Source organism: Simochromis diagramma, unplaced genomic scaffold (genome assembly GCF_900408965.1).
Source record: "Simochromis diagramma unplaced genomic scaffold, fSimDia1.1 OVJJ01000123.1, whole genome shotgun sequence".
Taxonomy (NCBI): Eukaryota; Metazoa; Chordata; class Actinopteri; order Cichliformes; family Cichlidae; genus Simochromis; species Simochromis diagramma.
Window position 1 is genome coordinate 21,253 of NW_024386778.1, and position 69,150 is coordinate 90,402.

Consider the following 69,150-nt stretch of genomic DNA (forward strand, 5'->3'; position numbering starts at 1 on the left):
TGACGTTTACCGTAAATCTACACATACGGATCAGTATTTAAGGTTTAACTCTCATCATCCACTGGAGCACAAACTGGGAGTCATCAGGAGAGACCATCTCTGAATGGAGGAGGGGGCCTAACGGTACATCTGTCACCATCTTACAATGCTGTGATTGCCGCCATTCCCCAACTCTCTGTGAATGGGACTCATGGCCATTGATCATTGGTTGTTGATTTTGATCAATCCTATAGTAAGGTCTAGAACAGGTGACCCTGAACCTCCCCTTAGTTACACTACTGTAGTCTCAGACTGCCGTGGACTTCCTACCAATCACTGAGCATTTCCTCTTTACGTCCTTCACTCACAGCTGTTTGTACACCACCTGTGAATGTCGTTCATTTTTACCAACTCTCTCCCATTGTTGCTGTGTTCTTTCTCTATATTAATGAGGAAAAATGTGTTTCCCACAAGAAGTAGATGCTTAGTGTCCCAGGATGTTGTGAATATCCTGAAGACTTGTTTCAAGTCGCTTCCAAAAATACAAAACCTTTGGAAGTCCATGAAAACAAAGAAAATCATTTTAATATCTAACCTGTTGTGTGGATGTGTAAATCCAATGTTAGAAGACAGCTAATAATGTTCATGAATGAGACTACAGACAGGTAGGTGTTCATTAAATGTGCAGATAACATCAATATAACAGTTTTGAGACCTCTGACATAGCGTGGTCTATACATCATGTCTGTTACTGAAATATGATTAATTCGGTGCGTTTTTTTGTAATTTTTTTACAATAAATATTAATCACAGTTCAAGTATGTAATCCCAGGGAGAAATGTTTTATAATGAACACGTAGTACAGTACGCTGCAGCCAGAGGTGGGTCGAGTATCCAAAAATTGTACTCAAGTAAGAGTAGCATTACTTTAAAATATTATTACTCAAGTAAAAGTGAAAAGTAGTCGTCAAAAAAGTTACTCAAGTAAGAGTAAAAAAGTACTTGGCAAAAAGACTACTCAAGTAGCGAGTAACTGTTTATTTAACTGTTTATTTTTTTAAATAAATGTTATCAGACAAACAAAAATAAATAAATATACAAATTTTACCATTTTCAAAAGGAATATATGTAAAAACATCAACAAAATAAGGCACAACAATTCTAATTTCCAGATTTCAGTTTTTCACAACAAAGCTTTTTTCACTAATATCTACAGTAAATAATATAAATATATAAACAGCGCAAACAATTTCCAGTGACAAGATATGCTGTAAACTTTATATTAATTTTTGCTCCAAATGGCACAGCAGCCTCAGAGAAAACATTAGAACGAGGCATCTTCAACATATGTTCATACAAGGCAGCTCAGTTTACCATAAGTTGTATGGGTGTGCATTTATTTCTGCATGTTTAGCAAAAATGTGCCATTTCTTGACTCAGTGAGGTGATGGTTAAGCTTCAGCAGCAGTTTGCTCTCAAGGTTCTTTGTGTGAAGCTGTGACTGTTTAGCAGTGAACAGGAGTCCTGCATGACTGAGAAGTCCTTCACAAGCTCCAGATGCAGGAAGAGCTGTATTGACTTTGATCGACAGCTTCTTGATGTGAGGAACGCCATGCAATAGATCCACACCTCCAGTGAATGGACATGAAAGGTACCTCTCCAGCTCCCCTGCTTCTGCCTTTCCTGACCCCATGGATCCATCATCTTAGTCGGTTAGGCTTCTGTTTGTGCTGGCCTCATCCAGCTCTGAGTCTAGGTGATGTCTGATGAAGTGGAGACCTGTGGAAAGATGTAAGGTTTGCAAAAGAATCAGGTCTGGTCATTATAGTGCTGTATACACTGCCAAGCTGCAGATGTTTGTTTGGAGCTAGCCTCCAAAAGCTGGCCATACACTGTGCGATTTTTGGCCCATTTTGAGCCGATTTTTCAGTCGCGCAACCGTTTTGGGGATCTGCCGTGTTTTGCCTTAATCATGTGTGCATCGTGTAGTATGCATGGGGTAATGAAAAGCAGTTAACACCTCACGACCAGCTCCCAATCATCAATCGTATGGTCGCAAGATAATCAAACCTGTTTGAAATCCTGTTGCCCCTCAACGCAGCCTCTCACACTGCGCACGCACAAACACAGAAATGAAAGAGAAAAGGTGGAGCAGCACGCCAGTGCAGCGTGTGATCTGGACACAAGAGATGGAGGCACAACTTGTAGGATGAGGCAAGCTCATCCAAGTACGTAAGCGTAGAGCTGCCACCCAGGCAAAAGAAAAATAGAGCTATATCACGTTATAACGTGAAAAGTATATTTTTCTAACAATATATTTTTCATGTTTGTACAATATAATATTTATATTGTACAAACATGATAATTATGTATATTGTAATAACGTGATATTATATTGTTCAAATGTGAAAGGTATATTGTACAAACATGAAAAGTATATTGTTAGAACAATATACTTTTCACTTTTCTATTTTTCTTTTGCCTGGGTGGCAGCTCTACGCTTCCGTATCCGAGGCTTTTCAATGTGGCCTCACAAAATTATCACGACTACAACAACCATGAAAAGAGATGGATGGACATTCCTGCTCAATCACAGCTGCCTGGTTAATGTTTTTTATTAGTAATTTAGCAAAGTTGATGGTGTGTGTGTGTGTGTGTGAGAGAGTAAAAGACAGAGAGGGAGAGCGAGGGACAGATTTTGTATGATAAGCTTCATGTTATGGACGCACAGTTTGAGCACTCAGGTCGCATCAGAGCATCAGGCCCTGCATCGTGACCTATGAACTTCTAACCCCTGCAATTCAATTGTACAGTTTGAGCAGGAGCGGAATAACGTGACTGAAAAAAATCGCAGTGTTTGCCCAGCTTAATGCAGACTGTTTAAACTAAACAAGCTGCTGTTTCACATAATAAACCCTGTCACCTGCAGTATTGCCTCTGTTTTAACAGTTAAATCAGTAGAGACGAGCTGTTTGCATGTGCGTGGAACTCTAGCTTGTTTAAACAGGCTAGCTGTTAGCTTATAGCTCACGCTAGCTAACCAGTGAGCAGTTAAAAAGACAGCTGAAGCTGCACAAAACACCCACAAACTTATCTCACTACAACGTAGCGCCGAAAATATGACTCGCAGCTCGAGCTCGACACAGCGTCTGTAACATAAGACTGACATCCAGCTAACCACAGCTAAAAAGATATTTAGGGAAAACTTACCGTTTCCTGAGGTTACACGAGCTGAGTTTTTTCACGCTGAAAAGTTGTTGTTTTGGCTCTCGCTGAAGACATAGCTGTTCTTTTGTGCTGCTTTTAAGCGAAACATTCTTTGTATGTGAGGAAAATGCTGTTCATCCTCTTCAGCTCGAGCGTAGACTCTGCCATGCTTTCATGTTTCTTCTCATCTGATGGGTAAAAAAGTTACCGGAAACTCAACTGGCGGCATGCTAATGTGTTAAACTATTTTTTTTTTTAAGTAACGAGTCGAATTTTGCAAATGTAGCGGAGTAAAAGTACCGTTTCTTCTTCATAAATGTACTCAAGTAAAAGTAAAAAGTATCGTGCAAAAAAGGTACTTTAAAAGTAAATTTTTTTCAAAAACTTCTTCTTCTCTCTTCTTGTCCTTAGCGGGCGACCAGCGGCGGTGGTCTGCCGCGCAACCAGTACGCTGCTGTAGGTGCCGCAGGTTCTCTTGCTTGACCAACGATTATCTTCCACGATCTAAGGCGATGGTTCTTGCCTGCTCGAGGTCAAGTCGAAGGGCCTTCAAATCATCCTGGATTTGTTTCATCCATGTCTTCGGATCTTTGTCGCCAATGAGATGTTGTTCTGCTTCCAGACGCACCAGCGCAGGGAAGCGAATGCTGCCGCCGCCTGCCCAATTCTGGAGCTTATCTCTACTGATGATGCCACTTTCTTCTCCTCGACGAGGGACCCCAGATATTTAAATTGTTGGACTTGTTTGATCTGCACACCGTCGAGGTGGACGATCGCTGGTGAGCCGTCAGTGGTCAGGACTTTGGTCTTCTTGGCGTTAACCTTGAGGCCGTACGGTTTGGAGTGCCGGGCGATGTCATAGAGGATGTGAGTTGCCTCGGTGTCGTCTTCGGCAAAAATAGCACTATCGTCAGCGAACATTAAATCGGTGATAAATCGATCGGTTGAGGCTTGGACTCCGCGGCGGCCCTCGAATGCTTTGCGCATTATCGCATCGATGACGATGTTGAACAACAGCGGTGACACCACATCGCCCTGCCGGACCCCTGTCCTGATGGGGAATTCTTCGGACACTTGGTCATGAATATGTACCTGGCTGGTCGAGCCATCGTAGGCGGTTTGTAGTAGCTCGATGATCTTCACGGGTATGTGTTCGGCTGCCAAAGCCCTCCACAAGGCCGGCCGGTCGATGCAATCAAACGCAGACTTGAAATCAATAAAGATGATGGCTGTCCGGCGTCCGCATCTGATCCGTTCCTCCGTGAATCGACGTAGGGTGAAGATCTGGTCGCTGCAGCCTCGTCCGGATCGGAACCCGGTTAATTGCATAAGTACAAGGAGGCGGGACCTCACAGCAGAAATATACTCCAAAATGTGTTGTACATTATTATATGTATATTATATGTAGCATGGTATTTTTTCAATTATTGTATTTACCAACATCAAGAAGTCACAAGCAAAGAAAGACCAAACCATGGTGCATGTTTAAACAAGGAAAGTTTACTGGTCAAAATTATTTATTAAAGAAATAAACAACATTTTTTTCACCCCCAAAAATACACGTTTAAAGCAACACAACGGTGGCCCAATATCAGGCAGAACTCCACTCTGTCGAGTGGGCAATCATAATGAGGCAGTTGGTTTTATTTTGTGGATTCAAGCTGCTCTTCATATATTTGGCCACCAGATGTCACCAGAGAGGACTGTGTTGAAAAGCTTCGAGTAATGAACCGTTTTTCTATCCGATTGTTCAGTGATGACGTGACGAATCCTACTTCCGGGTCTAAAGTAGTCTGCGTTTAATATGGCTTTTGTGTTGTTAACATGTTTAATGTTATGTATTTTCTTCTATTTAATCTCAAAAAGCTCCTAAAACAGTCAGTGATCACTGTTGACCTCCCTCGGCTTTTATTACCGGTAATCATTTATTTAAGATCAGTTTTTAAAACTTTAGGATGTAACTACAGCCCAGCTAATGCAGCAGTATATGAATGACTAACCTCGTATTGTGGATGGATTATCTCAGTTGTTCTCCTGGCTGAAGTTTGGTCCTTTTACAGCATCCTGCCATGCGATTACATTTGTTCCTGACCACCGAGAACACTCACGTTAACTTTTATCGAGTGGAAAAAAAGTTAGCTTGTTTATATTATGCTAACATAGCTGTGTCGCTAGCGGTCACGTAGCACATCATTATATACCAGCTAGCCAAACTTCAGTAACCCTACAAACGTCACTGCTGTTTAGTTTTCTGTCTTCATTTATGCTGGAAGTGATAACAGAGCTGTACGCTTTAATTTGTTTCCAAAACTCCGCAGTCAGGACATGCTATATTGTATTTAGATAGAAGCTAGCGAGCTAACTCCCTGCTAACTTCTAACTCCGTTAAATGTCATGTTACACCTGGTAGAGCAGAACGCTGATCATTTTATTAAAGATGAAAGACTTTAGACAGTTTTTCAACTCTCAGTAATGCCATAGTGATCGTTTGATATATGGACCTGCAGCGGAGTTTAGGTCCAGACACGGCTAGTGACGTCAGACTGAACAACCGGATTGAGATTGACAGACCACGTGACTTTCGCGCATTGCATGCCGGGAACTCGTGGCAAAACAATCCAAGTACCGCATCAAATGCAAGCATTTGCAGCACCACAAAACGTTCATTCTCCGGTTCCAATAAATTCTTGTTTTTTTCTTTGCCCCCCAAAAAAGGAATGTACAAAACGAAGGACAACAATGCCGGTCCCTACAAAGACAGACTTGATGAAAAGTCAAAGAAAAGATACAAGGAAAAAAATCAAAGGAGTGAAAGGGTTAGACCCTTACGAGCACACAGAGTGGACAAAATACGTCAGCGTGCTGCCCAACTTTCACCACGCTCATATTTATAATTATACGGTTCTTGGAGTGAGTGCATACACTCATGAAGTTTTTAGTAACTTCAGGTCACTGCAACAAGACCAGGTACAGTTTACCAACGGATGGGTACAGGACCTTGAAATGCACCGTGTAGAACGAAAGACCATTGTACGTATCATAAGTTTACCAGTCTCACAAATCGTCTTCATAAATACACATTCGTTAACCGTTAATTAGTAGTGGAAATAATTTCTGATTCGCATTACAGAAATGTAGCAGTGACAATAATATTGTATGCTGTAATCGTACTGGGCAATTAGTGATACAAAAAAACTGTTTTATCCTGTGAATAAACGTATATGTTTTTGTCAATGTACCATGGTAATAACAGAAGCGAAACGCAATATCGTGTCAGGACAATTCACTATTTATGCACAATAAACAAAGGAGCATAGCGCGACAATTTCTGTTCAGCGCCAGACTTGCTTGTAACCTATATTACCAATTATGTTATGAAAAATGACGTATTAACTACAACAGAAGACTGACCTTTGTGGGAATGCTTGGAGCAGACTAACATGTGAGCTGGAGTGTTCTGGGACGTTATATTTGGTCTTTGAATGGCTGCAATCCAGGCCATCCATCACCTCTTTGTTACTTCGGAAACATGGCTCGAACAATTTCTCTTCAACGACGTAATCCGATAACAACCGATCTCTTTACCCGTCGGCTTCCCGTGGCTGTCATGCGACCGGCTATTGCAGTTAATAATACAACAGCTTCTTGCCATTTTTTGTGTTTCTTTTTATCGCTGTGTAATGTAATTTCAATTGAAAGCCTGCGTGAGCTAGTACCTCTTGCCACGAGTTCCCATAATCCTTTGCGGTTTTACCCCTGAATGACGTCACATTTTCAATCTCTACTGAAAGCCTGCGTGTGCTAGTACCTCTTGCCACGAGTTCCCAGAATTCTTTGCGGTTTTACCCCTGAATGACGTCACATTTTCAATCGCTATACAAACTTCAGTGCTTCAGAAAGCTTCATTTGGCCATCACTAGTAGACGGTATCAAACATTAGCATGGCTTCAAGTCAATGAAATGAAGTCGATGCAGCAGCTAAAAACCTGCATTCTGTCTGGAGGCCACCAGATGGCGATACCCGTGCCATTTTTCTTGGCCCTAACAACCATATCTGATTCAGCTATGTCCTACACCAACATCTCATTTTTAAATGTGTTTAGTTTTGATTTTCCACATAATATAACATACCCTGTGCAATACAGCGGAACAGTGGTTTGCTCCGTTGCCTGGCGGGAGGAGCGCCCTGAATTTGAATCCTCCATCTGACCCGGCTGTGTTCTCCCGTGTCTGTGTTTGTTCTCTCTGGGTGCTTTGGCTTCCTCTCACAGGCCAAACAAAGCGGTGCGAAAAGGTGTAAATTCAAAATGTTTGCTATCTACATGACTGGAAGGCATAATACCTGAAAATGTGAAGATTATGGAAAGAAGAACATAACGCACCAGGTTATTTATTTAATATAATGCGAGAAAGAGAAATGAGAGATGGGGTCGGTTCGACGTGTCTGTAACTCTCGGGAAGTAGTGATGTGTCGGTCGCGAACGAAATGGCTCTTAGAGCCGGTGTTCTGACAAAACGTCCTACCTTGTCAAAACATCCTACCGTAGCGTAAATTTACTGTTCTTTGACGTGAACAACGCGAGCCGGCTCCTTATCGCGAGCCGTGGGTTTTCTTTTTTCTTTCTCTCACTCTCTCTCTCTTGCACTTTTTTCCGCTTCACTCCGCACTCGAGCCTTGTGCTTGCGCTGGGAAGAGGGGGGAGGGGCAGTAGTTACACTCTCAGTAGCACAGGAACAGAGCGGGAGGGAGAGACAGAGAAAGAGAGCCAGGGACAACAACGTCACATTAGAAAGGTATAGTAATCATCCACAACTATTTTCAGTTGCGGATGATAAAGGATACAGAAAATTTATTCATGCAGGCCCATATGACAGAGAATATGCATCTTCTTTTTGTTTTCATATTTTAATTTATATTTAATTGTGTTGTGGTTTGCAGTGTTTTGTGTTGTTTCACTTTAAATTTGTTTAAAAGGAAAAAACTGAAAATTTAAATAGATAAAAGCTGAAATGTGAATAGTTGGTTTTTATATTATATGATTTATTTATTACATTTTATGTGGAGTGAATAAATAAAAGTATATTTACGGTGGCCACTAGAGACAAAGCACATACAAACTCCAAAACATGTCCGAACTCTGAAGCACGTACAAACCCTGAAGCACGTACAAACTCCAAAACACGTACAAACTCCGAAGCACGTACAAATCCCGAAGCACGGAAGTGACACACCGAGCTGTCAGCAACAGGTTCTCTGAGCAGAAACGTTGGCAAACTTAACATATCTCCTGAAAACGGCAGCTCTCCGTGGATACTAATCTTTGAGAGCATGTGTGGGAAACCGTCCAGAAGTGGTGGCTCGTCATTTGCGACCTCTCGAAAACTCAGAAGTTGATGTTTTTGAACCGTAGCGGTGAGAGAGAGGAAGGACGCTAGCATCAACTAGCTAGCCGGTCGTCACGGCAACGCTACAAGAGTGTCTCTCAGCATGGGCCCGAAAAAAGTTCTGTCAGCCGAGGAAGGTGACGATATTAAGAAGTCGCTGGAGTTTATGACAGAGGAGATTTCTACTGTCAAACTGCAGCAGAAAGCCATCCTGGACCTGGTCGAGGAAGTTAAGGCTCTCCGCATCCAGAACGCCGAGAAGGATCGGCGGCTGGCGTACCTGGAGAACAGAGTGGCGAATTTGGAGCAGTACACCCGGATGAATGATGTTATCATCACGGGGCTTCGCATCAAACCCCGGTCATACGCCCGGGCGGTCGCCGCTGACAATGTAGGAGGGCCAGGAGAGGAAGATGTCAACTCCACGGAGCATCAAGTGGTTACCTTTCTACGGTCCAAAGGTGTGGAAGTGGATTATAACAACATTGAGGCTTGCCACCCTCTACCCCGAAAAAATGACAGTGACAAACCAGCCATCATTGTGAGATTTGCAAACAGAAAACAGCACTGTTAAAACAAGGAAAGAAACTGAAAGGATCCGATGTCTTCATGAACGAACATCTGATAAAAAGAAATGCGGACATTGCCAGGAAAGCACGTTACTTGAAGAAACAGGGAAAAATTCAAAATACATGGACCACCAACTGCAAAGTATTCATTAAACTCAATGGAACACCGGAACAAGCCAAAGTGGTTATAGATGATAAATTAAACTGGAAGTCTCATATAAATCATATACATAACAAAATTTCAAGAAGTGTCTCAATCTTGAGTAAAGTAAAACACATTCTGGACCACAAATCACTCCACATTCTCTACTGTTCCCTGATTGCACCGTATTTGAATTACTGTGCAGAGGTTTGGGGCAATACTTACAAATGTTCGCTATCATCCATCTTTATATTACAAAAAAGGGCCATAAGGATAATCCATAAAACTGGTTACAGAGATCATACAAATCCACTATTCTTAAAATCAAAAATTCTAAAATTCACAGATCTGGTTCATTTTCTCACTGCACAAATTATATATAAAGCAATAAATAACCTGCTTCCTGACAATATTCTAAAAATGTTTTCTAAAAGGGAACGGGGATACAATTTGAGGGGGGAATTAAATTTAAAACATCCTCGTATCCGTACAACATTAAAAAGTTTTTGCATCTCTGTGTGTGGAGTGAAGCTGTAGAACAGACTAAGTAAAGATATGAAGCAAAGTCCGAGCATGGCACAGTTTAAAAAGCGGTTTAAGGATATGGTTTTTACAGGGTACAGGGAAAAGGTAGAGATTTGATAGGGTGTTCTTGTCTAATATTTTCGTGTGTGCGGGTGCACGGGTATGTTGGTATGGGTATATATATATATATTTGTAGGTTGTGTATCCTTGAGGTGTTAATGGGGTTATTGAAAATGTGTATATGTGCGTATGTGTATATACGTATGTATGGATAGATAGAAACATATATATATATATATATATATATTTAAAAAAAATTACACATATCATATAATGTAATTGCAAGGAGGTATTTCTGTAGTCTATTGATACTAGATAGTGGAAAAGGGGTGGGATTAAATAAGCTTATGCTTCTTCCTGCTCCTTTTTGAACATGAACGTTATTTGGAGTTGTGGTTGCTCGTTTTCCTTTTGTTTTGCTTTGTTCATTTGTCTCTTTTAATTCTATTTTGTTGTACTTTTTCAACATGTTCAAAATAAAGATTCAATCAATCAATCAAAAAAAACCTCCAAGACACGTAAAAACTCAGACGCACGTACAAACTCCAAAACACGTAAAAACTCCAAAACACGCACAAAAGACAACAGAAGTTCTCCAGGATGCTAGGCGCAGTGTTGAGCTTTTGTTACCTAGTGGCTACACAAGCCAGCAAGTACCAACGACTGGATTTGGTGTGTGGTAGTAACAGGTAAATGAACTTTTTTTTTTGAATTGTTTGAATATATATGAGTGCTGGTGTATAAATATACAAACAATACACATATGCTTTCAATGTGTAATTTAAGTGATCTAGGTAGCTCTGTTTTGGAAGTTCAGTTAACGCTAGAAATGTGTTTTGGAGTTTTTACATGCTTTTTAGAGTTTGTACGTGCTTTGTCTCCAGTGTTGGGGAGTAACGGAATACATGTACCGCCGTTACGTATTTAAAATACAAAATATGAGTAACTGTATTCCGTTACAGTTACCGTTTAAAAAGGTGGTATTTAGAATACAGTTACTTTGTTGAAATAAATGGATTACACTGCGGTACTTTCCTGTTTCATTTCGGTCGCGGGTCAGGACTGTTTAGGTTTTGTTTGACAGCTACGTTCTGTTGTTCCAGGCGGCAGCGTTACGGTTGCCATGGTTACAGGGCGACGCTCTCTCTCTCTGCGACTGTGTGTTTCCTGGGTGAGAGAGCGCCTTTTTGTTGTTGTTGTTGTTGTTGTGCTAAGCTAACAGGCAGAATGCTACAAGCATAGCTCTAAAGAATGTAGCATCATGGGCAGTGTAGTCCGTGCTGCAGGGAGAATGGACTGCCATACACGTTATGTGTCTGTGAGCGCGAGGAGGGAGAAAAAGGGGAGTGGAAAGGTACGAGTTGTCATCGAGCAAAAACGGGAGCTGGAAGCATGTAAATACAATAATAACCACTTCAGCCAAGAAGAGTGCCTGACGAGCCCAGTTGTAAGTAAGCTATTAAGACTCGACTGTACACTGTGTTCGTGTTTTCCTCCGAAACAATAAGTTCCGTTGGAGCAGTCTTTCAACGCCTCTCTCTGTCTCTCGCAAGAAAAGTTGACCCACACAACAAAGTAAAGCTATTTTTCGGCTACGAGCCAACAGGGACCCCGCCGTATTAGTCAGAGGTCCCTTTACTACAGTTTGGAGTCGCGGACCTTCAGTAACAGTAATAAATCACACAGCAATAGTACATTCATGTTGTTGTAAAAAGCATGATAATATATTAAGTAATCCAAAGTATTCAGAATACGTTACTGTCATTGAGTAACGTAACGGAATACGTTACAGAATACATTTTGGGGCATGTATTCTGTATTCTGTAATGGAATACATTTTAAAAGTAACCTTCCCAACACTGTTTGTCTCTAGGGGCCACCGTATATATTTATATATAAACATATATAAATAAAGCCACTTTCTTTTTTTTTACATTAGTAATTCCTTTTGTGCATAATTTTATATTGTTGTTAATAATAAATTAACTAAAGAAACAAAACAACCTAAAGAGTCGGTTAGGTGCCGAAAGTATCGGGTCCTTTTATTGAGTCGAGCTGAAAGAGCCGGTTCTCTAAAAAGAGCCGGAATCCCATCACTATCAGGAAGATCCTAAGATGTTTCAGCAGGACTCATCTCACTCCAAGCCAGAGGGGGGCGCCAAACACAGAAACAGACTGGGAGTAATATGGCGCACAGCTCTCGGCTCGGATACACGTCCAATCAGCTTTCTTCCTTCCTGACAGCTGGCCAATCACAGCGCCCACGTTCAGGCTGAAAACTGTTCAACATGGAGACAACAGTTGAAAAGCTTGAGGCGATGGTAAGCACAGCGTCAAACTCCTTTTCCCGACTGTATCTTTTGGCTGTTGAACCGCTATTGATCGTAGCTTTGTACACGGTGTGCCGCTCACAGCAGGCGACTCACGGTTCTCTGCTAAGAAACAATCCAAAGTCAGGCCCATCAAATACCGCAGGACCGCGAAGGAGCTCGGCTAGTTTCAACATCGCCGCCACTCGAACGTCACAGAGCAACTCGGAGCAAGCAGTCCGCAGCGGGACCAAGTGTAGCATCGCTCTGTTGTTTTAGGACTTTTATTCACAGATTGTTTGTTTTTCGAGACCGTCTCAAACACCAGCTGTCTCCTGCACATGGCTCGGTGCATCAAGTCTCACGGTGCCAAAGCCAAGCGTGCTTACTTCCCCGTAACTCTTATTGCAGAAGGGAAATGGGAGGATGTGCAGCCTGTAGCTGAACTCTCTGTCTGCGCTGCTGACCATCTGTACAGGTTGTGCAATCCTGGGACTAGTGCAAAGTTTACCGTGTGTGAACCTCGAGCTGTTGGCAGATGCTCTGACTTCATTGCACTACTGTATCAGACAACTAGTAGTGCAATAGTATTGTCAAAGCATCTGAAAACTGCAAGGACCACCTCTGTGTTTACACACCTTCAATAAATGCATTAAAGAAAAGATGCACTTTATTTACCTCACAGCTGGAATAAAGTCGATATCAGATAATTACTTATCTGTAATCCAAATGTAAATACAGCCATTGAAAATAAGTCTAAATACAAATATTACTTTGTAATACAAGAACAATATTTAAAATAATAATGTGTGTGTGTGTGCGCGCACACATCGATCCTTACTCCTGCTCAAGCTGGAGTAATCTACACATTTGTGCTCTCTAAACAACGAATCAGATGACTTCCTTCTTAAGTTCGCTCCGATGTGGCTGCAGCTGTACAGCTGTCAGGGTAGCAGCAGTGACGTTGCTCTCTGAACCACTCAATCACTCATCAAATCAGAAACTTGAACCACTGGCCCCCTACAGTGAGGAGATCTGATGGCTGATGTTGTCTGGGGACTGCTGGACCATAGATCATCTTTATCCACTGTCCCTCCTCTGCACATGTCCAGACCTTTGCAGCCTTGTGTCTCTGTCCTGAGAATGCATTGGTCAGTAGGTGGTGAGTTCATACCTGTTGATCTCTGATCTGGAACGTTTCTTGGTGATTTCCACCCAGTGGTACAGAAGACCCCGGTTTAATCCTGAAGCTACCTGGATATGCCAAAGTCCTGCTGCCTAGTACACACTCTGTCCTGGAACAGGAACATGGGCGCTGCACTTCATATAGTGTAACATGATGAGGTTCACATAAAGCAATGAGCTGTAAGTGTGATTCCACCAGGCATGTGGAGTCAAACAGCAAAGAATCTGAACATGGTGCAGGAAGTTCAGTGCCACAATGTGATGCACTTTGTCTTTGCAGTTTCTGAAGGCAGAGGCAGACCTGGATTACATTGAGAAGCGGTTGAAGCTGGACTTCATCAACAGCAGTGCAGAAAATGGATGTCCAGCTGAGGTGACTAACAGATGACATTTCTCCCAGCATCTGCAGGCAGATCTAGAGAAAATCAAAGAGCTCTTAGTGAATTACTGGCTGCTAACACTGCGGCCTTTGTGCTTGGAAGTTGTGTATTATTTGTCTTTTGTTAAAAAAAACATGATGTCATCAGGATACACAGAAGAACAAACTCCAACTAAAGTGAAAGTAAGATGAACCGGCCTATACCCATAAAGATGCTAATAGTTATAACCGTACCAACCAGTACATGTAATAAGACATAGAAGAGGGACGGAAATCCCAGAACTATCATTCAGTTCACCTGGATGCAGCGCTTCCAGTGGGAAAAACACTTTGTCACTCAGTGATACGAGTGATGCATGAGGTAGAACATTTCATGTTTGCAGAAAGGCAATAAGAGAAAATCAGGTACACACCTGAGCATGTAGTCTGTGGGCTGATGATTGACCATGTGCTTGTAGAACAACCTGGCAGTGGTGCTGGAGAACCTGAAGTCTATAAAGTCCAAACACTCAGCCCTGTGCTCGCAGGTGAAGGAGCTCACGAGTGCACAGAAGGAGTCTGTAGACTCGATCAGAAACAACCTCAGCGGCGTCATGGAGCTGCTGCAACACTTTGAACAGACCACTGATATGGAGGTGGGTCGATCGACACCTTATGACTGTTTAACATAGCTCACTGATACAAGTACTACTGCTGTGGGAGGTCAGATTTGATTAACCATCTAATCAAAGGGAAAATGTGCAAAGATACGTTGTGGTGAACTTGGCGATGAAGTGAGGAAGGCGTGAGAGCACTTGAAGTGCTAATTCAAAGTTTAAACTGGTCTTCCTGTCCCAGAGTACCTGCGCTTGGCCCAAGAAAGCATCAAAGTTGAACACACACACACAGACTGCAGAGAGCGCTTTGACGTGTCCTAGGTGTGGTGTTTTCTTTTCACTGGTTTAATCACAGTTAGCTGCCTCCAAACACTGTGCAGCTACTGGAGTTATATCCATAACATGTGTGGAAAGCAGGCCTAATGACATTTAATCACATTAATTGTGTGTATTGTTCACGGGTTTGTGCACACACCTCCATCCTGCTGCAGTTTGTGGTTATCGTGCAGATCGACATTTCTCCTGAATTCTCTTTAAAGCTTCCATTCAGGATCTGCTGTGTTTCCTTGTTGGTGTCTCTGCAGGTTGGGACACTGACCGAGTCAGAGCGAGAGTCTGTAGCACTGCTAAGTGCTGTCAGTCGCACCACAGCCGAGGTAAGCAGTACGACACCTTTAGACGGCACTTCTTTGATAGTGGACTAGAAGCATATACTTGGTTTGCTTCAGTGGGAGCTTAACAGGAGGAGCCAGGGCTGGACTGGCCCGGGACAAGCCCTTTGTTCATTTTCATTACTGCCCTATCACATCTCCTCACTGTGCGCCGTGCAGAGCAGAGTTTAGTGTAGAGAGATGTGGAGCCAAGAGAGAAAAAGTCAAACTAAGTACAGCAGTGGTAGCTGCACCATCATCCACAGTGGTGCCAGCAGCACCTGCCATTGAATGTGTCCCACGATGTATCATTTTAAATAAATTACACGAGTTTACATGTCAGTAAGGAGTAAGAAGGATGTAATCCCAGCCCTTCTCCTCTCACAGTGAGCCACAGAACGTCTCTGCTTCCAACCTGGACTGTGTACATTCATCATCATCATTATTATTCTTAGGTTTATTTCCTGCTGGTCTCGGTGCTGAGTTCAGTCCCAGGCTCCTCATTTCACATTTAAAACCTGATAGTGGCCCCCAGTGATCCCCCAGTCCACCTGTAATATTCACAGTATGTGGTGTTGTAGCATAGCACTGCTCCCCACCCGCAGCTTCTTCTTTTTTCCTTTTTTGTTAATCTTTGCCACAAACGCGACTGTCACTTCACCAGAACACATCAGTCTTTGTTTGCTCTTTTTAAACATAGCGACAGAAAGATGCTCTGAGCCTGAAAATGTGGAATCGTAAAGAATCAAAGGCCATGTTCGCACTAATGTGTTTCCGTTTGAAAACGCATCTTTTTCCTCCGTTTTGGCCTCCCGTCCACACTGAGACGCCGTTTTTGCTCAAGGAAAACGCAGCGTTTTGAAAACGCTCTCCAAAGCGGATACATTTGAAAACGCCGTTTTCGTGTCGCAGTGTGAACAGCGAACCCGGAACCTTTTTGAAAACGATGACACATGTTAGTCACGTGATGCAGTCATGTGACCAATTAAACTAAGATAGTGGAGGGCGTTACACAGCAGCTGTTTTGTTTGACAGCCCTATTAAAGATTAATCAGTCTGCACGTGCTCCAGAGAGCTTTTCTTCAAATTCTTTAACTCTCACTCGCTTTTGCAACTTTGTACTTTTGTGTTACTCACAGCTACAACTCCACCTCATTGTCAGTCCATTTAACAAACTCGGTGCTTTTCCTCGACATTTTGCCGTGACGTTTCAAAGAGCCTGAAAGTAAATGAACAGCAGACAGAAATGAGGCGGGCTGAATCTTCTTGCGCTTCACACATGCGCAGGACTGGACGCACACCTTTATGAAAACGATAGTGTGGACGCGTTTTCAGACGAAAACGCCGTTTTCAAATTTATCTGGGGCTAGTGTGGACGTAGACAAAGTGTTACATAACTTTAATACTTTAACACACAGCAGACGGCTGCAGATACTTTTAGTGAAACACGGCTGAAGATTGAATTTTTGGTATAAAAATGTTTTTGTGCTGTTAAACAGAACGAGGACATCGTTTGCACATAGGAACTGAAATCCTTTTTGCTGAATAACAGCCTCACACACGTCTGCTGAGCGATCCCAGTCTCTCAGCTTTATCTCATTTGATGGTTTTCTGACGTGGACTCTGGTCTCCAGTTATACATTTGAAGTTCCCACTGGCTGAAGTTTTTGTTGCCATGTGTAAATTAGACCTTCAGTTTAACTTGATGTTACAACCTTTGAGCTTTACAGAACTGAAGCCCATCACAGTGGTTTATGCTGTGGATCAATAAAAACCGATAATATTGACCCTGGTAATTCTGTTACTCTGTACAAAAATAAATGTAGATGAATATGAATCAGTGCTTTACCTTTGGTCAGAAGCTCCTGTTTCACTACCTTGCTACCTGCTCCATGTTTTCTTCCAGGTGTGTTCAGCTGTAGCAGCTTCTCACCACGAGCAGCCACAAAGTAAGTCTGTTACATTCAAGTTACATTCTGCCCGTCTGCTGATTGGTTCAGGCTGAAAAGTCTTTGCAGCTGTTGGATGGACTGAACAAAACGCAGATGTTAGTCCCCACAGCTTCAATTGTAGTAACGTTTCTCTGAAATCGAATATGTAGATTTTCTAAAATGCTTCAATTTTAAATTGTAGATTTTTATTATTGTAGAGTCTCAGTGCTCTCATAAGATCATTTGAAATCATCTTGGTACACTTGTGGTGAGCCACTGGTATTTCGTCAAATGTTCGTAGCCTTCAGAACCTAAAGTAACACTTATTAAAATTTATGAGCACACCTATTCAGCGTTGGTAGTTCATGGTAGTTTGAGGGTTTGAATGATTTCTTTGAACATTTCTTCAGCATCACCCTGAAACAGGATGTTTGCATTTTGACAGCATTGTGCAGCAGATGAAACGAGCCGGTCCTCCAGACCTCTCTGTGTGTGGTTACAAAGTTTTCCTCTATTCACCAAATGTTAGATTAATGAATAATAAAATGCTTTTAGATGGTTAGTTTCAAATCACATGTATATTCAACTCCCCTGTCCCTCCGTGACCAAGTTAAAGAATTTCCCAACCTGTGATGAATAAAATAATAATGATCCATGTCTGATCTGTCATTGTGTCCCCAGGCAGTGAGTGTGAGGAACTGACTGCAGCCATGCTGGAGTCGCTCCCCCCGAGCGTACGCTCCAACATCAAGCTAACTGACCTCAATACGTTCTACCAGCAGCTGCAGCAACATCTGGGCAAAAGTAACAGGTTGGAGAAAAACAGCTGTTATTGTGAGAGGCTATGGAAAAGTAAACTGGTTCATTCTGAAAAAGCTTGATTACATGTTGAGTCTGGATTGGCTGTCACTGTATAAACGTATGATTACAAGCAGCCTGTAGTCTAAAGAGTTTTGAGTGGTCTGTTAGGCCAGAAAATCAGTTTATAAATGTGAATCCATTTCCATTGCAGGGGATCACTTAGCGTGCAGAAGATGAAGCAGTTGAAGATGAATGTGAGCGATGCTAAGCTGAAGGTCCTGCAACAACTGTCTTTAGTTGAGCTGGACAGTAAAGGCCATGTTCGTCTTGTGCTCTGAGCAGAGCGATGGTTGTCACAGTATGTACCGAGTTCTTGAGCAGAAACTAACCACGTGGGTGGGATAGACACATACAGGCCACGAGATGTCAGTTATACTTTCAGTCGGCGCTATGGTCGGTCTGTACGTTGTATAAATGCTCAGATAGATTCACCAAAGTACAGCGCCGTCCTTTGAGCACTGGGGCATAAGCTAGCCACAATGATGCTGTGAAGATGCACAGTGTGTGCTGCCTGTTCATGTTTTTCATGTTATGATAAGGTTTATTGTAAAAATATATGATTACATTTTAACACAAGACCCTTTCCCCTGAGTAAAATGCTAAACCCTTAAAGATGCTAATAGTTATAATGTATTTTTGTCACTGCTGTAACTCATTTAAATGAGTAACTAACTTACAGAGTTTCTAACAGTAAAATCTACCTTCAGCTGTGTTGATTGAAACTCGAAATCTTAATACTTTAAATGTACAAAGAACAATGATGGACATTAAAATAAATGTAAAATTGTAATGTGTGGTCCTCTCACTTTGTGAGGTGTGAAATAAAAGATAATGCTAAGGGAATAAGATTGTTTCATTCATATATATATATATATATATATATATATATATATATCTGTGTGTGTGTGGAAAAACTCCGCTCTCGCCGCTGTGGGCGTCTATCCTCCAAGCTCGGGACTACCAGAGGCCTGGGAGCTTGAGGGTCCTGCGCAGTGTCTTAGCTGTTCCCAGGACTGCGCTCTTCGGGACAGAGATCTCCGATGTTGTTCCTGGGAGCTGCTGGAGCCATTCGCCTAGCTTGGGAGTCACCGCACCGAGTGCTCCGATTACCACGGGGACCACCGTCACCTTCACCCTCCACATCTTCTCCAGCTGGTACACTACCAAAACTTTGGACACATTTAATGTTTTTTCTTTAGTTTCATGACTGTTTTAGAGTCTCACTGAAGGCATCCAAACTATGAATGAACACATGTGGAATTGAAGGAGTTCCCAGAGATGCTGAGCACCTGTTGGCCTTTTTGCCTTCACTCTGCGCTCCATCTCATCCCAAACCATCTCCACTGGGTTTAGGTCAGGTGACTGTGGAGGCCAGGCCATCTGGCACAGACATCACTCTCCTTCTTGGTCAAACAGCCCTCACACAGCCTGGAGGTGTGTTTGGGCTCATTGTCCTGTCCTGTGGCTGCAGGATGCTGTGGTAGCCATGCTGGGTCAGTTTGCCTTCAATGTTGCTTTTCCTTAGTTGTGGTTTCTTTCTTTCACCAGTGTGTGAATGTGTGTGTGAATGGGTGGATGGCTGAATGTGTAAAGCGCTATACAGATACAGGCCATTTACCATTTCTTAGCAGCTGTTTGACCATAAAGGCCTGATTCACACAGTCTCCTCTGAACATGTAGAGATGTGTCTGCTACTGGAGCTCTGTGTGGCACCTATCTGGGCTCTGATCTGAGCTGCTGCTAACTTGTAATTTCTGAGGCTGGTGACTCGGGTGAATGTATCCTCAGCAGCAGAGGAGACTCTTGGTCTTCCTTTCCTGGGCCGATCCTCATGTGATATAGTTTTCATCAAATTTCGTCAAATAGGCCTGTTAGCTGAGTTATTTATCAATTTTTTGTTTGCTACATTATTCCATAAATCTTGCTTCATATATTAGATGTCTTTAGCATGTATATATAATGTAGATGCAGTAAAATTAAAGAAAAGCATTAAATAAGAGGCTGTGTCCAAACTTTTGACTGGTATATATAATTAGGGATGTTCCCGGTGACTAATTTCTTAGTGGACTGAGTTCAAAGAAACACTTGGATATTAGGTTAAATTTACATGAGTATAAATGGCTCTTACAGGTTGCTCCAGCCCTTTTATAGTAACAGACCCTTGAGAGTTATTTCCAGGCGACTAAATGTAACCAAATCAGTTATCAAGTGCACCAATCTAGAGGGGAGTTGCCAGGACAGGTGTGACTGGTAGGACCAGGCTTGCAAGGCTGCCCAGGTCTCCGTTTTTTCTTATCAGAGGAGGCAGGGAAGACACCTGGATAACAGAGGCAGTCAGTACTGGGCTAATCCCCTCACCTATCAGGCTCCATTTAAGCTCTGTACTGCCACAAAGACCCATAGCATCAGAGGTTGGGACTTTTAAACAGAGAGCCAATCCAGACTTCTTGGATTGGGGTACCGTTTCCTTCAGATTGACACACTGCTGAAGTACTGCTCTACTTATTGTTGAGATGTTACCATGCCGTAGGAAGGAAGTAATGCTTTGCTTAAAAACTTTCTCTTAAAAGATATTTGGTAGAAACAGGGACAGTCTCTGGAACAAGAAAATGAATTTAGAAACAATGTTGTTCACAGCGTGGATTCTGCCTATTAATGACATTGGGAGGTTGTCCCATGTTTGGAAGACCTGCTTCATTTTGGAGTAAGCCCCAGTTGGGAGAATAGAAGCACACTGAGTGTAGTAGTAGGGCCAATTTAATTAGAATCTTTTTAAGAGATTCTCAAAAGGTTCCAGAGTTGGGGCCAGAGACTTTATAATTCTGCATGTCTGTGATTGTGTATTATCTCTTGGATAGTTTGTGGAAAATTATCGTCAGCAGCTGAGATTCTGGATCATTAATATGCAAATTGTCATGACCATGATCGACAACCATTGATCAAAGGCCATGAGTACCATTCACAGAGAGTTGGGCAGTGGTTGCAATCACAGCATTGTACTGTTTATAAGGTTGGGGAAACCTGCCGTCAGCTGAGCCTGAAGAAGTCACCTGAATGAGTGATGAAATGTTTCTCCCACTGAAAACATCCAGATGAACAGAATCAACTTTTTGCTTACCTGGATGATTGAGCATGCATCAGCACACTCATTTGTTGTCTTGGCTGTGTGGTTAGGAATGTTGTCCTGTTAGAAGATGGACTTTTGTCCCAGTTTGTGATCCATAGAGCTCTGGACACATAACTGCATTCATCTTTCCCTCGCCCCTGACTACTCTATCAGTTTCCCAGTTCCCTCTGCTGAAAAACATCCCCACAGCATGATGCTTCCACCACTGTGCTTCACTGTAACGATTTTATTGGCAGACAAGGAGTGGTGCCATGATGCTTGGCATTCAGGCCAAAGAGTTCAACCCTTGTCTCATCAGACCAGAGAATTGTGCTTCTCGTGGTCTGAGAATCCTTTAGGTGCTTTCTGGGAAACTCCAGGTGAGCCGTCACCTTCTACTGAGGAGTGGGCTCAGTCTGATGACTCTACCATACAGGCCTGATTGGTGCTGCAGAAATGGTTGGACTTCTGGAAGGTTCTCTGTCCACAGAGCAACACTGGAGCTCTGTCAGAGTGACCATCAGGTTTTTGGACACCTCCAGCTCCAGGTAGAGTCCTGGTGGCTCCAAATGTCTCCCATCTATGGATAATGGAGTCCACTGTACTCATTGGGACCTTCAATGCTGCAGAATCTCTTCGTACCCTTCTGCAGACCTGTGCCTCGATACAATCCTGTCACTGAGGTCTACAGACAATTCTTTGGACTTCATGGCTTGGTTGGTGCTCTGACACCTGTCCATGGTTTGGACCTTACAGAGACAGGTGTGTACTTTCCAGATCATGTCCAGTAAACTGAATTTACCACAGGTGGACTCCAGTCGAGTTGTAGACACATCTGACAGATGAACAGTGGAAACAGGTAGCACCTTAGCTCAGATCTGAATGTCACGTAATGTTTTTGTTCGCTATTTTTAATAAATTTGCAAGAACATCAAAGTCTTGTTTTCACTGGTCATTTTGTGTGTAGAATTTTGAAGTGAGAAATGAATTAAATTTTTGAATTAAGCTGTAACATGAAAATATGAGGAAGCGCCGTGAATCCTTTCTGGATGCACTGTAACTTGTTTCTGTGAATCATTGCAGTCTACTGATGCACTGTTGTTGTCTGACCCCTTTGCAAAGACAAATTAAAACCTCACATTGACAACCTGTTTGTGCAGATTCATTTATGTCTAATTTCCATAACATGGTATGGGGCATTTTAAAATGTTTAGCAAAGTAAACCAAAAAAAGTGTTCCTCATAAGATAAGTAGGAAAATATTCAATATAATATGTGTATGATATACAGAAGCTGGTTTATTGGAAATAACTGTTGAATGAGTGTGATCCGGTCAGCCTGTGAGGAGCCCTGGTTAACCAGCTTCTTTTTAATCCCATTAGCAAAGCTAAATCTGTGGTAGCCTGGCTTATAGCATCAACTTGACTAAATATATTCATTCCTCCTGATGTTGACTGTGGTTGGTGAACGTGTGTGTGTGTTAGCCAAGACGCAGGGAGAGAATGTGTTGTTGCATTTGTCCCATTACAACACAGTGATATGGGTCCAAGAAAAGATCTGCCAGGGCTCTAATTCAAATGTAATAGAGTTGAATAAAGCAGCGCCACCTTCTGGTGAAGATGGCCTACATGTACTGACCTATATAAGAATACAGTGCAGATGTCACAGAGCCCACTCTGGTCACAAGTCCTGCACCCGTTCACTGACTTCACAGAAATGAGCTGGAAGCAGAATGGCAGATGGCAAAGCTAAAATGCCAGTAAGTGAAAAGAAGTGATGAAAATCACATGATGAAGCAGCCCTGAAACCCACCATAGACCTGTGGAGCAGAGGTTAGCACTGTTAGCTCACAGCAACAGGGATCCTGGTCCTCTGTATACAGGAGATTGATAGTAACGCATTATTATCGTCACAGGGTCGAGGCAGGGCTTGAAACTGATGGTGCTAAATGACTGCATGTGGATTTGGGCCGACTGACGTGAAGCAAAACCAACGTATGTGCACCTTCTCACGAAATTCCGACAGCACTTAAATGTAGCAGAGCTCTGCCGGGAAACAAAGCCCTCTTTGTCACTTCTTCCCCTTCTTCAGCTTTTTCACGTGAGCGAGGTTAATAAACGAACACTGATCATGTCTGATGACACACTTCGGGCGCAGAGTTGTGCTTTGTAACTTTTTCCTGCTGGTTAGACCTTTGTTAGAGCCCAGTCTGGAGCGCAGGAGAGAGAAGGAGGGATTTCCCTGTTCCAAAAACTTTTTCATCCAGTTTCCATTAAGGAGGGGGAGGGAGGATGGACATTCCTCTCATACTGAGGCCAGGCGGTGTGGGGGGGAGGGGGTGCTTCCTGCCACTTCTCATGTACCGCTTCTTTCTTTACTCCCAACATGGAAAAATACTCCTTGGCCTCTAACAAACTCTTTTTCCCGGTGAAAGAATAAAAAGCCCTCGGTGACGTCCAAGATGGAGCGGCTGCAGCAGCGCGTTTCGTAACTTCAGGAGAGTTGGTGCCGAGGAGACGACAGAGCAGCAGGGAGCGAACAAAAGGATGTTTCACTGAACTCACGGGCTCGGAAAGTAAACCAGGTTCTTCAGGTAAATCATTTACGTGTGTGTGCGCACATCAACCGGATGCTCCGCTTATCTTTGTCACACTGTTTCAGTCCTGCTGTTGTCATTTTACGGCACCAAACTAAACGGCTGAGAAAAACCAGACTTTCAGCGCGTCGTTCGTGAAGCTTGGATTGGCTTCGGACTCAGTCATGTGTGCTTTGAATTAACTTCAATAATCAGTGCCAATTCACTGACAGCGTGACGTGTAGGTGGGTGTAGCCTTTACTGCATCCTGGCCTTATCAGTAGGACTCCAGTTAGCTCTGTGTGACATTTGAATGTGAACGTGGGGTCCTTGGAGTGGGTCAGTCTGAAGTGGATGACACAACAGTTGTTTTGCATTCACAGCGGTGTACTGTCAGTTATCACAGGCGCACAGTAATCTGCGTATGTGACGTTTGGACCTCAGAGTGAGTAACAGAAACTAAACTGGAAATCTTTAACTGACCAGATAAACAAGAAAACTCACTCTATGCAAAAAGCCATAGAGTGATTTTAATTGGGAAATCCATCCATTCATTTTCCCAACTGTTTATCCAAATTGGGCACGAGCCTGCCCCAACCCTTACAGGGGGTTCGGCATTTCCACACAGCATCATGGCTTTAGTTTCTCTGTTGACACACGCAGACTAAATTCTGATAATTCTCATTTAATTTAAGACTAAACAAGATTGAGTTTAATGATTTAGATTAACTTGTATTTGTAAAATATTTGAACTTGTAGCTTTTAAATAAGCTTGAATTGCCATTAAACACAAAGACTCCAACTCCAGGCCTCGAGGGCCGGTGTCCTGCAGGTTTTACATGTGTCCTTGATCCAACACAGCTGATTTAAATTGCTAAGTGACCTCCTGACCATGTTTTGAAGTTCTCCAGAGACCTGGTAATGAGCTAATAATTTGATTCAGGTGTGTTGACCCAGGGTGAGATCTAAAACCTGCAGGACACCGGCGTTCCTGGCCTACAGCTGGAGTTGGACACCCCTGGAATAGAAGGTGTAGCTGTACAGTCACTGGGCCTTTCTTTTGATTTGAAGATATTTGTTAACAGCACTCTTCAATGAAAGACATTTGCTGCTCCAAAATTTGGAGTTCAGCTTGAGGTCAAAGGGGCAGTCCATCCTAATGTCTAATGTTGGGGTAAGAGTTCCTTTAACTGAAGGGGCCGGGCCCAGCTCCTGTGAAACAGCCCCGCACCATGATCCTCGCTCCACCAAACTGTACACTTGGCACAGTGCAGTCACACAAGCATTGTTCCCAAGTGTAACACTGAACCGGCAACTAGCAGAAGTAGTGAAGGTAGATGACTTTAATCCCTGGGGTTGAGAGGTCAGCAGAGGTAGAGACCAGCAGCCGGGTGGATTTGTGACGGAAGGATCGCAGCTCAGAAAATGGGAAGATTTACAAAATGGTGTTTAGATCAAAAAGACAGGAGATGTTCAAGTTTTCACTGCGAGTGAGCAGGATGCACAGGACAGAGGCTGAGACGGTTTCGACGAGAGCGGCAGCTTTTGATTATTTTAGTAAACAAGTATTCCATTTCTTTTTCGAGTAATCGGATGAGACATCGTTTTGTTTTAATAATCAGCAGTAGAAAAATACAGGTCCTTTAAAATAAACTCCTCATTGGTTTTCATGCTAGAAATGTCAGAGTTCTGCATAGTTTAACTAAACAGAACCTAAAGGAAGTGAGGTCAGAGGTCACATTGTAATGTAACTCCTGTATCTTTACTGTAGAATTGAGTAAACCAAACAGTGGAGGATGGGAGAAGCTCACAGGTTTGCTGATCAGTGGTTTGATGGAGCACCGAGCTAGTGTTTCCCTGTAAAGGTCTGAATGGTTATGACAGTAAGAAGCACTGCTAGAAAAATGTTTTCCCTGCACCAGAGCTCGTTCTCGTGGTTACAACCTTTTGCTCCTGATCATTTGTGTGTAGACAAACTCGGTGTTAAACTGTGACGTTTATTTTCACTGCTGCTGTTGTTTTATCAGCCGTAGCAGCCAGTTTGCTAACATGTCAACAGTTTGCTGATTGACTGGGATCACAGTCCGACTTACAGCTGGTTACACCCCCAACATACCGTTTACCCCCGTTATCCTCTGTTATCCTCGTGCTAACCAGGCCTCACCCTGCTTAGCTTCCAAGATCAGAAAAGGCTGGCTCCAACCTTTAATGTGCTATATCTTGTTTTCACCAGCCACATATCCCAGCACGTACTGCACCCGTGTGTTGTACCTGATTCTTGAATATTGTATCTGACAGTTTAAATATCTGCGGTTGCTTCAGCATCATTCTGCTTGCTTCTTTCATTTTATGTGTCGTGAACAATCTGCACTGATCCTAGGAAACATCTGCAACATGAACGACTGACACTGAGTCAGCACTCTTCTGTTATACTGATATAGAAAGTCCAGAATAAGGACGTCTGCCTTCAGACAGTTCCACATAAACATCTTGGTGGTCTTCACTTAATATCAGATGTGTGAGTGGATGTTGGTGCTCCACAGATCTTTAAAGAAGTGTTGCATGTTATACTGTGCTGAGCTCAGGTGACAGAAGCATGAAATGTGGTTTCCATGTTTGCATGAGCTGTCTCGAGGACAAGTCTACACATTGTTCTTGACTCTTATTTATTTTATTAGAATCATCATGGGTTTTATTTTTCAAGTCCTGAATATTTTCATGCTTTATCTTAGACAGAGTAAATACATGTGCAATAAAGTGCAGTGCGTATATTTAACCAGGAAAGGCATCTGCAGCATGAAAGCACTCCCACTATTTTGTCTTTCTATAGTTTTAAAGACAACAGGAGGAAAAATGTGATCCCACAGTCCATCCTGTTGTTCATAGAGTCACAATGTCATGGTCTGAAACACTTATCACAGAGACGGTTGACAGTAAATGCTGGTTAAGCAATTACACTAGTGCACAGGTATGAAGGTGTGGCTTGGAGCTGAATAGTTGCCAGGTCCACCTCCGAGCTCCACCTGTTAGAGTGTGGGAAGAAACGGGAAAAGAGGTGCGTTGCTTCAAACCTTCAAAACCCAGGTACATATCGCTGTGAGTGGAACAGCCATTTTTTCACTGGGATTGCTTTATAAGGAAGGATTCTTTGAGCCACACAGGTATGATATCATTTTAAAAACAAAGAAAAGGTCTGGACAGAAGCTGAATTCAGGTTTGAGCTGTAGAGATAAAATCAGCGCTTTACTGCCATGCAGCAGAGACCAACAACAGGTGGGAAGAAAAATGTTGCATGTATTTTTTCTGAAGGCTTCACTCTAGCAGGGATCTCTGAAGCATTACATCTGAAACTATTAACACTTTTAGCCAGTACATGTATCAAATGTGCTAAACTGAATGCATACGCTGGACTCTGTAATATAATTTAGCACGATGTAAACAGTCAGAGAATATCAGGAGAATGGAGGCTTACTAACTAAACATGGATTCCTTATTTTTCAACATTATTTTAAACATAAGTGTATTTTAACTTTTGATTTAAGTTCATGTTTCCACTTTCATTGCATAAACAAAGGATATAAAAACCAACAAAACAAGAGGTCATGGGTGTTACAGTAGCATCAGTTGGATTATGTCTTTGCTCTCATGTATGTCAACAGGTGTTGTTAATGGTCGGTTGTGCCGGCAAGATAGGAAAGCCATTTTTTTCCCATCGCTTTTCTCCCAAATCCTTTTGTAAACAGATGGAGTCATTTGGTCTAATAAATGAAGGTGTTTAATTATGTTAATAAAATTTGTGGGGGGTGCTTCTGAAGCCAACATTTTGTAATGGCCTTCTTATTTGCTGCAAACATGACAGGGTGTCTGTACATCAGGAGGTAGAGCAGGTCATCTGCTGACTGGAAGGTTGGTGGTTTGATCCCTCGCATGCCAAATATCCTTGGGCAAGATATTGACCCCAAGTTGCTCTCCGACGCGTCCATCCAAGTGGGAATGTTAGTGAGTACTTAATACAACATTCACTTTCTTCTATTATTTTAATACTTTGAGTACCCCAGGAGAGTAGATAAGAATCAGTCCATTTAATTTCAGAAGGTAGGCATATTTACCCATATTTTCCGGGATATACCTGAGATCTGGAGACCCAAAGCTTGTATAAACCAAGATACCCAGGGTTTGGGAAATAATTGCAGCAACATCCTTCCAAATGGGATATGTGGCTGGTGGATATGATGAGCATGAAGAGCCAGCTGAGTTCTGCTTTGACTTTTCCTTGGGAGTGATAAAGAAGCGGATCTGCTTTTTCCAACAAAAGTCCCTCCAGGTTTGAGAGTTGCTTCTTTTTCCCATTAACATTGTTTGTAGAGTCCTTATTCATTATAACCTTACTCTGGTACAGCTTACTTACTAGACCATTGCTGTTCCCGAAACTATAAGCATCCATGAATATCTGGATAACATGAGGAACTTCAATCGGACAGAGACCTTTAATGTTTTGGTCATTGAACAAGTAGATGTAATACTGCAGTGAGCCCACTGTACATATCTTCTGTCTTGTAATGGTGACTTAAAGTCAGGGTCACAGGCATGCCACCTTAATAATTTGGAGTTTGTACTCATTGAGCACTTTCACCCACTGGTTTACTGTTTTAGGGATTTCTTCCTCTTTTTTTTCTGTCGAGCCAAGTAATGACTGGACTATTAAATTCCTGATATTTTAGATAATAAAGGTGATTGGTAGTTATTGAGTCTACAGTGCTTCAGTGGACATGAAAATTTCCAGTGCATCGCAGAGGTATATATAAGGTGTCCTCAAATTGGTGCCTTGAAGCACCAATGGTTGCTGGCTGCTACAATATTTAGTGATGAGACACGAGGTCTTGAATGATCAGGCCCCATCTTATCTGAAAAACCTCGTAGTACTGTTTTACTCCATTGGAGCACTTTGCTCTCAGACTATGGGCTTACTAGTGGTTCCTAGGGCTTTTATGGGAACAGTACGGGAGGCTGTTGACTACAGTATGGGAGGCAGCCTTCAGCTTCAGGGCCTCTCTTCTGTGGAACCAGCTCACAGTTTGAATTCAGGGTGACTGATACACACGCTACTTTAAGGGCTTAAAACGTTCCTTTTTGGACCAAGCATTTAGTTATGTCTGGAACAGTGCAGTAAATCTAAGCTCCTGGGGTCGTCACATGATGCACAAAGTGTTTCTTCTTCACTCACTGTGTGTTTATACGCCACTCTGAGTTTAATCATTAGTTATTATTAATCTCCGGCTCTCTTCCACAGCGTGTCTTTGCCCTGTCTCCCCACCCCAACTACACGTGGTAGATGGCTGCCCCCTGTCCCTGAGCCTGGTTCTGCTGGAGGTTTCTTCCTGTTAAAAGGGAGTTTTTCCTTCCCACTGTCGCCAAAGTGCTTGTTCATGAGGGGTCATGTGATTGTTGGGTTGTCTTTATTCGCCTTGCAAAATAAACATCTTGAGACAACTGTTATTTTGGTTATATCCCCAGACACTGGTGTCAAAGTTGTTTACAGAAACAAATCCTCAAAAATCCTGTCCTGAATAAGATTTTATTCATTTTTCCACATAAACTCTGATCTTGGTGTTAGCAAAATTTTGTTACGTTTGTCATGTTCTATGGAACGTGCTGCGTGGAGTGTCTGGACCCTTGTTGTTGGTTCTTGTACAGCTGTTTCAAGAACTTGGTTCGCATTACCAGGAACAAGTCGGACTTGTTCCCAATGCGTTGGACTCCGTCAGGGCTGCCCTTTGGCCCACATCCTCTTTATTATTTTAATGGACAGAATTTCTTGGCGTAGTCAAGTGATGGGCTTCCACTTGGGGACACCCCAACCACAGCCTGTTCAGACTCCTGCCCTCCGGCAGACGGTACCGTGGCCTGAGGTACAACGCTGTGCGGGGCTGTGGAAGCTTCTTGCAAACCGCCATAAGACTGTTGAACATTTTTATAGAACAGGGTCAGCTGAAATGGTTCAGCTGGACATCTCTTGGTGAGTTACACTGAGAGGAGATCCATGGGCAAACCCAGGATTATAACAAGCTGAAGGCGACTCTAGACACTTATGCTGTTTTTTGTGTTTTCAGCTTTTTTCCCATTTTTGTGAATTTGACGTCTTCTTGTCAAATTTGGCAAATTCAACATTAAATTAATATTTGAAACTTTACAAATTAAAGTTGTTATAGTTATAATTCCAGCTTGGTTCTGGATGGAGTATTGAGAGTTGGAGGTGGCCTCGCTGCTGCTGCGATGCCAGAACATATGAAGCATCCAATCATTATCCCCAAGGACTGCTGGAACACTAAAGGCAAACCATTGGAACAAACTGGCCAAGAAGACAGACTTCCACCCAATGAACTCCCCGTTACTAATGTGGGAGTGGATTGCTTTGGATTGCTGATTTGAAGCTAGGCCGCAGCACTGTGAAAAGATATGGTGTGCTGCTTACCTGTCGTACAATGTGCACAATTTTAATGTGCACACAATAAACACTGATTCTTGTCTAAATGGCATCAGATACTTTTTTTTTTTTTTTTTTTTTTTATGCAGAAGAGGTCAGGTTGTGTCATGTGGTCAGAAAACTGCACCAGCCCAGGTGCTGTTGAACAGGAGCAAAACTATCCAAGAGTAGAATCGGTCAGAGATCGCAGATTTTTGTGTCATGCAAAAGAAAATTCAGTGGATGTTAAACTCCTGAGGTCTAAACTGAAAGAACAATCAAACAGTGATGAAGGTTTGCTGACACTTATGTGTGAAGTGGAGTCAGTACTAAATAACAGACCACTGACTCCAGTAACGGATGACCCAACAGACCCTAACCACTTGCTGCTGATGAGGAAACGGCCAGTTTGCCTCTTAAAACATGTTTGCAATTGCAGGAAATGGCAATATTGAAGTATGCTCGAACTATACATGTCTGTGCTGCAGTGGAGTATGGGTGCGCATATTTCATGTAAGAATAAGAGCAGTTAAATTACTATGCATGCTTATTTCTGGTGCCTAAAACATATTTTCCCAAAACCTGAAAAGATTTCAATGCCAGAGATAAGCAGTTTCTAGATTTGTCATCCAATATTTGTTCATTGTCCAGATCCTTTGTGTGTATTTAAACAGGAAACAGATTTGGCTGTCATTCAGTATGTGTACACCAATGTTTTCTTCTTGTGTTGTCAAATGTTTCAAACGAACTAAAATGCAGATTGCAACAGGAAGATCCATTGAAATGAATATGACAAAAATAACACGCATATGTAACAAGTCTACCTTGAATCTTGGTGTCTGCTGCACTGATTTTGAGTCCGCATAAAGTCACCATTTTGACCATGTTCCTTCTAACAGGAAGGCCCTCTGACAGAGCCAGGCTTGGGAGAAGCAGCCGTCTACAGGGCCACGTGGGAGGTGAGGGGCAAAGAGAAAGTAGAGAAAAACGGTTACGTGGAACGTGGTGCTCAGAGGACTCATTCCATTATGAGGAGCTGCCCACCACCTATAGCACTATAATAAAGGAGGATTCAAGGTCACCTGATTCAGCTCTAACCAAATCTGAGATTTAGATTATTATTGCTGTCAGATTTCTTGAAAACAGACAGGTGGTAGTTCAGTGCAACCAGACGTCCTGTTCCCCATTCTGCTTTTGATAGCTCTAGAAACCTTTGAGAGTTGATCTCATACTAATACACTAGACTAAGGTATAATCTGGCACGAAATGAATGATCAACTGGAATTTGGATTTAATGAAGAGGGGAGAGTCTCTCCTCCAATAGAAAGCTGACATTGCCCTTCTGTGTCTGTGAACAAAGTAAGTTATTCAGCTAACAGCTGCAATTCTCTGTCGTGTTTAAACGCAGTCTAGTCTAAAGAGCTTTGAAAGAAACTGACTGGATGTCTTTAAGTTTCCTGACAACATTTCATCTCTCATCCAAGAGGCTTCTTCAGTTCCTCTGGGATGAGAGAAATCCAGTCACTTCCATGTTCCTTAAACTAGTATAACCTGGATGACAGAACATACACTGACAAACATGCAGTCTAGTTCGTTCAAGTATAAACATGTTTATGTGAAAAGTCATGTCAGAGCTGCCACAAGCTTCAGGCTACAAGGTGACATGTGGGTGAAAAATGACTTTTACAACTTCATTTATGTTACATTAGCAATTCGCTGATAGGCTTTCAAATTAAATGTCAGAATCCACACTTGTGTGAATGAACCATGAAAAAACAGCCATTCGATATTAAGTAGATATGCCAAAGTGCAACCAGGTGGTACGTGATATTGGAAGCTGCCTCTGTGTTGCTTTAATATTCGTTAATGACATTGACTGTTAAATTCTAGAATAATAGAAAAAGTAGCTACTGAACATACATCTTTATAAGAAGTACTTTTTGAGTTTTGTTCCCAAAAAATTCTCTGTAAAATGAATCAAAACGACAGCACCACAGTCTGAGGAAGCCGGAGGTTTCTTCCTGTTAAAATGGAGTTTTTCCTTCCCACTGTCGCCAAAGTGCTTGCTCATAGGGGGTCATATGATTGTTGGGTTTGCCTCTGTATGTAGGGTCTGCCTTACAATATAAAGCACCTTGAGGCGACTGTTGTTGTGATTTGGTGCTATATAAATAACATTAGATTGGATTGAGCCACTGTTATAGCTTAGGAAGGCTGTCAGACTCAGGAACTTTAATATGTTGAATACAAATGTTTCTAACTTTGACTCTTTTGTTTTGTTGTATATGTATTTTGCTGAAGTGCAGGCATCTCACCAACACTAACTTATTTCTCCTTTTGTCTCATATTTTATTTGCCAACAGATGTTTCGGAAAAAAGCATCTTCCTCCTTGAGAATGAGAAGGATAACAGAAACTAGATGTAATGATTTTCTTTTCTCTACTCTATCGAACAGGGATCACATTCAGTGTTGTCAGTGAAACCATACTAATTTGAATGCAACAGAAAAACTGTGTACGTTTTGCTGCAAATCCTTTGATATACTTTCCCTCAGTTTATTGCTGCTTTGTAGAACTTGTGCCTGAAAGTGGTGACCGTGCACCAGGAAGCTCCCTGCCAACCACCATTACTTTCAAAGAAGAAAGTAGAAGAGACACTACCAGTTTCCATGCTTTACCAGTTATAAATACTGTGAGCAATATTGAGATTAGATGATTGTATTCAAAAAAGAAAACTCCCAACTGGGAAAAGCCACTTTTCCCAGTTGGGAGGTAACGGCACTCGTCTAGACTTTCCACACCTGCTTAGGTTGTTTTCTCAACTAGTACTTCTCAAGGCTCTTGTGCTGCTCCTTGGTGGAGTTGTTATCTGTGATTGCCACTTCTATCAAAGCAGTTTTCTGCTCCTTGCCAACCAGCACAGTGTCTGGCTTCTCAGCGCTGGTCTTAGCCTCTTCAGGTATTTTGCCCCACAGATGATGCATCATCATGGACATCACTGGAGTGTGGGATACCCAGGTACTTGTGCCTATCCTGCTACACTATATTGTCAAAAGTATTAGCTCGTCTGCCCTCACACACATGAAATTGAGTGATGTCCCATTCTTAATTCATAGTGTTTAATATGATGTGGGAATTTTGACCGTTCTTCCCAAAGGTCAGGCACTGACACTGACCTGACCTGGCTCGCACTCTCCACTCGAATTCATCCCAAACATGTTCTTTTGGGTTGAGGTCAGGACTCTGTCCTGGTCAATCAGGTTCTTCCACATCAGTGTGTTTTTAGACTTTGTGCACTGTTGTGCAGTCCTGTTGGAACAGTCAGGTTTGTTAGGGGTGTGAAATTACCCAAAATCTGTCGGTATGGTGAAGTATTAGGAGTTTGACTGCAGCTAAGAGGCTGAGCCCAAGTCCTGTTTAACTCTAACACGCTGTTCTTGAGCTCATCTGAAATGTCTATAGTGACTGACTCTGAGAAAGTTGCACACTGTGCATTCAAGCATCTGCTGACCCTGCTCTGTGATTTTCATGAATCATGGCGTGCTGTTACCTTTTTGTACCTATGGATCATGTTTGGGGGTTTTTTCTGCTCATGTTTACTTCTTTACACTGATTATTCATGCTTTCCTGTGGAGGGCATATCTCGAGTGTGTTGGACCTCTTTTATCCACGAATTTCTAGAGACAGGAGGAGACCCCTGGTGTCTTTCCTGAGATGGATAGCAGGCTTCCAAATATTGAAAGTCAGTAAATATATCATAATGAGTAGGTGCCTTGGTAACATATTGTACAGGACCACATGATTGTGAATCATGCAGTGAACACTGTCCCGTTAGGACTGATCTTTTCGTGTTGGGACACTACTTGCAGATGAAACGGACTGCTCTGGTAACAGCGATCCTTCATGGATGTCCTGCAGGATTTGCAAATGAATCTCAGAAACTGTTTTCAGAATCTTTACAATGACAAGGAAAGGTAGCAAATACCCGACTGTGCCATTTGCAGTTTAAACCCTTTTATATCACTTTATATCTGCAATTGTTGCATTTTTAATGGCATATTTTAAACTTAAAAGATAAATGAATAAAAAAACGTATAGAAGTATGAAGTTACATTTTCTTTGGATCATATCACCTTCTGGCAAATTGAAGACTTTGGACGTGACCCAGGGTTTGAAAATATAAAAAATATCCACATAATGATTATTTTCCAAGTTATAATTAGTGTTTCTAGAATGGTGTTGTATTTGAACGGGTCTGTCTACTGATATTTTTGTTTTTGTGTGAAGATTTGTCATATTTGCCCAATCCAGCATGAAATCTGAAAGCAAATCATTCACAGCTTGTTGTTCAACGTTTGCACCATGAAATTGTAATGCAAATAAGTTTGAGCAGAAAGCCCTCGTTGATTGGAGAATGACCTGTGTCTTTTTGAGACGGGCACGTGAACAGTAACAGTGTTACTCTTACAGTGTTTACAGTTAAATGCCCAACGGCCGCCGCCGTCTTCTTTCTGTGGTTTTAACTCCTTAGTTAGTTGAGCGTGTGATCGGGGGTTGAGGGCTTGGGTGAATGGTTTCTAATGTTTTTCAGGAATTGTTCCTCCTCCACTTGTGTTCTGTTGTTTGCGCGGGGCAGTGGTGGTGATGGATGCTTCCTGTGCATCTGTCTGACCTGAACGTTATTTCTTTCCTCTCGTATGAACTTTACTTTCTTTCTTTGACTGTCGATCTCTTGACCCACTAAACTCATTCCTGTCTGTACTCACTGTGGCACTTTCCCTTCTCCTCTCAGGGAATATCGACCGTGGGCGAAGCTTATCCTTCCACGAGGTTTGTGGCCAGCGCGAGGTGGAGATGAGGGCCGCAGCCGAGGAGTCCTCCAACAGCAGCAGTAGTGTAGGAGGCGGCGGCAGCACAGTCCTGCAGCGTCTCTTACAGGAACAAATGAACCGGAATTATGTGCTCCAGCAACAACAAGGTGGAGGAGGAAGTGGTGGAACAGGAGGGGGAGGAGGATACTCGGTGCAGGGACAGGTTGGGCCATCTGATGATCATTCCATGAGCCCCCACATTGCCCGGCAGGAGCCACAGGGACAGGAGTTGCAGACAGACAGCGGCCTGGAGAAGCTGGGCTCCTCCAGAACCGGAGGAGGAGGTGGGAGTAGTGGAGGGGGAGGGGGAGGAGGTAGTAGCGGAGGAGGGAGCAGCCAAGGACAGTGTCCAAACTCTGAAGACCTCCCTACATATGAAGAGGCCAAAGTGCAGTCGCAATATTTTCGGGGCCACGGCCCCCCTCCTCAACCTCAACAGCAGAATAACCAGGCCCAGCAGCCTCCTCTACAAGCGTCTGTGGGCGCCGCCTTCTATGTCACAGGGGTGAACAGCGCCAAGGTGCGCACTGAGGGGCGCCCCACGGTGCAGCGAGTTAGCGGCATGGGGAAGGTCCACCAGGACGATGGGCTGAAGGACCTGAAGCAAGGACACGTTCGGTCGCTTAGTGAGCGACTTATGCAGCTCTCATTGGCCACCAGTGGCGTGAAAGCTCACGCTCCTGTCACTAGCGCCCCACTTTCTCCCCAGCTGCCCCCTCCAGGGCCAGCTGGTGACTTATACAAGACGCAGCATCGTGGCCCACCTCCTGACTACCCGTTCAAAGGTATGGGTTCTCCTACCAAGCAGCAGGAGTCGGGAGGCCATTTTTACCAGGAGCAAAGAGGAAGGGAACACTCGAGGGAAGTGCCTCATGTCCGATACCAACCCCCACCAGAGTACGGCTCGTTCAGGTAAGGAGCACGCCCTCACGCAGTTATAGGAAAATACGAATGAGCTACTACTTTCAGCACACTTGTGTTCAGTAGGCTGGAAAACAGACTTCTACAGTAGTTACTATTCCAATAAAGGTGTAGTATTGGTTAAAGTATTGGTTGTTGAACCATTCCCGGATCTTAAAAAGTGACAAGTGGTCTTTTCCTTGTTCATCAAAAACCTCGGTGTTCTCCAGCTCTGCTGTGACTCTGTGCTGTTTACAGCTCAAACACAAGTTTAATCTTTCGGCAAACAACTAGAGAAAAAATAAAAGTACACCAAAATATCCTAATACTACCTTATACTCGTGGCTCAAGAGTTGGGAGTTCGTCTTGTAATCGGAAGGTTGCCGGTTCGAGCCCCGGCTTGGACAGTCTCGGTCGTTGTGTCCTTGGGCAAGACACTTCACCCGTTGCCTACTGGTGGTGGTCAGAGGGCCCGGTGGCGCCAGTGTCCGGCAGCCTCGCCTCTGTCAGTGCGCCCCAGGGTGGCTGTGGCTACAATGTAGCTGCCATCACCAGTGTGTGAATGGGTGGATGACTGAATGTGTAAAGCGATTTGGGGTTCTTAGGGACTAGTAAAGTGCTATACAAATACAGGCCATTTACACAACCCAATTGTGTAGTATGGTGGAGGGAGTTTTTACAGAAGCATGCGAGGGCAGCAGTCCACGAGGACCGTGGCCTAGGACTCCCATGTCAGTCAGCACCAGAATGATTGGAGAAAGATCCGTTTTAGGTTTGGGAATGGCAGCTTCAAAGCGTGGAGCTGCGGCGTGTGTGAGCTGAACAGGCGTTGATCAAGACGTCCCAGAAATATTGATGAGCTGAGACTGATTTACTTTTCTCAGCTTACACTGAGTTATCACTTAGTGTGTTCAACAAATAAATTAGAAGTAAAAATAATAAGGCCCCCAAAGCGCTTTACAATGCCACTATTCATTCACTCTCACATTCACACACTGGTGGAGGCAGCTACAGTTGTAGCCACAGCCACCCTGGGGCAGACTGACAGAAGCGAGGCTGCCATATCGCGCCATCGGCCCCTCTGGCCAACACCAGCAGGCGGTAGGTGAAGAGTCTTGCCCAAGGACACAACGACCAGGACAGAGAGAGCTGGGGATCGAACCGGCAACCTTCCGGTTACAGATGAGCGTCCCAATCCTCTGAGCCTGTGTGTGTTTGTATGTGTGCATTCATACACTTGGTCTCTACCTCAAGATATCCGAGTCCTTCCTTCCTTCCTTCCTTTAGCACAACACTCTACTCAGCTGTTAAATGGATCAGAAACCTCTAGTTTGGGATTATTCAGCACTCCTATGCTAACCATGCAGCTGTGCTTTCAATTCCACGGCTAAACTAAAGTCAAATAAACAATTATCAGTCGGTAAAAACAAGATTTTAGTTTTCATCAGGGTAAAAATTCTCCAAGCAAAAGGTAGAAAAACAAAAACCGACCCTGGTTTCTTGGATGCAAAGACGGATCCTGTTGGGCCTGTTTAGCACTTACCTCAGAGCAAACTGGATTTAAACAGTCATGAATACAACCAGATTTTAATTGTCAGGGCAGGACGTGCTACGACATGACCTGCTGTGGTCTGATGTCATTCCTTTGAAGACAAAAGATATTTTCTGAACAAACTCAGCTGAAGCTGGTGTGTTCCCATGTTACTCAGAAACAAGTCACACATCACCCAAGCAGACAAACCAATGAATCAGACAGGACACGTGGTAAAAAGCCTTAATCTGTATGTAAATGCAACTAGTGTGCATGCTGGGGGAAATTATTATTTGACCTCCTGCTGAAATTTGAAGTTTGCTCACTTACAAAGAAGAAACGGTCTCAACCACAAATCTCAATGCAGTGAATTCGTCCTGTAGCCTTAAACAGCAACAGGTTTCTACCTCTGTGTGTGACTGTGGGGACTTTCTGCTGCTGCAAACATGGCAGGTCCCTGTGTGCGTGTGCGTGCGTGCGTGTGTGTGTGTGCGTGCGTGCGTGCGTGCGTGTGTGTGTGTGTGACACAGGTTAAATGTGAGCTTTTGTGTGGTCAGCTAGACTATAAAGGCGCTGTTTGTTTACTGTTTGTTTACTGTTTGTTTACTGTTTGTTTACCGTTTGTTTACTGTTAAAATGTGATTGGAGCAAATCATTTGGGCTCAAATGAAAATGAAAAAAATGTCAATAAAATAGCTGTGGACACATGCTGTGTCTGTTTCAGCGACTGTATGCTAATAAATGTTCAACAGTGTGCAAAAACAACTGACTTACAGATGTGTAACCATGCTTTCTGCAGGTCCAGTAAGGAAGGCTTAGTTCACACCCAGCGACCACTTCAACAGCACAGTCCCACCTCCTCTGTCACCTCAGTGGGCTCTTTATCGCGCACTCAGTCCTCAATCCTTAGCAACATCCTTAGTGCCTCCCACTCCTCTCATCCTTCCTTCCCTCATCAGCAACCCCAGAACCAGGGAGAGCCCTTACTCACGGCGGTCCCTCGTAGTCCACATAGTACCGGCTCCCACCAATTGGCAGAGTCTTTTACCTCAGGGTCGCTTCACCCACCACAGAGGAGTCATGGTTTTTGTCCAGATCCCTATGGCTCCACACCAAGGATGCACCATCATCAGCAGCAGCAGCAGCAGCAGCAGCAGCCTCCCCATCTGTATCATCATCATCATCATCATCAGCAGCAGCAGCAGCAGCATCATCATCATCAGCAGCAGCAGCCGCCATTCCAAGGACCTTCCCAACCGCAGCTGTCGGTCCATTCTGGACCTTTCCCCCTGTCACAGTCCTACACTCACCTGCAGGGGGAGCCCTTTGCAATGATGGCCCGTGCCCAGCAGATGGTAGATACACTGACAGACGAAAACAGGATGTTGAGGCAGGAAATGGAGTCCTGTCGCGAGAAAGTCACTAAATTACACAAGGTAAGAAGTTTAGCAGTCATCTATTTAGATACATGTGCAGACAGTGTTGCCCACTAAGTTTTGGATGTTAGTGTTCAACATGACCTTTGACCTGTTTGAAACCAGAGTACTCCTTCAAACCTGATGCTGACACGTTCAGCCTAACAGCAAGACAAGTGCAGCACTGTGTGAAGAAGAAGATGTTTTTGGTTATAATCTGTTTTCTTCATGCGTTCCTGAACAGTTTGGTTGAAATGTGTTTCAAAGCGCTAACAGACAATAGAACAGTGGTGTTGTTGGTAAGGCCAGTTTGGACCAGTAACTGGTATACAGTTTCACTCTTTCTGTGTCTGTGAACAGCTGGAAATGGAGATCCAGCTGGTCTCAGAGGCCTATGAAAACCTGGCAAAGTCTTCCTCCAAGAGGGAGGCCCTGGAGAAAACTATGAGGAACAAGTTGGAGCTGGAGGTGCGCCGGCTGCATGACTTCAACAGAGACCTCAGAGGTGAGAAACAGTGACGAACATCACCAACATTCCTCAAATGACTTCAAATGTAATGATGACCTGTAACAGCTGTACCCCGTCTCAGCTCCCAGCGTTTACAGAAATACGGGATCGGTTGGATGGACTTGGATCTGTCCCCAAAAGGACAGATCCAAGTCCTGGCTCAGCCGCTTCCAAGCATTTTGGCCCCACACTGTGAGAGTGTGACTTAAGTAATATACAGTTACACATTTATTTATTTATTTCATTTTTATGAGGTGAAATGTCTTGAAGAAACTTAAAGTCCAACAAGCTCTTTAGACTGTCTGGAATATTTTTTAAAAAGAAGGAAACCAAGCATTTTGGTGTCAATGACTGCAGATTTTTCCTTGATTAAAAAGAGAAACCTTCACAGCATCTAGCTTTGCTGTTCTTGGGGAGGTAGGTCTGACATTTTAACTTTCCTTTCTGCATGAAAGCAACACTGAAAGCAACATAAATAAAGAGAGTTAGCACGCGTTCCAGTTATTATAAACTAGAAGAAATCTAAATGAAGATCTGAAAGTGTCTTGGGAAAGGAAAAGAACAGCTTATGAGTCCTGGTAAGCATACAGAGCAGCCAGTGGAATCAGGTCGCTGCATCAGGTCAGCTGATGGATGTAACGGGGGAATTCTGGAGTGTGTGCGGATACAGCCTCTGTTTTTAACGTTAGTTTTTCCATTTTCCTCAAACGTTTACAATAAATTGAGGGAATAAAGGAAAACGTAGCGGGATGAGGAAGGACAAATGACAAAACCAAAGCCCCACCCAACTTGTGTGGTGCTACGTAAACAACAAAGAATGTCTACATTTGGGTGAGCCGCAGAAAGATTCCACTTCTCCTGTTGTGGAAATTTCCTCCGTGTCTCGCCTTTGCTCCAGCCTCAAAGGATCACTTTGAAGCCAGTTTGGTGTAACAACTTTCATCACTTTAAACAGGTAAATGTCCTCACCATGAATGACTTCTGGAGATAAGAAATCTGGGAGTGTTTTGTAACATTTCCCAGAAAGATTGAACCTTTTCACATTTCCAAAAACTGTGAGCCAAATTCTCTCCATTGTCCAAGTAGAGGTGTGTTGGAACAGGCAGATGGATCAAAGCCAATCATCCGGTGATAGTTCAGTCTCCATTCTGATTCCCAATTTTGTTTTATATACAATGAACATTTCTATTAACTCACTGGCCTCCTGAGAGAGATGCTTCTGATCTCAGTGTTATAAAACGTGTCCTAAATAAGTCAGAGGTATGCAGCTCAAACTCCTGCCTGAGCTTCTCAGTGGACTTAAACACACGTGTACAGTTCATGTGCATACTGCTGTGGTTCCCCAGTCCTTCTGCACTATCCAGTGTGAGGACCAAATCAGCATTTTACAATCTACTTTGATTTTGTGTTTGACTACCAGATCCCACCAGACCTTTAATGTTGCCGTGACAACAGGATTTGGATCCCTCAGATATGTGTACATTTAGTCCGTTGGGTAAATTGAGCGCAGGCATAGACTGAGGCTGCCAGTTTGGTTCAATCCTTTTGCATCGCATTATTAATCCTGCTGTCTCATACAGTGTGTTTAGACCTGTTGTTAGACGGGCTCCCAAATCCCATTTAAGTTTGTACTTCTGTCTGATGAATTCAATCCTTCCTGCACAATATTTGAGTCTCAGAAATATTTAATTTACATCCAGATTTTTCTCTAAACTTTTCTAAGATGGTCCAGAGCTTGAAGAATGTGTCAACTGGGTTTTTAAGGTCTAGCACGATATTGTCTGTGTTCTTTGTTCTTCCTGTGCTATCAGCTCATTGCTTTGTCTCGTATACGTCTCAGACCTGACCTGTTCCTGTGGAGAGCTCAGAGCTAGCTGTCACATTTATTTTCATTCCAGCCGCTGGCTCATGACACAACGCTGGTATACGTCTAATCAAAGTCTAGTTGAAACCCTCAGCATCCAGGCTCACTAAGGCTGTGGGAACGCCACGTTTGTTGGCTTCACTTATGGGCGTAATGTGCGTCTGATGTAGTCCCGTGTGTGTCGAACTTTAATAAATCCCGTTTGATCTTCATCTGTCAGGTCTGGGAGTTTACAGCCGACATTTAAGATATCGGCCGATAGGATTTGCAGTACTCATTCTTACCTTCTTTTTGTAAGACTCATATCGCGACCTGTTTTCACGAGTTTTGGCCTTTTTAACTGTCCAGCTGAATGAATCCAGTAAAGGGGGGCTAGCTGTACCATTCACTGGGGTAGCCAAACGAATGGTACAGCCTTATAACGCTTTGCTTTAGTGATCAGTGAGGTTAAGGTGTCACTGGAAAGGTTCCTACAGAGGGGACGTCTAATCCAGCAAAATAATCTACAATTTCTTTTTCATCCACCAGTTCAGACGGGTCATGCTGAGTTTTAAAGCAGTGTAGAAATTTTGACATTTTGCTACCTTAACTGTGTCCTATGTTATTGTCTGTTCTCTCTGCAGTCCTGGATTTTTTTTCTTTTTTTTTTTTTTGTTAAACACGCCATTTTCCATAATGTTCGTCTGTTTATTTTGATGTATAGTTAAATAAATAGCATTATGGTCAGATATGTCTGCTGTTCCCATTTTACTGCCACCACCATGCTTTGGTGGGTGTGCGTCCCTCCGCACATCGCAGAGCCCCGTCTCTTTTATAAGAATGATTTATTATTTCTCTATTTTGTTTAAAGCTTGTTGTGTCCTCGATATTGTTAAAGTCATATTTCATTTTCTTATCGTTGCCCAACATTACACCGGTATTACCGTGGACGGTATGATATGGCCCAGCCCTAACTGGAATACATTTCTTGCATTGAGACATTAAACTTTTCTTCCCTCCAAATAATTTTTTGCGTGTTGTTGGTTTTTTTTCTTTTGGTTTTTTACATGCGCTCAGAATAGAGGCACAATGATAACGCCATACCAGTGTCATTGAAATGCATTGTGCTGTATGTGTGTATACCCAGGCACCAAGATTTTGTGTTATGTGCTGTTGTTTTTAAGAGCGCATGGAAACCGCTAATAAGCAGCTCGCTGCTAAGGAGTGTGACGGCTCGGAGGACAACCGCAAAACCATCTCCCAGCTCCTGACACAGAGTAAGTGCCACACACAGACAGCATCAAACCAACAACCTTCCTGAGGAATAATGACGAGTTATTATTATTATTTTCTAATATAACACCTGTCAGCAGAATGCAGGCTATTAGAGGATGATGCACATCACTGTTGCCTGTTGGTGTCCACATGGAAACTAAGCAGACAATCGTTTTGTCAACTCTTTTATGTCGGGACGACTTGCTTGTTGAGCTGGACAGACTGTGTCTGACACTCAGCTGTTCTATGTAGGTGAGCCTCTCAGATTATTTTCTGTCATCAACCTGTATCAGTACGTTTTTTCATTAAACAGTCCAAATGAAGGGCCATAACCTGCGGACCCTCGCTGGTGGTCAAACCATCAGCATGTCCCCGATGTGAAAGCAGTGTTTTACACTTCATCGGTGCCACAAACACACTCAGCTTTCACTCATTCGACATTATCTTTAGCAGTCCATGGAGCTCACACGGCAATGCTGCAAGTCACCAGGTTTTAATGGCAGCCACCTTCAATCATCTCATAAAGGACTCGCATTAAATAAAAGAGGTCCAGTCTACTCCAGCTGAGATGATTAACAGGCAGCACAAGAATCACAGCAAACAGTGCTGAAAGTCTCAGAACTGTTACAGCATTCCCGGCGTTCCCTGTTTGGATATTAAAAAGTAGAGCGAGGTGATTATTCGGGGCAGAAACTCGACCTGCTAAGTTTTTATTTTGTTTTTTACTTTTGGGGTTTCTGGACTCACAGTTAACTTCAAAATAATTAAGAACATGATACAAACTGTGAAATTCAACCTGGCACATCAGAGACAGCCTCACAAATTCTGTGAACCTTCCTCATTTTATTCGTTGTCTAACTGTCAGGAAGCAGTTTGTGTGTAAAGTGTTGTTATTCTTGTTTGGGACTTTATGTCGACTTCATTTAAAGCTCGTTTGTCTGAGACCTGTCAGGTTTCGCGCTGACAGGGTTCATATCAAAGTGTGTCGAGCCTTTCTTTCTGACAAATACACTGACATCACTCCTTTGTGTGAAGTTGAGAAATGTGTGTTGTTCCTGTTTTGTTGTGAAACCGTCCCTTTCATGCTGTACTGAATCAGCCCCTTATCTGTGGGAGGGGCTTGCTACTGCTGTGCCTGCCTCGGTTGGGGCGTATCCGAACACAGAGACAACGACGGACGTGCAAAAGTAGTGACTCCTGTTCACTTTACTCGGGTTTGTTGGGTTTCTCTGTGGACGAGCCAGCAAACACTGTCAGCTGACAGATGTGCGCGTGGAGCCTGGCGCTCACTGACTACGTTTCTAGTGGACGCTTGAACGTGTTCGTTAGACTCACATGTTGCGTTTTCTCAGTGCTTGACGGTGCATCCTTAAAGTTCGTGTGAACATCATAGCAACAACACCAACGATCACTCATAAGGAAGCTTCTGGAAACTTCAGTGCTGTCGCCTCACTTGGTGAAGCTGTGAAACAGAGTTCAGCTGATCAGAGGACAGTGCACGCTCTAACCAGTCGTATCATGTCAGGAGTTTATCTTAAGCTGGATAGTTTTCTTCTCATAACAAAGAAAGAAAGTGATAATTACAACGAGTTATCATTTTATATAAGATTATACAAATATAAAATGTATATAAGATGTTGGGCTGATCCATGTTTGACATAAATTGTGTTTAGTGTGGCATCAAATGTTAACTGTCAGTCATTTATGTGTCATTGAGTGTGTATTTGAGGTCTGCTGTGGTGAGGACAGTGTTCAGTGTTTCATGTCCTTCTGTGCGCTCAGACAAAGAGACGCTGCGTGAGAAGGAGAAGCTGGAGATGGAGCTGAACGCACTACGCTCGACCACGGAGGACCAGAGAAGGCACATCGAGATCAGAGACCAGGCGCTGAATAACGCCCAGGCCAAAGTCGTCAAGTTGGAGGAGGAGGTGTGACGTTTTTGACTACGCTGCTTTCATTGACTTAGACGCATTACATTTATAGATGTTGAGTAAACACTTTTCTAGGGCTGTGTATGAAGAATACACACTTAACAACACACACATATGACATGTGAGTTTAGTGGTGCAGATCAGCCTTTAATTACTTTCTGAGAAAAACAACTCCAAGAGTACAATGAGGCACAGCTTCTGCAGGGAATCCTTCACGTTGCCATTAGATCAGTGCGAGGAGATAAATAAATGTACAGACTGATGTTCCTGTTTGCTTCTGATGTGACAGACGCAGTTTGTCATTTATAAATGTAAACGTTAGGATTGTTCTCTGGGAATGAGTTTATATGCCGATCAGAGTGGAATTATTTCTATTGATGAAATGGATCAGCCTACAGATGTAACTGATCTGTTCCTGATAGGTTTTCTTGTAGCTGAAAAGAAAAAAGGGGAAGTTAAACATCCAAACAGAACGGATTCAGACTCCAGTAACTGTACATTTACAGCTGACCTGCATGTGGGAGTGTTACTAAGCTGTAGCTTAAACACGGTGCATAAAAAGCTATAAAGCTTGTGTAGCTAAACGAAAGAGTTTCTGAGAACGTGGCAGGTTAAGGTCACACTCTGAGCACAGCCTGGTAATATTCAGAGCTCATCTAATGAGTAACAAGGTTCACATTTGACCCTGGACACGTTTTAGGAGCACGCCTTCCATTTTCACACATTCACACACAAATTCCACAGAACGTTTGCTCCTCATTACAGAGAAATATTCACCTCAAACAGGAGAAGTTTTGCAGGCACAAAATGATAAATCTTGTATCCTGTCAGGAGCTGCTCATGATCTTATTGGTCCTGACCGTGGAGGGAGTGGCTCTGCTGGCTGAGTCCCTGTTACAAAGGCGTGGCCGTTCTCAAATTCAAAAGTGTTGTGGTCGACTTGAAAAGCAGAAACTCCGATGAGACCCACCCAATCAGGATACAAGAGAGAGTGGTTTATTTCCTAATGCTGGGCTACACTGTGCGATTTTCTTCAGTCGCGCGATTCAGCTTCTGCTCAAAGTGCACGATCGACTCGCAGAGGTTAGAAGTTCATAGGTCACGATGCTCTGATGCGACCTGAGTCACACTGTGCCTCCATAACATGAAGGTTATAACGGAAAATCTGTCGCTCGCTCTCCCTCTCTGTCTTTCACTCACACAGACACACACCACCATCAGCTTTGCTAAACTGCTAATGAAAAACATTAATCAGGCAGCTGTGATTGGGCAGCAACGTAAATCCAACTATTTTCATGGTTGTTTTGGTCGTGATGATTTTGTGAGGCCACATCGAAAAGGCTCGGATGAGCCAAAGTTCTACAAGTTGTGCCTCCATCGCTTGTGTCCAGATCACACGCTGCACTGCTGCTCCGTCTTTTTCACCGACGTTTATGTGTTTGCGCGTGCGCAGTGTGAGCAGCTGCGGTGACACCCTCACAACGGTCGGGAGGATTTCAAACAGGTTTGAAATCCTCCCGACCAAGCGATTGATGATCGGGAGCTGGTCGTGAGGTGTTAATCGCTTCTCATTACCCGGTGTATACTACACGACGCACGATGAAGGCCAAACTCACCGATCACCAAAACGGTCGGACGACTGAAAAATCGGCTAACAATGGGCCAAAAATCGCAGAATGTCTGCCCAGCATTAAACGTTTTATTCAGAAAACATACCCATCACAGGCTGTTGACTATCAATGGCTACCAGGCCAGTGTGTGAGCCACCAGCCACTGGGGCACAAATGTCCCTATGAGAGCAGTGACTTCAGGTCAGAGTAATGAGCGATCTCACTAACTAACCAGCTCCTATTACCAGTTTTAATTCACTTTTTATATAAATACATTTCTATAAATATGTAACTTAGCAAACTCATAATTTTAAATTTATTACTGTGGGCTTCCAGGGGGCCAGCTGCACTCATGTTAGCATTATACTAACATGAGCACGAGTGTCACAGCCACTGCTATGACACGCTCATGCATCCACCTATTTTCCTGCTTTTTATGACATTGGATACTGATGATGATGATGATGTCCACAGTGTGATTTCCTCACTGGATTTTAGTTCTCATTGGTTTGTGCACTACAGCCAACCAGCAGCAAGAACACGTATCACTGTGTGTCTGTGCTTCACACACAACAAACAAACCTGTAAACTGGATCAGGAGCTGCTGTTGCTATGGGCTGTGTATCGATCAGATTTACATTTGTTTGGAGATTCAGTGATGTCATATGATTGGAATAATTGTTTCATGTAAATCACTGAGAGGACCAGAATGTGCAGTGAGCATAATGATGCAGGGAATGAGAATTTAAAATATTACAGGGTTGTAATAGTAGTGGAACATAATGTGTGTGTGTGTGTGTGTGTGTGTGTGTGTGCGCATGTGTGTGCACAGCTGAAGAAAAAGCAGGTTTACGTGGAGAAGGTGGAGAGGATGCAGCAGGCTCTGGCTCAGCTCCAGGCAGCCTGTGAGAAGCGAGAACAGCTTGAACACCGACTTCGTACAAGACTGGAGAGAGAGCTGGAGTCACTGCGTATGCAACAGGTAACACAGCACATGTGCTGACTCACCATCCCACCTGCTGAGTTCTTGGTAATTTGTCACCACTTTATTATGGCCTTTATGACTGGAAGATGAAGATCTTATTGAGCAATTGTTTAATGGTGAACTATGCCATTTGGTTATCCGCTGTAATACAGAACAAATACTTAAGAAGAGTGAAAATATTTAGTCGATAGCCGAGGACCGCTTGTGAAGAGCTACAAGTGGTCCTGGAATCAGCAGGTACAGTTTTCTAAAATAAAATGTAACCCATACCACACAAGCGCATTTAAAGTTTGCTCGAGACATCTTGAAGCTGTCATGAGCAACGGTGGCTTTTGTGCAGGATATATATATATTAGGGGTGCAACGATATTCGTATCGATATTGAACCGTTCGATACAGTGCTTTCGGTTCGGTACGCATATGTATCGAACAATACAACATTTTTAATTTATTTTATCAACTTTCCTTCTGACGATGCTGTCTGTGTTGAGCGCTCAGTGGATCTGCACTCGACAGTGCAGCCTAGGCGGAGTAGTAGAGTGCAGATTCACTGAGCGCAGGGCAAGCTAGCGAGACAGAAGTTAAGCTCTCCTTGCAACATGGCAAATTGAACCTCCCCCATCCTCATTCAGATCTGGCGTTTGGAACTGTTTTGGTCTTCATGTGACGTATGACCCTGAAGATAAGCGCGTCATGGACTAAAGTAAAACAGTATGTTGGATGTGCCACGCAATGCTCAATTACATGGGTGGGAGCTAGTGTGTTAGCGCAGTTAGCTCGTTAACGTGTTGGCCGTCTAGCCCCATGCACGGGGCGATCGGCGGTAGCTCGTTAACGGAGATTTGCCGTGTTGTGGCGTTAACGTCATTTCAACGAGATTTACGCTGACAGCACTAGTGGGAACACAACGAATATGACTGCACATTTACGCCGACATCATCCTAGTGCAAAGACAAGTGGAAGCCGACAAAAACAACAAGCACGCATGCTACAAACTTTACCCGAGTCATTTAGACAGCCGTTAGCACATGATTCTCCTTATGGGGACCTGATATGTTTAACATGCTGCTGAGAATATAGCCCAGAAGAAGCGTATAGTATAGCTTTCATTTTGGAAAGAGCCATTTCTCTGTAATAAACTCTCTTTTCCAAAGATGAGTGATTCCTCAATCAGATACAGGGCTCGCAAAATTTTTCCAGTCGGGCTACCAAAATCTCTCTGTCCTGCCCGTCGGGCTATCGCAGGAAGGAAAAATATATGTCAATGCTTTTGCATTCTTTCGGAAATGTAGCTGGGTAATTATGTCATTGGCATCGGTGAGCCACTGTCAATATGTGACATATTGAAATCGCGTTTGAATGACAGCAACATCAGGAAGAAGGAACACGAGAAGCTGGAGAAATACCAAGGGCTCAGAGAAGAGCTCGAGAGGATGTGGAGGGTGAAGGTGACTGTGGTCCCCGTGGTAATCGGAGCACTCGGTGCGGTGACTCCCAAGCTAGGCGAGTGGCTCCAGCAGATCCCGGGAACAACATCGGAGATCTCTGTCCAGAAGAGTGCAGTCCTGGGAGCAGCTAAGATACTGCGCAGGACCCTCAAGCTCCCAGGCCTCTGGTAGAGGACCCGAGCCTGAAGGATAGACACCCACAGTCAAAAGATTTAGAACAACCCAGTTTTTCCAGTTATTTATTTCTGTTCAAGTTGTTCAAATCCAATGAACAGCTTGAAATGGTACAAAGGTAAGTGGTGAACTTCCAGAGTGCAAACTGAAAAATAATGCACATTTCAGAAAATGGCCTTTTTCAGGGAACAAAAACAGGTTAACAATTTAAAGCTGTTCTGCAACAGTGGAGGTTGATCCAGCCTTGAAAGCTGGTGCTGCTAAGTCCTACAGCTGTTCCAACCTCTCTGGATTACTCCCAGCCCCTCTGTCTGCATAAAAGCAAAAAAGGCGATTAACAGTAGAAGACAGACCATCGTAACACTTATAAATGTAGGTCTGTCCTACAGAGAAACTGCAAAGAAAGTCAAGGCGTCAGTGAGTCCAGCTTCCTTCAAACTGTGACAGGAAGAGGTCTGCCGACCCAACGACACGACTGAATCGGACACACGTTCCTGAGAGTTAACAGCTGTGTGATGGCGGCTCACAGGACATCAGCTTCAAGCAGCTTCATAGTGGTCGTAGTGAGAAAGTCTCAGTTTCAGCTGTGAGGAGAAACTTCGAGCTGCAGGTTTAAGAGGACGAGCTGCAGCAAGAAAGCCAGACGTCAGAATAAGACAGAGGCTCGTCTGGGCCATGAAACATTGGACTGCTGAAGACTGGAAGAAGGTTTCATGGACTGATGGATCAACATTTGAAATCTTCGGTTCATCATGCAGGATCTTTGCTGTGGAGTAGGTGAAAGGATGGATCCACAGTGTGTGGCATCGACAGTCAAACATGGAGGAGGAAGTGTGACGGTCTGGGGCTGTTTGCTGATCCAGGGTCTGTGACTCGTACAGAGTGAGAGGCTCCCTGAACCAAAACAGCTCCATAGCACTCTGCAGCTCCATGCAGGACCCTCTGCTCAGTCAGAGGTTCATCCTACAGCAGGATAATGACCCAAACAGTCCAACTGTGCCAAGCTTGGAAACACGGAGTGTCCAGCACAGTCTCCAGACTGAAACCCCATCGAGCTGGTTTGGGATGAACTGGACAGAAGAGTGAACGCAAAGCAGCTACAAGGTCCACGTTTATGGAACGTCTGCAGCAGACATGGGAGAAGATTTGATTTCTGTTGCAGACAGAAGCCACGGCTGTGTTCAGCTGTTATATCTGCCAAAGGAGGCGACTCTGATGAGTCAAAGTTTAAAATACACTCTGGTCTATAAACTGATTCCATGATTTATTTTTTCACTCCAGCTGCTTATTTGTTGGGTTTTTCTCTGTATCTATGAAGCGTCTTGAGGCGACTTTTGTTGTGATATGGCGCTATATAAATAAAATTGAATTGAATTGTACCATGCTTTCATTTCAGAGTGCAATGGAACATTAAACTGTGTAATTTTCAATGAAAAACTGGAAATATTGGGGCTTTCTAAAACCTTTGACCGGCAGAGAGAGAGAGAGAGAGAGTGTGTGTGTAAATAAAACAAATACATCTCTTCCAGCGTCAAGGTGGTGCTCAAACCAGCGGTGTGATCTCGTCAGAATACAACACCACAGCTCTGATGGAACACCTGAGGGAGAAGGAGGAACGGATCCTGGCTCTGGAGGCTGACATGACCAAGTGGGAGCAGAAGTATTTAGAGGAAAGTGTAATGAGGCAGTTCGCCCTGGATGCTGCAGCATCTGTTGCTACTCAGAGGTACATGTCAAATGTTTCAGGTTTTCGTAGTTTCATACGGTCTCTCAGCAACATTATTGCTTGTCTTAGTTGTTAGGATCTTGAAACACGAGATGTGTCGTGGTGCGTGCGCAGTCATCCAGGTAAGCAAATCCCAAAAGGCTGATTCTGTTCATCTGGACGTTTTCAGTGGGAGAAACGTTTCCTCGCTCATCCAGGTGACTTCTTCAGTCTCAGCTGACTGCAGGTTTCAACCTTACAAACAGGACATTTGCACAAAGACTGAAACCAGCTGACTGAATGAACAGTGGGCTGTGAAGTCAGTTTCTGTACTATAAGGTTGGGAAATCTGCATTTAGCGGAGACTGAAGACGTCACTTGGACAAAACGTTTCTCTCAATTTTCTGGGACCATAGGAAAGCTGCCCCCCAAACCTCACAGCCATCTGAGCTTCTCTGGGCAAGAGGCGCAGCAGCTGTGCTGCCCCTTCAGTCTGTGGCCACCAAACATCAGCTGTGACTGGGAATCAGTGATTTCTATAACCGATTCAACTCTGATTCACAAGGTCTGATCTGATTCGATTTTGACTCAGTCAGAAATACTATAATTATGATCATTTATCACTACATATCCATATTTTATATCTATGTATAAATAAAATAAATAAATACTCTGCAGTAGATCACAAACTGAAGAAAACCATGACAGCATGTGAACATTACCTGATGCTGCTGAAGTGAAGCAGAGCAGAGTCACATTTAGCTTTTGGCAGAATTTGTAAAAGTTTAAATTTATTTGGCATCGAACAGCAGAAATGAGGTTTTGTTGTCAGAGAAATAAGAGCCTCAGGCTTGATGGGGCAGTTACACACTTTAAGCTGCTAGTTCACTTTTTGTGTTTCATTTTTAACAACAAACTCTGGTTTCGTAGCTTTGTGGCAGCTGTTAAACCAGAGCAAATACATAACAGTAAATATTTAATGTTTAAATATGATCTGCCTGAGATGTTAAAAATGTCAGAAGTGTAATCACTGCTGTAGTTCATGCTATTACGCACCTGTTGGAGGAAGGTACAATATGGCCAAAGCCATTGCACAGAGAAAGTGTGCATCATTACCAACAAGGGCCCATCCTAAAACTGTAGCTCTATACCTGTTTTGGAGCTCCTATCCAAAGAAGGTTGCTGCTCACCTGAGAGGTGGCAGTCATTGTTTTCCTGATGAGATCATCCAGTCGTCATCCTCGGAACAATAAGGACCAACAGTCTGTTTAAGAGAAACCCCAGGATGGGTGTGAGCCACTCCTGTCCTTGTTTGTGCAGGGATACGTCTGCTACGATGATCAGCCACTCTCCTAGCAGCAGCTACGACACATCAGTGGAGGCTCGAATCCAGAAGGAAGAGGAGGAGATTCTGATGGCCAATCGGCGCTGTCTGGACATGGAAAGCAGGTAAACTGCTCCTCTGCAAAGGGCTGTTTGATTATGTCAGGGTGTGCAAACAGATGGAGAGAGCGTCATGGGCTGCTTCCCTGCAGAGCTGTGTTTGTGGTGTGAAAGCATTCGGGTATAGAAAAGTGTTACCACTTCATACCACGGTACCTGCTTTCATCGTAGATTGAAGCCATCGTATTATATTCAGGCTTCACTTGTTTTTGTATCTTGTATGTAATCAAGCTCATTCTTTATTCTGCTGTTTGTTAACTTTCTCAGCTGTTTGTGTCTTTTACCCTCTTGGACCTGCGTCCACATGTGGACTTCACAGTTTGGGTTGTCTAGACCACAATACTAAATTTTGCTCTACAAGGGCCTGAGATCCACTTACGAGGACGTTATCCTGCCACTGCTGTGTAAAACAAATGTAAATGGACTGATTCTCATGCAGCGCTTTTCTACTCTCCCGGAGTACTCACAGCGCTCTATACAACACGCCACATTCACCCAATCACACCCATACTCACAAGCACTGACTCTAAACTGAGTGCTTTTCTAACGACATTCACACTTCGATGGACGCATCAGAGAGCAGCTTGGGGTTGGTATCTTGCGCAGATAGACTGGAGGAGCCAGGGATCGAACCACCGGTCAGTAGGTGACCTGCTCTGCCTCCTGAGCTACAGCAATCAAATGTCCTCATATGTGGAACTCATTTTTCTAAGAAACAAAAATCGGTTAAAAAGATAATTCTTTGTTTTACATTCGTCAGGCCCCAATCAGCCCAAATAGCAAAGAGAAATTAAAAATGCATGAAAGAGTTTGGGTCTCAGGGGGTTAATGGTCAGTAAGACTAGAGAAGCGTTATATAAATTCCAAGTACATATTGTGTTTATTCTATTGAGCTAAGTTGTTTTTAGTGTAATTTTATGATAAATGATTTCTTATTTTAAAAATCAATCCATGATTTAGTTTCAGTCACAGCCAGACATTAACTGTGGCTGTGTCTGCTCTGATCCAGGATAAAGAATCTGCACGCCCAGATCATTGAGAAGGACGCCATGATTAAGGTGCTTCACCAGCGCTCTAGGAAGGAGCCTGTTAAGTCTGATGCACCATCTGCCATGAGGCCCTCCAAGTCCTTGATGTCCATCTCCAACACGGGTGGTTCTGGATTGCTCTCTCACAACTTGGGACTGAGTAGCTCTCCAATCACTGAAGAACGTAAGGACACGAGTTGGAAGGGCAGTCTGGGTAAGAAGCAGCAGTCGGTGCAGAGGTTTTAGCCCATGTGACTATTTCATGTACATGACTTCATTCTGAGGAGCACTTGTTCTCATGTTCCTCCAGGGGTTCTGCTCGGTCCCGAGTTTCGCATGGAGTCTCTCAGGACGGAGTCGATGTCGTCGTCTCCCTCCCCGGTCCTTCCTTCTACACCGATGACTGCAGGACACTCAAAGACAGGCAGCAGAGACAGTTACACGCAGACCGACAAGGGCCACAGTCAGGACACCAGCAAGCCCAGCACTCCGGCTCTGCAGAGCATGACGCTGCCAGCTCGCCTGTCCAGTCCCAGTCCCGTCTACATCCCTGACCGCATAGCAGGTCAGCCTCTTTGTGACAGACTCACAGCCAGCTGTATTTTACCTTCACAACAGAAGTCAGTCCACATGCTTCCTTTTTGTGCACTGGAAAGTAAAGACACGAGTATTTCATAGTGCGTTTCTACTCGTAGTGAGCATGTAAGAGCTTTTTCTACTACAAGCCACACTCACCCATTTACAGTCACATGCTTACAGCGCTTTATTCTATACCTCTAAATGCTTTAGATCTGCCACACATTACCTAAGACTGTCCAAGGATAACGCCACATGCAGCCTGGACGAGCTCGCTGGCTTTGCAAAGCCACCCCTGTGGTTCAGGGTCAACTGGACCTCTGAGACGTCTCATTCTTCCATATTAAAAAAACATTAACACATCAGACGGCCCTTTGCCCTTTGCTCTCTCCCTCCCTGTCGATTCTTCACTGTCCCATTCAATAAAGGCCAAAAATACATCCATATAGATACAGATATAGATCTCTATTGGATTTAGGTAAGGTGAGTCAGTCATTGGTCATCAATTTGGAGGATTAAGAAATCTCCAGCCTCAAGTGATGACAGTGTCACTTGAGGCTGGAGATTGTTGTGCACCAGGAGGAACCCAGAACCTGCTGCACCAGCATAAATACGAGGAGGGAAAACCATCCCTGTCCTTCTACGTGTGCACCTGTTGTTAATTTCATTGACATCAAAGCAGCTGACCCTGATTTACAACCCGCTCTGCTACTTAACTGACCAGATCAACGTCACAGAAGTTTACCTGACCAGTTGCTGTACTCTGGTCAGTGTTCCTTTAATTGTTTTTACATAGTGCACTATAAAATTGACAAAAATCATAATCTCAGAAGGGCTGAGGAGCAAATATTGCTTGTTCTTCTACAACACAGTGACGCAGAGTTAGCAGCATCGCCTCAAGACAAGGGTGACCTGGATTTGTATCCACCAGTCGGCTGGGGCCGTTCTGTGTGAAGCTTGCATGTTCTCTGTGAGGCTTCATGGGTTCTCTTCAGGTTTCTCCTGCAGGCCAAAGAAATGCATGTTATATATAGTGTGTAGTTTGGCCCTGCGATAAACTGACAGTCTGTCCAGGGCATAGCCCGCATTTCATCCCATAATGGCTGGGACAGGCTGCAGGACTCGAACAACCCCGTTTCCAAAAAGGGTAGATGCTTTATTTATCTATCAAAAACTTTATCAAAAACAGTTCTCACTGTGTAAACATGTGAGCTTTATTCATTTCATACTATCACAAAGGTACAGACAGTTCTTACTGTGCAGCCACACAGGATTTCCCTCGCTTCACTTGTTCCACGGTTTGTCATGTTACAGCCTTCACATGCACTCACAGCCTTTGTCGTGACATTCAGATCTGAGCTAGGGTGCTTCCTGTTTCCACTGTTCATCTGTCAGATGTGTCTACAACTTGACTGGAGTCCACCTGTGGTAAATTCAGTTTACTGGACTTGATTTGGAAAGTAAGCTCCTCTCTGCATAAGGTCCCATAGTCCATATCAGAGCACCAACCAAGCCATGAAGTCCAAAGAATTGTCTGTAGACCTCAGTGACAGGATTGTATCGAGGCACAGGTCTGCAGAAGGGTACGAAGAGATTCTGCAGCATTGAAGGTCCCAATGAGTACAGTGGACTCCATTATCCATAGATGGGAGATATTTGGAGCCACCAGGACTCTACCTGGAGCTGGAGGTGTCCAAGAACCTGATGGTCACTCTGACAGAGCTCCAGTGTTGCTCTGTGGACAGAGAACCTTCCAGAAGTCCAACCATTTCTGCAGCACCAATCAGGCCTGTATGGTAGAGTCATCAGACTGAGCCCACTCCTCAGTAGAAGGTGACGGCTCACCTGGAGTTTCCCAGAAAGCACCTAAAGGATTCTCAGACCACGAGAAGCACAATTCTTTACCCATCTAATAAAAGTTTAGATTTTCATGAACGAGACACTCTCATGACTCATGGAGTGATGCCACTAACCAGCCAATCAGTGGCATGCAGTCTGATGACATCACATTTTAGTACCTGCTCGGATCACTTGGAACCTGAGCAGGTACTATTTTAGTACCTGGTACCAGGTATCACCTAAAGGAAAACTGTGGCAAGTCAATCCAAGTCATACTAATGGAAACGGGGCTATTGTAGTAAACAAAATAAACAGTAGAGCAAACATAATATGAACCAACAGACGTTTTAATATCGTCATCTGATACATAGTTTAGATTTTGGAGACAGACACTATCTCTACTTTTTAAGATTAGGCTTAAAACTTTCCTTTTTGCTAAAGCATATAGTTAGGGCTGGACCAGGTCACTTTGTCCACTCACCCTTCTCACTGTCACCAAAGCACTTGCTCGGAGGGGGTTACTTGATTGTTTTCTTTGTAATATTGTAGGGTCTTTACCTTGCATATATTTTGTCAAATCGCAGAGCTAATCGCACCGCTCATCACTTGGCCAATAAAATCCCTACAATGAAGCGTGGTTCTGTGGGGATATTTCTCAGCTGCAGCACTGGGCTGTTCAGTGAATGTCCTTAGGTGGGCCAGCCAGAGCCCAGAACTGAGCCTGATAAAGGTTCTGCAAAGAAAAATGGGGGGGAAAGTGCCCAATAGGGCTGCTACGATTAGTCGACTAGTCACGATTACGTCGACTATCAAAATCGTCGACGACAGATTTAATAGTCGACGCGTCGTTTGAAGCTTTGTAAGATCCCAAAAGACGCAGAAGTAGCAGGATTTAAGAGTGTAATAACGGACTGAAACAGAAGATGGCAGCACTGCATGTACAAGGATGCCAGCTGCCGTTAAACCCCGAAGAAGAAGAAGCTGTATCCCAGAATTCATAGCGCAGCCCAGCTCAGTTTCCAACAATGGCGGCAGCTAGTTAGTTTTAATATTACTCTTATTATTCTTTCTGGGTCACAAAATAAACGTTTAACATATTTTCAGGCGGGAATGTAACTGTGTAAACCTCAAATATCTGCTCAGTTTATCAAGACACCACATATTTTCAAAAGCGCTCCGACGTTTTCGGAGACGTCTGTTACCCACTAGCTCGATAGCTAGCCGGGGGCAGGGTCACTAGAGCCGTGAGAACACCGGACTCCCGGCAAATCGTTTTCAAACCCACCGCCGTCTTTCGCTACTCAGGTTAAACATGATATATAAGTCACTTAGATAAGTTAAAAATGTTATTGTTTGGCCTTTTTTAGTATTTTATTTGTTCCTGAGTAAATCGGTTTGGCTGAGATTAAAGTTATAGTTTTTACACAGCTGAATAAACATCAAGCAGACAGCTGATTATCAGAAGTGTGAGATGCTCGAGAATTTACTCCGGTGTCCTGTTATATTTTAGATAGCAAGGAGTTTATTAAACTTCACCGAAACAATCTGCAAACTTCATTAAAATTTAATAAACTCTCATCTTGTCTTTATTTTTAGTTAGCACAGACCTGAAACACTTAAAGCTGTAAGCTAATGATAGTTATATAAGAGCAGATGCTGCTGGTGCAATAAGCTGTACGTTTTACGTCCAATGGATGATGATCTGATTAGTCGACTAATCGCAAAAATAATCGGTGACTAGTTGACTATCAACATAATCGTTTGTGGCAGCCCTAGTGCCCAACAATAGATTTGTCAAGCTTAGAATCATAAAGACTGGAGGCTGTAGCGCACAGTACTGAGCAAAGAGCGTTTATACTTCTGTTATATTTTGGGCTTTATTTTTAACTAATTCCAAGCAAGCGTTTTTTCCACTTTGGCATCATGTTGTATTGTGTGAACATGAAGCAAGTAATCTGTTTGAGAGTATACAACAACCTGTTACGAGGTGCTTTATGAAGGTAAAAATACCGGTAGTGGCTCACGGTTTAGAAATCATTTAAAAGTATGTATGTATGCAACACACACTCCTGGCAACATTATCACAGTTAATGTAACGTTTTGTTGTGATATTGTGTAACGTGATGTAATGTCAACATGTGAAGGATCTATAAGATTCGAGGTGTACACAGCAGACAGGATCAGAGGAGAAATGTTCTCATCAGTCTTTCACTGTCACATTTGTGTAGATGCTCAGGCGTTTCACACCAGCACGCTGGAGCGCAGACTTCCCATCCAGGCCCACCCACAGCATCAGTCAGCTCCTCCAGCACAGTCGAGCCAACAAGAAGCAGACACAGATATGGTGGAGATCCTCATCTGACCACTTCATCTCCTGAGAAACGCACAGCTGTGTGGGAGCTCCGTCAGCGCAGACGACCTGCAGCTCTCGTTTTCATACCTTTGTGTTTACAGGCATGTTCATTCAGACACTTTTACATCAGCTCCAGTCCTTCGCTGAATCAGTGTTCATCGATATCTTTAAAGGAAATCAGCCCGTTGCAGCACCCCCAAGCGCTTTTTCTTGAATGTGAGTTTAAATTAAGTGGTGACTGGAATTTAAGAATGTCAGTGATCATGTGATTTCTTTTGTCCGTGCCATTCGTGCTCCTGTGTTCACAGTGATGGCGTTGCATGGAAGTTAAATAGCTTTATGGACTAAGTAAGCATAAATCCTTGTCATGTTGTGTCCATGCACGTGAATGACACATGTTGTTCCTGACTGTACATAACTGTGTTTATAGCTGCACCTCTAAGGTAAATATGTCACTTGTTGTCACTCTGCCCTGGGGGTTCAGTGTTACTGTTAATAGGTCAATACGTCACTGTGTATGGCACCAGTAGTATTTCAGCACACTGCCAAGCTTAACGTGTAACTTTTTTCCCTCTTGCAGCCACTAATGCACCATCTATATAACATTTATGTGTGTAATAGTGAGTTTTCTTCTTTAAACTACCTGATGTTAACGTACGACATGAGCAGGTCAGTAAACACCCTTCACTCTGAAACTGGCCCACACGGTGCCCCTGTGCTTCATCCAAACAGGCGAACCCTGGATTGCGTCCATGCCGTGCACATCACTGTTTCGAGTCAGGGTTTCACACGCACACCTGTCTGCCTTTGACCTCAGCAGTAAGGGTGGGACAGCTTAGTTAAGCTTTCACGACCTCCCTCTGTGGAGGAATTTCCTTCACCATGTTACGGTCTGTGTTGTAAGAACATGTGGAGCTTTCTTTTAGTACGTTGCATATCATTTCAAAAAAGTGACACAAGCGTTTAGTTCTTGAGAATCTTTACATTTCTGACACTTTTATTACCAGATTTCTCCAAATGACTCACTAAGGGTCAGTGCCTCGATGCCTGGCTCTTCCTCTGCAAGCAGCTCACCCCCGACGTGCCCCCAGTGCATCCATCAGGTGTTGGATGAAAGCACTGTATAGATGTGTGTGTTACTGGGTGAATCAGAAAAGGCACTGTATAATATCAGTGCACTGAATGTCTCTATGTATCACTTTGGTAAGTTGTCAGGCTGGTTTTTGCACACGAGTGTGTTGCTCTGTATTAGCGAGCTAGTTTCCACCCACCGTGTCATCATCCTGAACAAAAGTAACTGAATGGATTTGAACTCGACCTGTAAAACAAAAAGCTTTGTATACATGACATAAAACTTTAACCTTCAGCAGGCAGCACGTGCTCAGTCTCTGAAAATAAACTTTCCTCACATAAAGAATCTGATTCAGATAATTATGTTCACTAAAAATAATATTTTAAGACAAAAGTATCCAACTATTTATCTTCTGTGAAGTTCTTCAGCCTCATTAGATATGAGTATATGCAGGAGTGCTGCTGCTCGAGTAAATGCACAGACATATTGGTCTCCATCAGTATGACTGTCCGCATTTGTATCCATGTTACTGTAGTGCTGCTACAGCCTGATGTCACCAATGTAAGTAACTGAGCTGATTCACACGGCTAATATCACAATTATGGAAAAGTAGTTTTATTATTCAAGCTGTCATCTAACAGTATCCAATAAAACTGTACCAAAGAATGGCAAGCAAAATAACGTCATTTCAGTGGGACGGCAATATCATTTCACTACAAATAGTTAATATCATCAGGTTAAATGAACACTTTTCCCACCATTGCAGAATATTTTAGGATATTTACTCTCCACTCTTACTTATTTCCTCTTGTTTGAGATTCCTGAATTGTAATCTGTCTGTAATATCCACGTCTACACGTTGGGACCATCCAAAACTAGCTCATGACACAGTTTCTTTTCTTCGTTTCTTGGTTTCACATTTGGTAAAGTTGCACTTCTTTGTTTCGCCCTGTCATGAGGTGAACTCGTGTATGAATCAAGCTGCTTTGCTTTCTGGTGTAGAACAATGAAAGATGTTCAACTGCGACAGTTCAGTCTGGTGTGAACTCTGTCGCAGTAAATCTGTCAGGCGGCTCATAAAGGTCTGTTACTGGTTCATGTTATTCATCGGGTGTTAAAGAGGTTATGGAAATGATGCTAAAACACAACACAGTGTTGGTGCATACGTGTTTATTAGTTTCTACCATTAGTATAGTATTATGCATGCATTATAAAGTATTGATGTTTCATGTGGGCTCAGTTGAAAGTTTGATGACAAAGGACCCTGTGGGCCCTCAGGTGGGATCACTGAGAACTTCAGGATATTATGAATGTCTCCTTTCAAGTCCTGGATGCCTAATAAGTATGTAGTTCTATTATTTTACCAAATTTCAGTGTTTTGTCCAGTTTAATTTCTAGTTTTACAATTATAGTCGCAGGACTCTCGAGGAATTTCAGAAAACACACTGGAGAATGCCAAAGGCTCTCATCAGAACACCAGTAGTTCTCCACTTTGAGAGAAGAGTAAGAAAACCAACATTTTCGAACGATCCTTAAAAATCACTTGAATCTAAATTGTTTTTTAGAAATGAACTGTGAGTAAGTGACGGCTCATTTATTGCAGAGATGCCTGTTAACATTGCTCCTGCAGCTGGGATCTGTGCTCTTCAGTCTTTAGGATGTGCATCTCTCATCCCACCTGAGGATGTCCTCGGTCCTGCCCCACCTGTATTTCCAAAGCTTCCACTGTGTTCATAGCTGCTTTTTGTTTAAACAAGTCAAATCTTTTGAAAGCATTTCCTCCTACAGCATATTTAGTTAATAATCTCAAGTTACATTAGTTCCTCTGCACTTTCCATCAAATAAAGTAAAATTTGTTAAGGATTGCAGTCTGTACCAGGCACATGCCCTAACATATTTATTAATTCATGATTATCTCTGCATGTAACACCTTCAAAGACTGAAGTGGCTGTCACATTTATTGCACATTGTGATTATAAATCTCCCATAATGTGACAAATGCCTGGCAAAGAACACACGTAACAAAATGTCTTGTATTGTAGTTCTTGACGTTCTTTTTAGGCCGTTTTTACACGCTCCTTAATTTTGTTATTGCTGTACAATCAAAATATACAGAATATAACTTTCTCATTCTATATTGTATCTTGGTATGAAGTCACTGATTTATGTACTTTTGGATTTGAAACTTGGTCCTTCTCCAAATGTTTTTTTTATTATCTTTTATGAAGTGAGTATTACTTTAACTGTTGTTAAATAAATTAATGCTGAGGCTTCAAGGTTGTTTCGGATGTTTTACATGGACACACCTTGTCTGTGAAGGTTCTCGGTCATCCTGATTGTGACGCACACCCGTTTTCACACCTTGTGATTAGGTAGAGGATCATCAGGAGGTCCATTGTCCCTCTTGGAGGGACACTCCCATAGGGCTTAAGGCTACGTCCACATTAGCCCGGATAAATTTGAAAACGGCGTCTTCCTCTGAAAACGCTCCGCGTCCATCGTTTTCACAGAGTTGTGCGTCCACATTGAAACGGCCGAAAACGCTTATGTTCCAGTCCTGCGCATGCGTGAAACGCAAGAAGATTCAGCCTGCCTCATTTCTGTCTGCCGCTTATTCACTTTCCAGCTCTTTGAAACGTCACGGCAAAATGTCAAGGAAAAGCACCGAGTTTTTAAATGGACTGACAATGAGGTGGAGTTGTTGCTGCGAGTAACACAAAAGTATAAAGTTGCAAAAGCGAGCGAGAGGTAAAGAATTTGAGGAAAAGCTCTCTGGAGCATCTACAGACTGATATTAATCTTTAATAGGGCTGTCAAGCCTGAGAGCAAACAAAACAACTGCTGTGTAACGCCCTCCGCTATCTTAGTTTAATTGGTCACATGACTGCATCACATGACTAACGTGTCATCGCTTTAGAAAGTCTGCGTTTTCGCTGTCCACACTGCGACGCGAAAGCAGTTTTCAAACGTATGCGTTTTCGAGAGCGTTTTGAAAACGATGCGTTTTCCATCAGCGAAACGGCCATCTCAGTGTGGACGGGAGGCCGAAATGGAGAGAAAACGATGCGTTTTTTAAAACAAAAATGCGTTAGTGTGGACGTAGCCTAAATCTGGGACCCTCCACCTTTTGACCCTAGAACTGAAGAAGCTTCTCGGAAGTGAAACATCTTCAAGCAGCTTAAAGAAGTTCAGACACATTTCTTTCCAAGCTCCTTAGACATGGAAACACCTTCTATTCAGCGCACGTTAGTCACCATCAATACTGTAATCACATAAGATCAAATCCAGTTATTGTTGCCTCACATTAACTCATAGTTTCTCTCAGAATAAGCTTATTAATGCTTTTATACTTGAAAATTATTTATCTGGTTTGGCATAACGTAGCACAAAAACAGTAAAACTGCAACTTTTGACGTTAAATTTCTTCCACTAATGGATCTGAATCTGATAAAGTACAAAGTGAATGACTTTGTGTTGATATGTGAACAAAATATAACATTAATAAAATGACACATTAACTGGCAATGCATCTCAGGTGACGTTACAAAGCAAAGGTAGTTTCAACACTAGATCATTTCTACACCACTCTGCATTTAATCATTAGTTATTATTTTCCACAGTGGGTCTTTTGTCCTGTTTCCTTCTCCCACGTGATGAAGGCAAATGGCTGCCCCTCCCTGAGCTTCACCTTGACACACCTAAAATCTGTGTGAACATTTTGTGCATTAAAAACATTTTTCAGACTCACCTATGCTTAATGCAGCCAATCACAGCGATCTCGCAATTTTAATGGCCGAATTTGCAACAATGTTTTTTCCAACCAAGCTCAATTTTCCGGATATTTCTTATCCGAATAAGCAGATCTTAATAATTAGATCACTGCATTTGCATACTTATTCTATTGTGTATATAGTATTCTTTCTATTTTGTTTAATATGTTATTCTGTTTATCTTATTCTATTCTATTGTTTTTCTTTTTCACTGCTCTTGTGGGAATGTTTTGGTCACGGCTGAAAGTACGTGTGGAACTAATAAAGGTTTATTTGATCTCAAATGGGAAACTAATACTACTGTATTTTACCTTGAACACACAGCTAGACGCTGATCCAGGTCGATCGGCTCTCTCAAATGATTTCTTCAGATGTGGTCCCAACTCTGCTAACAACAGCTCAAACTACCCTGCTGACAAATATGGACACAAACTGCCGTGGTACTGCTTCAGCTCCTGGATTAAACCATGAAATTCTCCCTACGGTTCCCTTCTCATAAGAAATGGATGAGCCCAGACTTGTTTGGAAACATCATAGCTTCCTGTTGATGTTTTTTCTCCACAGTGCATTTTTTACCCCTAAAATCAATTTGTTGCCTCATAGTGACTCAAAGACCACAAAAATACAAGGAAAAGGAGAAAACCTCAACAATCATATGACCTCTAATGAGCAAGAACTTTGGCAACAGTGGGAAGGAAAAACTCTCTTTCAAATGGAAAACAAACCAGAACCAGGCTGAGGGAGGGGCAGCCATTTGCTGCTAATAGTTTGGGTGAGGGAAGGAAGACAGGAAAAAGACTAATAACTAAATGCAGAGCAGCGTATAAACAGATAGTAAGAAAGATGAGTGAAGAAGAAGACCTGTGTTAATAGAGAGGTTTGAAATCTGCTTTTGAATGTACGTACAGATGTCATCTATCTCATGTAAGCAGGTAGCTTGTTCCAAAGAACAGGACCACTGTAACTGAAAGAATCTTCATCATACTTGGATCTGATTCTGGAAACAGTTCAAAAATCTGAACTGGGTTGGACACCATAAGAAAATCAGACATGTACTGGGAGGCCACATAATTTTAAGGTTATTCTATACTGCACTGGTAGCTGATGCATGGTTTTCAAACTGGGCTGATGTGGTCAAAACTCCACGTACCGCCAAGGATTCTGGCTGCTGCACTCTGGACAAGCTTAAGGCATCAGACTGATGAACTGGGGAGTCCTGCAAATTGACCAAAATCTAACCTACTTGATATGGAAGAATGGACCAATTTCTCAAAGTCAGTTTGAGACAAGAGTTTTCTAAATAAATGTTTTTAAGTTAATCACATCACTGCTTTCTGTTATCAAAACTGAGCTCACTGTCCATATCGATACCATGCTCCCAACTGGCTCATTGTGTTTCAGTGAAGTGGTTGATAATTATGAACAGATTTTCTGCCTCTGACTTTTTGGACCAACGTGTGTTTGTCTTGTCTCCCGAGTTCTCTGTCTTTGAGACATCCAGCATTTCATGCCATGAATGCAGTTTATTAGTTTGTGAACAGGTTTTACATCATCAGAAGAACATAATAAGTGCAACAGTGTATTATCTGCATAACAATGGTTGGACATATGATTCTTTATCACAGTACAAGTGGGAGCATGTAGAGGTTAAATGGTAATGGATCGAGGATTGACCCTTGAGGAACCCCTGACTGAATTTTTGTTTGTCCAGATCTAAAAACTGTTAAACTAACCGAGTCATGAAGCCTTTGTATTAGAACGGTCCACAGTGTTGAAAGGAGGAGTGAGATCAAGAAGGACTCAAACTGAAACTCTCAGAGACACTGTTGATCCTCGGGTCATTGATGACTTTAGTTTCTGTGCCTTGATTGGTTCTGAATCCTGATTGGTACATATCATAAAAACTATTAGTTGAAATATATTCATCCAGTTGTTTGTATCAAATCAAACTGGTTGTATCCAAGTTATATTTCTTGAGCACCGGTTTGGTTACAGCACATTTAAGAGACACGGGTAAAATGGCAGACTGGAGGGAGCTGCTGATAATATTTACTGAGTGATTTGTAAAGCAGCAGATTTGAATAGTTTGGTGGGGATGGGGTCGAGTAGATAGGTTTCCTCCAGATCTTTAGAATTTAAAGGTGCGAAAGTGGACATTTAGCTTGTTGCAGTAAGTTGTTCATTATGTTCATTATGTGAGGCCACACTAGATAAATTACTATGAAAGGGTAAGATATTACATAGTATAATTATCACATTATGAAATTAATATAATAATATTAGAAACTTTGTTCTTGTATAAAGCCACAAATTCATCAGACTTATTGGCTGAAATAAATTCAGCTGGTGTGGTTTTGGAGGCATTAAAAAGTTTATCAATGGTTGAAAACAAAAAAAGCACAATTAGACTGGTTATTGTTGATCAGCTGAGAGATGCAGGGTTTTCTAGTTGATTTTATTTTATTGTTGTAGCAGTAAAGTGCATTTTTTGTAGATTTCAACAGGAGTTTATTTTTTTCCATATTTCTCTCGGCTGTCCTGTAGTGTCTTTTTGCCATCTTTACCTTTTTGCTGTTTCTTCCGGTTGCTTTTGGTGGATTGTGTACATTAATAGTTTTGACAGGAGCAATGTGGTTAATATTGTGAGAGACTGAAGTCCTTCATCACCTGATGACAATAACGGTCGTGTACACCAGGTAGTGTGATAACGTGTTCGCCCAAATCACCGGAACACAAACATCATAAAGCCCAGAAGCCCCAGATTGGTTGGAACCAATAGCAAACACCAAGAAGCTGAGAACACCAGCGTGCTGTGTGGGAAACATGTAAGGGTTCCCAGAGAGAAGAGGCCAGAACACTGGAGAAGCTGAGGGACAGCAAAGAGACTTGAAGCCCAAGTGGAATACCAGCCAGCGCAGGTGCCACGACCCACCCCCAAAAGCGCAAGACAACCAGGCCCAAAAGGGGCCCACCTGAGCCCTGCACTCCCGCACACTCACCAATCACAGAAGCAAGAGACACTCATCCCAACACAAAGAGGTGGGCAAAGGGACATGGCAGTGGGACTGCAGGGAGAACCACGGGACCACAGCACACAGGCCAACACAACGCATTGGGGACAAATTAATGAAAAGGGAAGGGAGCCAGAGAGCCAAGTCGGACAGAAATGGCAGGATCAGACAGCCCTACTCCCGCACTGCCCAGAGTCCAGAGCCCACCGATGACTGCCAAGGTACCCACCCCAACATAGCAAACCACCCCTCATGGAGATGGCAAGGGCGACCAAGAGAGGGGCCACAGGGGGCTGCTTTTTGTTTTTTTAATTGGATAAATAATTATGCAATATATATATATACATCATGAATGTTCTCCAATTCCCTGATTGGGAACGTCTATAAATTATTAAAGTTTGTTAAATAGATTTTCCAACTGCTGGATGAACTGGGACCGGCAGCCCGGAGGGCTCAACATCCCTGCAGTAGCCCCAGTCTCAAAGGCAAGGTGGAGCAATGGAGAAACCAGGGAGGGGGTGAAACCAAGCCTGCCGAGCCCCATGGTAGGTGGTTGTATAGGTATGTCGAGTGTAGGTAATCTTGTTTTATTGTGTTTTTAATTTGTGCGTAATAGAGAATATTTCTGTTGTCTAATCCAAATCTTTGAAACAGATTAGAGGCTCTACATGAGCTTATTATCTTTGAAGATCTAATGAAGATTCCTTTCTGTTCTCATGTTCTAAATTGAAGAGTTCCTCTGTTAATCTGAAAATATGAGCTGTGCCAAACTGGAGAGACTACAGGGTTCTGTTAAAGAATTTGTAATCTCAAGGGTTTTCCACCAAGCTGTGAAGGTGGAGGAGATTAAAACAGTTATTTGTTCTAATTCTATCCAGGAGTTGTGGGCTGCATGTGGGTGAACCCATTTAGTAATATCTTGAATCTGGTTAACTAGATAGTAATGTAGAAAATTTGGTGCGTCTAATCCCCCAATGCATTTGTTTTTCTGGATAGTGGAGAGACTGATTTTAGCTTTTTTTGTTTTTCCAATTGAACTTTACGATTTGAACCATTTTAATGTAGGCTTGAATTCAATTATTGAAAAAATGTCATTGACTTGGGCTAAAAAAAGCAATCAAACAAAAGTTTATATGGAAGCTGTTTACTCTAATAAAGAGATGGGTAGATTATTCCAGCATTACAAGTTGCTGTTGATCTTAATTCTGATAGTCTGATAGGAGAAGAGATTTATACCTAGATACTTGATATTTCCTGATTGCAAAGAGAAGTGCAGATCTTGGGCTGCTTGTTTTTTTCAATAATAGAATTTCTCATAAGGAAAAAAGCTTTTTGAGGAAAAATCCCTGTTTGTTTCATTTCTGAGTCTTCAGACATTGCCAAGAACAAAATATTGGTCTTCCAAACATTCCTTTATTATTTTGGCAGATTGCTACTATCTTATACATTATACATACCATGAATATATTAAATTTTAAAAGGAATATTCAAATCAGCAAATATACTGTCATCCAAGAAATTTGGATGAGTGATGAAATGTTTCTCCCACTGAAAACACTACATCCAGAAGAACACACTCAACCTTTTGGGTTTCTACATGAAACTGTTTATTATCAAGTGGAAAAACCTAATAATTGGTTGGGCCACCCTTAGCAGCAACAACTAAATTCAGGCGTTCGTGATAATTGGCAGTCTTTTGCAGTGCTATGGAGGAATTTTGGCCCACTCATCTCTGGAGAATTGTTGTAATTGAGCCACACTGGAGGGTTCTTGAGCATGGACCATCTTTTTGAGGTCATGCCACAGCATCTGGATTAGCATTGACTCAGGTCAGGACTTTGACTAGGCCACTTCAATGCCTTCATTTTGTTTTTCTTAAGCCATTCAGAGGTGGACTTCATGGTGTGTTTTGGATCGCTGTCCTGCTGCAGAACCCAAGTGCAGTTCAACTTGAGGTCACAAACAGATGGCAGGACAGTCTCCTTCAGGATGTTTTGGTAAACAGCAGAATTCATGGTTCCATTTACCACAGCAAGTCTTCAGGTCCTCAGGCAGCAAAACAGCCCCAGACCATCACAATACCACCAGAATATTTTACTGTTGGTATGATGTTCCTTTTCTTAAATGCACTCTTATTTTTACACCAGATGCAATGGGACACAAATCTTCTGAAAAGTTCACCTTTTGTCTTGTCAGTCCACAGAGTATTTTCCCAAAGTCCCGGGGATCATCAAGATGTTTTCTGAGAAAACTGAGATGAGCCTTTATGTTCCTTTTCCTCAGCAGCGGTTTTCATCTTGGAACTCTGCCATGCTGGCCATTTTTGCCCAGGCTTTTTCTTATGGTGGAGTTACGGACCTTAACTGAGGCAAGTGAGGCCTGCCGATCTTTGGCTGTTGTTCCGGGGTCTTTTGTGACCTCTTGGATTAGTTGTTGTGGTGCTCTTGGGATATTTTTGAAAATTAAGATTAAGATACTATCCACAAGTTGCATCCATGAATGTGTGTGAACGCTTAGATAAAAAGCACTTAAAGCAAAATGCTTTCTATCTAGTGGGTGAATGTGGAATGTTGTATAAAACGCACTGAATGCTTTGCATGAGTAGAAAATCGCCTCATAAGAATCAGTCCATTTATCATTTAGGTCAGCTGGCCACTTGGAAAGGTTCACCACTGTTCCATATTTTTCCCATTTGTACAGGGTGGGCCATTTATATGGATACAGCGTAATAACATGGGAATGGTTGGTGATATTAAAGTCCTGTTTGTGGCACATTAGTATATGTGAGGGGGCAAACTCCTCAAGATGGGTGGTGACCATGGTGGCCATTTAGAAGTCGGCCATCTTGGATACAACTTTTGTTTCTTCAATAGGAAGAGGGCCATGTGACACATCAAACTTATTGGTAATGTCACAAGAAAAACAATGGTGTGCTTGGTTTCAACATAACTTTATTCTTTCATGAGTTATTTACAAGTTTCTCTTTGTTCACAGCCATTGACATGTCGAAGAGGTTAACACGTGAGGAGCGGATCGAAATTGTGTTGATATCTGGTGAACGCAGTAACTGGGTCATTGCAGCAGATTTCAATGCAAGACACCCTACGAGACCACCCATCTCCATGCTACAGTCAGCAAACTGCTTGCTAAGTTTCGTGAAACTGGTTCAGTGTTGGATTTGCCAAAATGTGGACGCAAGAAAACTGTGACTAATGAAGAAACATCAGTGGCTGTCCTAGCTTCATTCAGCAAGAGCCCACCACGACTCGCCGCATGTCACTGGAGAGTGGCATTAGTCAAACATCCCTTCGGCGGATATTAGCTACTCACAAATGGCAACCTTACAAACTCCAGCTACTGCAGCATCTCAACGAGGATGACCCAGATCGGCGCACAGAATTTGCAGAATGGGCAAAACAAAAACTGGAACAGGACCCTCAGTTCATGCAGAAGATTTTGTTCAGTGATGAGGCAAACTTTTATGTGAATGGTGAAGTTAACAAACAAAACCACTGCTATTGGAAGAGGGTTGCATTGACAATCCAACACAATGGGCTGCACATTGAACACACTGGTCAGAAACTTGTAAATAACTCATGAAAGAATAAAGTTACGTTGAAACCAAGCACACCATTGTTTTTCTTGTGACATTACCAATAAGTTTGATGTGTCACATGGCCCTCTTCCTATTGAAAAAACAAACGTTGTATCCAAGATGGCCGACTTCTAAATGGCCACCATGGTCACCACCCATCTTGAGGAGTTTGCCCCCTCACATATACTAATGTGCCACAAACAGGACTTTAATATCACCAACCATTCCCATGTTATTACGCTGTATCCATATAAATGGCCCACCCTGTAGATAATGGCTCTCACTGTGGTTTGTTGGAGTCCCACAGCTTTAGAAATGGCCTTATAACTTTTCCAGACTGAGAAATT

The 69,150-nt window shown here is 43.0% G+C and overlaps 2 protein-coding genes across 15 annotated transcripts; both read left to right on the forward strand.

The window, feature by feature from the left end:
* The first annotated feature begins 11,920 nt into the window (after positions 1-11,920).
* ska2 (spindle and kinetochore associated complex subunit 2) lies at positions 11,921-18,621 on the forward strand. 2 transcript variants are annotated; one of them, XM_040010443.1, is made up of 7 exons: positions 11,921-12,188; positions 13,642-13,734; positions 14,268-14,375; positions 14,921-14,992; positions 16,893-16,935; positions 17,599-17,728; positions 17,930-18,621. In XM_040010443.1, exons 1-7 carry the CDS (start codon positions 12,156-12,158, stop codon positions 18,054-18,056), a joined length of 606 nt encoding a protein of 201 aa, XP_039866377.1. In that variant the 5' UTR covers positions 11,921-12,155; the 3' UTR covers positions 18,057-18,621. The 2 variants fall into 2 exon arrangements, with proteins under 2 accessions (XP_039866377.1, XP_039866371.1); XM_040010437.1 differs by having other exon boundaries at positions 12,064-12,188; positions 14,199-14,375.
* A 4,102-nt stretch (positions 18,622-22,723) lies between these two features.
* On the forward strand, positions 22,724-60,703 carry amot (angiomotin). Of its 13 annotated transcripts, none has more exons than XM_040010470.1 (14): positions 22,724-23,476; positions 30,821-30,880; positions 32,285-32,342; positions 34,713-35,703; positions 38,022-38,658; positions 38,998-39,142; positions 42,173-42,265; positions 44,046-44,191; positions 46,637-46,786; positions 49,941-50,137; positions 51,437-51,565; positions 52,569-52,801; positions 52,898-53,152; positions 57,231-60,703. In XM_040010470.1, exons 3-14 carry the CDS (start codon positions 32,285-32,287, stop codon positions 57,362-57,364), a joined length of 3,168 nt encoding a protein of 1,055 aa, XP_039866404.1. In that variant the 5' UTR covers positions 22,724-23,476; positions 30,821-30,880; the 3' UTR covers positions 57,365-60,703. The 13 variants fall into 13 exon arrangements, with proteins under 13 accessions (XP_039866404.1, XP_039866431.1, XP_039866429.1 ...); XM_040010479.1 differs by lacking the exon at positions 22,724-23,476 and adding an exon at positions 23,502-23,903; XM_040010475.1 differs by lacking the exon at positions 22,724-23,476 and adding an exon at positions 24,384-26,619.
* The last annotated feature ends 8,447 nt before the right edge of the window (positions 60,704-69,150 follow it).

Coding starts and splice junctions, on each gene's coding strand:
- ska2 (XM_040010437.1), top strand. CDS start 12,156: ATGGAGACAACAGTTGAAAAGCTTGAGGCGATG. Junction 14,376..14,920: donor AACAGACCACTGATATGGAG/GTGGGTCGATCG, acceptor GTGTCTCTGCAG/GTTGGGACACTGACCGAGTC. Junction 17,729..17,929: donor CATCTGGGCAAAAGTAACAG/GTTGGAGAAAAA, acceptor TTTCCATTGCAG/GGGATCACTTAGCGTGCAGA.
- amot (XM_040010454.1), top strand. CDS start 27,386: ATGCCAAATATCCTTGGGCAAGATATTGACCCCAAGTTGCTCTCCGAC. Junction 32,343..34,712: donor AAGGATAACAGAAACTAGAT/GTAATGATTTTC, acceptor TTCTCCTCTCAG/GGAATATCGACCGTGGGCGA. Junction 50,138..51,436: donor GCATCTGTTGCTACTCAGAG/GTACATGTCAAA, acceptor TTGTTTGTGCAG/GGATACGTCTGCTACGATGA.